We start from the raw sequence: 72089 nt of genomic DNA, 5'->3' as shown, positions 1-72089 counted from the left end.
TTAGTGATATCCTTTTTTGAAATAAAATTTTGTTAAAACATCTTCTTCGACATTTCTTCCTTGAAAATTTAAGTGCCATTTTTGTAAGGAATATTATTGACTTCACATCTGGATGTATACACCCTTAGACAATTTTACAAATTTTTGTCTAGTCTATTTCTTACCTTTGACTTTAGGAACCCCAAAGTAGTGAAAAATATCTCACCCTCCACAGACCACAGTATCATTGTCAAAAATAGTTCAACAATCTTGAAAAATTCTTATATTGAATCCTATGACTGAGAAGGGAAACAATTTCTTTTAGGCTTACTTATCAGAATGACTAAATTTCAATATTTCGATCTAAAAATCAATTTCGTTCAAACACAAGATATTAATAAATTTTTTCAGCTAACTTATAAATGTTCTCACACTTTTTCAATTGGAAATCTCTGTTAAATGCATGTTTTATACTAGTTAGTATCCAATTACTAAAGAAATGAAATTATTTCATAAAACTGACATTTCAATAACTCTTACTAATTTTAATTTTATTTTGTTAATAACATATAAACACAATTTTATAGAGCTCAAAGACATGAATATTCTTGTGTAGATTTCATAGTGTTTTAATTAGATATAGTATATTGTAATTAAAAAGTTCTACTAGTATGTATTTTAATAGTCAAGAAGATGTCCATTTTGAGAAAGAAAAAAAATTAGATCATATCAAAAAAATTTAAAAATTATATGATGTTCTAGAGGAGAGAGTCCTCTTCTACAATCTATAATTTTTATTTTGGTTGGAATACATTTATTTTGAAAAATGTGGTAGGAGTTGAAAACTATTGATTTGAATAAGTTGGAATTTGAATCGTTATAAAAAAGAAAATATAAGTCTAAAGCCAATTATTTTTTACTATTCTAGCTACATATGTTATATATAACATAATCTAAGATCAAAGGGAAATAACTTTATTTTCGTGTCATTTTGTAGTGGGAACTAGACCCCTAATTTCTAGCATTTTTTAGCAACCAAAAATTTATCTTTGAAAATAGAAAAATATATCATTTCTCATTCCAAATAATTATTAAAAATTATAATCCTAAACTTCATCTCTGTGTAAACATTTCATTAGTTTACTTGATTTTCAAATTCTAAGTAATAATACTAGTTTTATGTCATTGAAGGCGAACAATTATACTTTTGTTAGCCTTTTCCTTTGTAAAAGGATGACAGAGGTTTGTGCTTTTACCCATTACCGATCTTTCTTCTCTAGTGTTTCGCATAAGATCATATTGTTCCTTCATTGTAACAGAAAAATGACAAGACTTCTCTCTTAATTGAGATTCATCTAAAACTCCATTTATAGTTACCCCATTGATTTTTGTTTTTTTTTGCAAAATTGATCTATCGAAACCAATAACTTATCTCTAAAATCTTTGGGACTTCTTAAACTCCAATAATGTGGAAACATAATACACATTGATTTAAGTAATTTATGTTGAGACAATGTTTCTCTAGTTTCTACGAAAATATTATGAGAAATATCCTTTAGAAAATCAATAACAAACTCAACAATTTGTTTAAGCACTTCCTTTGCAACTATTAACTTTGGTTGTGTGGGTTTCCTTCATTTTCTTGTGGACATAGGCCTTCCATACTAGTGAATTGGTATCTTAACACCCCATATATTGGCACATAACCCCCCCTTTGCATTAATCTTTAAAAAAATTATCAAGATTATCAAAAATTGTGAACCTCATCCATCCTAAAAAAATTTCATCAACATAAAATGAATTTAAATTTTTATAGAGATTATCGACAGTTGCACATGTCATTTTATGCAGCATATTATATTCTGCAATATACATAAATATTTTTTGGATCTTCTTCATTATATTTCTCATTTTCTCTAGCATGGGTAGAATGGCTACTAACATTAAGAGTGTCTCTCCATTACTTAGCCTTTTGAGTAGCTCACCATACTTATGTTGACCACCTTGATCATCATGAGTTGACTCCATTATACCAAGAAATGATAGATATTAAGATAAAATTCAATGAGTTGGTCCATCCAAAGAGATCCATCTAGTATCATTATCCTTAAGAAACTTTCTCCCACTAGTTTGTCGCTTGGCAAATTGTTGAAATTTCTTGAATCATTTAGGACTTTGACAAAAGTTCCTCTAGATCTCTTTTATTAAATCTTCAACTCTATACATTTTTAGAGAGTTGCTAATAATTCTAAAAGCTAGATTCATTCTGCAAGCCATGAAGTGAATGCAAACAATGTAAGATTCAAGAAATTTTTAAAACTTTTTGACAAGACAATTCTTGTGGCCTTGCATTACTTAAGCTCCATCTGTTTCGACACACACCAAATTTTTGGAAATCGTCATTTCATCTATACCTCCATATTCAATTAGATAACTCTTTACCAATTTAAATATGTATTTTGTTGTTGAATTATCCTTCATTTTAACAATAATTAGTAGATTGGGTTAGTGAACAAAATTGTGTATAATATAGACATGCAAGCATACCTAGGAAGTATTGTCTATTACTATCACCTCATCTAACTTAGATAATGCAATGAAATTTGACTCTTTCACTTTTTCTTTGATATTTTCCTTTTCAACCTCAGCAAGACAACTTTCCCATACCCTTCCATCATTTACTAACTAGTAACTCCTTAGATAATAATGAACTTTTACAAAGTATAATAAACCACTTAGTGATGGGTAGTCTATCATGATACTTCCTTTTCTTAAAATATAGAAGACAACACTTAACTGAAAAAATTTACTCATTTCTTCAACTTCCATTACTTTTCCAAAAAGAGATCAATTTTCTTTAAAATTCTCCCCTAGCGCTCGGGTTTAATGCATCCAACGAATGCCATGGTACGTTCTTCATATTTGTGATATAGAGCTATTGTGATCTCCGTGAGAAAATGATAGAAACAAACAGAGAAGGCCTAGGCTAAGTTTGCATAGATTGAAGGAAAGGAACTAGAGTCTACCAAATAAAGCCAATAGAAGCTTCCAAAAAGTTTAAGAGAGATATGAAACTATCACAGACCATGTTAAGTTATGGTTAAACTAAATAACTACATTATTTTTAATATTTTATTAAAAGATTAAATATTTGTCATATTTGATAAGTATTTAATTAAATAAATACAAATATTTAAATTAAATTGAAAAATTAATATAATTTTTTTTTTTTTTTTAAAGTTGTCCATAGGTAGTATTTGTTTTTGTGGAAGTGTAAAATGAAAAGCATTATAATGATCAAACTAACATTAGAAATTGATATGAGAAGAGGTGCTCTCTCGACCGAAGTCCCTATCTATGGTGCAACATATATGCACCACTCTTAAAGGCAAATATAAAATACTTTTGCTATTTAACATTGACTACTATGAATGCATATAAGTTAGCCAGTTCAATTAACCCGTGGCTATACAGCCACGAAAATGCACTTCCTTATGAAGAAGAAGACTTAGAATTTTTTCTAACTTTTCAAAAAAAATTCTAAGTCCTCTCCTTCGTAAGGAAGTGCATTTTCGTAGCTGTATAGAGGTTGCCGTTGAGTTACCCCCATCCGCTGGCCTCCACATTGCCTCCGATTATGTGGAGATTCATTCATTTACTCCAAGTAATCAATAATCAAATCAATCGTTTCTACTGTCTAATTAAACAGAGTAATAATAGCCCGAGGGAATGCTGACTGGCCGCAATTACCAAGAGACATGGCGGCCATTAAGGGAATTTTAATTTTATGGTACACTGACTGCGACATCAATTGTTTATGTAATGGAAACCTTAGATTCATTCCGAGATGTTTGAGGGCTCTCTGGGGAGTTCAAATCTCCGTACAACACTTCCAAAAGTCATTTTGAGATCCGGATTTATATTTTTGCATTCTACCCTCCGAAAGAGATAAAAACATACCTAAAACAGCATCATATCTTCTATATCAATATCTTGAAATATCCCTAAAAATTATATGATACTAAACTATGTTTTGTATTTTCCACTTACTACGTGATTTATCATTTTCACACGTATTATCAATGATCTAGCACTGGAATAATTTTTAAATTTTAATCATATTTTTTTGAAAATTGAAAACTCCACACCAATTATGCACCTGTACCAAAATTAAGTCGTTACGCTATACAAATTTTGAAGACCTTGTGCTTTGGATCTCCTTTGAAATTGAAGCACCTAATTACTATTATTTTGTCTAATAGAGAAAATAAAATAAAATTGAATTTAAATTAAAATAGAATTCTTAATATTTTTATATAGTTTTCCTAAAACAATTAGTTAGATTCCTACCATTGAGGAGAGGGGGACTAGTAGTCATTAAGGTTGATTTAGTTAATATGTAAAATTGAATGTAATATCTTGAGACTTTTTAAGAATAATTACTTTCAACTAAAGTTGGAAGGTGTTATTCATTGTGCAATTTGTTTAAATAACACCCTTGATGAAATATGTCCAATTTTTTTTGACATGTCTAAAACATGTCTAATTTTTTTTGACATTTTAAAGATGTGCTTAATCTAATATCAAACTTAAGTAACTTTTGATTATTTTAATGAATAAAAACCAATCTAAAATTTGGATGCTTTGAAATAATTGAACTTTTAGTGGAAATATTGAGAATACACATAAATCTAGCCCTAAACATACATGATCTTTAGTATTTATCTAAAGCATTTGTATTATAAAAATTAAAGAAGTTAAGAAATATTAGTTATATAATAAATGGTAGAGGAAATATTATCTATACTTGTAAGATTTTGTTGAAATTATTAGTCCCTGCCTTGCATAAGGTAGGGTACTAATGTTTTTAGTAGTGGCAACAATTAATTAATTTGCATGAGAAACAACTTATGAAATTCAAAGGTTTTGGTAGCAATATTTTTTAAATCAATTTCTCAGATATAATTTCTTATTTTTCATTAGTGGAGAGCAATTTTCCAAGGGGTTATTTTTATTTTTAATAAAAAAAAAGGAAAAAAGTACAATGCAATTATTAGACTCAAGTTGATGATTCCAAACTATTCATTAATTTTTAATAACATCAACAGTTCGAGAGTGTTCCAAAGCCAGGAAGTTGAGTTACTATCCGGTCACATGCCCTATGCGGATGAAAATGGTCCATTGCCAAATCCAGTCATGACTAAACCACATGCTTCTCACAACCTTCCATTGCCTCTTTTCCTTTGTATAAGGTTTTTATACTCAACACATCAAACACACCTACCATACCCGTGTAGCATTGAATTTTAGATTATTACTTTTTAAATTATTATTATTATTATTTATACATTGTGTAAATTGAATATTTTTTGTTGTAATGTAATTAATATGAATCTATTAATTATGTTATCATTTTATAATTATATAAATTAATTTAAATTATTAAAATGTATATTAAAAATAAAACTATAAATGTAATAGTATTTTCTATACTATATATATATATATATATATTTCAATAGTGTAATTTGAATAGTTTGAATAAAAAAATTAAAAAGTAATAATAAAACAAAATAAAATTGTTTTAATTTGAACATTATACACATTTCATTATATTAATAATAGTAAATACTTATAAATACTATAAATTAAACATATTGTCATAAAATATGAAATATATTTGAATTTACATAATAATCATTTTTAAAAATTCAAACTATATTTCTAAAAGATATGATCCACTACACTAATTCACTTTAATTTGAAGATAAATTATAGTCTTCATATATCAAAAATATTTGTAGACAATTTTTGTTGAAGAAATTTGATCAATAAGTACTTTTATCATTTTTTTAAGTTGTTAAAATTTTTAAATCTAAAATTTTCAACAATTAGAGGTTTAGAAGTTTTTAACAATGTCAACAAATCAAATTGTAAAAAATATTTGCAACAATAAGAATATTTTATTGGATAATTTGATACAAAATATAAATTTACTATTAAAATAATAGAAAGGTTCTTAGTCTGTAAATTAGATTCCCTAAAAAATGGCTAATATGGGTTAATTATCCCAAAATTTCTTAATTGATGAAGAATTAGCATTAAGAAAAACTCATAGCATTAGTATGAAGATATTGGACTACGATATTTTTATGGTTTTGTCATGTTTCTAGGAGTTTGTACTATCCGTGAACTTTTTAAATGTCTAATTCAACTAGCTCTCAACATTTAAAGCACATCTTCTTTGTTTCAATATTCCCAACTATTTTTTATATTACCTTCTAACCCTTGCATAAGGTAGGGACTCAAGCTCTCTAAGAGCTCTTGTTTGTGTATAAGAAGAATATGATGAGAAAAATCACAATACAAACAAATTTCTTGTAGTGGGTAGTATACAGCTTGAGATAAAAATGTGTTTATACATAGAATTTGCATGGCATGACATGATTAAGTTATTTTTAGTTCTATAATGAAAGTTAGGTAAATACAACTGAATTTTATTTATTTTTCATAGTAAAAGTTTTTAATTAAGTAAAATAGGTTTTATAGAGATCCTGAAACCTGAAAGTATTACAACATATAAAAAATAGAAGTATTCAGTAGAGTCTAGCATAAACAAAGCAGCTTAACAATAGCCAACCATAAAACTGGCCCGCAGCTAGGAACTAAAAAAATGACAAAAACTAGATCAAAAGAGAACTGGCAACGCTAGGAAAGAACAACAACCTGACTATAAATTCTCTTTATCAAGAATCTGTAGGGATTTTGCAGCTTCAATGATCTTCCTGTTGTCCACGTCCTCTTGGTCCTCATTCTGAGCATCCACCTAGTCCTAGTTCTAAGCATCCAACTGGTCCTTGGTCTCTTTTAGGTAATCCTCAACCTACCCACTATCCAGGTTGACCTTCTCCAGAATTTCCCTACCAAAACCTGCACTAATCAGTGATTCACCTAGGCTATTGATATTTTCATTTAGGGTATTCAAGGTGGCGATCACCTGATTCTTCAAATTGTGGTGGAAGAACTCCATCCTTTTGACTCTTTTTTAACCTTTGTGATTTTGTCCTCCTAGTTGGCCCTGTGATCCTGAACGTAGATATGTGGTTGGCTTCCATCTTGGCTTCTATCCTCTTTAGTGCTCCCCTAGTTGCTGCCTCTATTTTCGTCACCTTCCTGGCTTTTTCTCCTCTTGAGTTTTTCAATTTTATGAAAAAACCACTTGATAGACCAAAAATTGTCTATCATGTTGTTCCTAGCGTTGTTCAAAAGATTAAGCCTAGTTTCCCTAGTGTTATCTAAAATCACAACCAGATCAGGATCAATGAGATCCTCATAATGGGTTTTTCCATCAATATCCCCATCACTGGAATATTTAGAGGCTCCCTAACGATCCCCAATTTGGCTTTATTCGAATTAAAATTTCTCCAAGACCTCCTATTTTTCATTATCACCTCCCCACTCTCTTTTCCCAAAATGTCTATAGTCAGGGAAGAAGTGGGACCAGGGCCAAGAATCTCAGGAATCTAGTCTTTAGTGTCAAAGGCCTCTTCAGCTTTCCTTTTCTTAGGATTCCCCGACACATCAACAGAATCCTCCTCCTCCTTTTCACTATCCCTCCCCTTCTCCTCCTTCTCATGACCCTCTTCCTTCTAATCTTCCTCCGAATCAGTGTCCTCTTCATCCTCACTATTCTCCTCCACCTCTTGAGGCTCAAGCTTAGGGGGAATGAGGGGTAAACCTCTTGGGCTCTTTCTACAGGGGATGCGGGCAGAGGGTTTCCTTTCTTCTTTTGATTTGGACTCCTCTTCCTCCGATTTTATGTTCTACACTTCCTCGGAGTCCAAGCTCCTAGTTTCCTTAGAAGCACACCTAGCATCACCAAGGGATTTTTCCTTGGTTTGAGCCTTCAAATACTCATAAACTAGGAGGAGTAATCCCTCATGAAGGGCTAGATTAGCGGTTGGTTTTCTCTTGAAACCCTCGATACCCTTGCTCATGGAGGTGAAAAGGTAGAAAGGGAAAGAAATTTTGATTTTATGCCCAAAGTGATTAAGCAAGAAAAAATGATGTGTTTTTATCCTGTCAAATCTAGGGTCTAGGGAAATATACTCAATGATGATCTTGAGAACATACCTCCATAGATTTTTGATTGACTCCATCTTGTAGTATGTCTCCACCTTGACAAGCTTATTCAGCTCATTTTCATCCTTTGCAAAAACTTTAACGAAATTTGTCAACATTTTCTTATCTCTAAAAAAATTGGTCCCTTTTTGGGGAATTTCGAGAATCTGGGCTATTAATTCCTCATTGACTTGGTGGGAGACCCCATCAATTTTGACTCTCACATTTTTCTAGGAATCCACCATAACCATGGTTATCCCTACATCAAAATCATGGATCTTCTCCAAGAATCAAGAAATCCTGCCCTTTTCTAGTTTATGCCAAACCTTCGATTTCTCATTCTAATTCGCTGCCTCTCCCAATGGCTCCCTCTTGTTTCTCTCTCCACCATGGTTTCGTCTGATACTGAAATCCCCACCCACATATAGATTGGGAAGCTCTAAAATGTTTTTGAAAATACCAGTATTAATGGTAGTATTCAAAATACACTATTATAATAAAAGAGTTTCACATGATTTTTAATAACTCCCCCTCCTAAATGCAATCTTGCAAATCTTTCCATCATTTATTTTGGATATTTTTGGTACTTCCCTGAATGCAATCTTGCAATCGGAAATTATTTATTGCCGCCAAAAAGATGTCACCGATGTGCCATGTCCTCTCTGCATTATTGGTGACTGCATCATTGGCAAACTAGTTAGCAGGTAAATTAGCCTTCCTATACATGTGACTAATATAGGTCTTGTTGAACTTGCATAGGTGAGACTTTAATTCCTCTATTATATTCGCAATGGTCCACGAGGGCTTAGCATGACCATTGAGACAATTGGTGATGTTTAATAATTTCCCCTCTAGCCATATGTTCTCAATCCTAGAAACTAGGGCCAGCTTGACAATGTGACTAACAACACTGGCTTTAGAAAAATGATTCATTTGACATCCAAGTGGGTAGGAAAAGGCCGCAACTCCTCCCAATGGCTATTCATGATGATTCCCCCATTGTGGAAGGGACTAGGAGCCAATTAAATGAGATACTAAGCCATTATGTGAGATCCTCCATTGGTTGAATAAATCTTGAATGGTGGCTGGAGGACACCAACTGATCCCAAAGTTTCTGGTAAGGAGGTTCCAAAGATTAGAGGAATAGGGACAATGGATAAATAAATGATTGATAGTTTCTAAAGCCTGCTTGCATAAACTGCATTTGTTGGGGATAATCTGACCATGCTTAGCAAGATTGTCTAGAGTAAGGATCTTGTCTTGGAGCAGAAGCCAGAAAAATATATTTATTTTAGGGGTAAGACCAGGGATCCATGCTTTTGCCCATATGGGTTTCTCCATTCTATCCCACAAAGAAAAGTATCTTGAGGCAACAGAGTAATGGCCATTTGAGTTACCTCCCCAAATGACTTCATCCTCATTATTTATTGGAATAGCATTTAGAGTAATCATCAAGGGATTAAGACCTAGGGATATCAAAGACAAGTTCGACCATCCATTACCTGTTCTGTAATCATTGACTTTAAAACCATATCTTCTTATGCATTTCTCTGCACATCTACCTTAATTAGGGTGGTCAATGAGAGGTCCTTGGCTAGTCTATTCATCTTGCCAAAACAAGATTTTCTCGTATTTGCCAACTTTCAATTTCCCCTTGGACTTAGCCAATGTCATAGCCTTTAGGATCCCTTTCCATATGTAAGATCCTTGAGGGATATCAGCCTTATGAAGCAAAAGGCTTAGCAACTTCCTTCTTAGATACTTTTTAGTCATGATTTCTTTCCATTCTCCCGTACTCTGAAATATTCGCCAGATTTGTTTGGCTAGAAGGGCATTGTTGAGATGTCTGATTTTTCTAATACCAATGCCACCATAACATTTGGCAAGGAAAACATGGTCCTAGGAAACTAAATGATATCTTTTATGCTCTTCAACCCCTGTCCAGAGAAAATCCCTCTGAATCTTCTCCATTCTATCAGCTTGCTTTGCCGAGATCCCAAAGAGACTTAAGGCATAAGTGGGGAGGTTTTGGAAAATAGATTTCACCAAAGTGCATTTGCATGCCTAGCTGAGAGATGCACCTTTCCAGCCTGCAAGTTTCTTGTTGAATCTATGTATGATGCTATTCCAAAAAGATTTTGGGGTTTGGAACCTAGAGGCATGCCAAGATAACTTGTAGGAAGAGTGCCAATACCACTTCCTAATATACAAGCAATTTTCCTCTGTATCTCCAATAGAGTGTTGATGAAGTAAATAAAAATCTTGTTCTAATTGATAGCCTAGCCAAATCCCCTAGTATAAGTATTGAGTAAGCCCTTGAATGCTCTGGCCTCTTGAATGATGGCCTTGCCCCTAGAATAGTATCATCCACAAATTGTTGGTGGGTGAAAGAAATATGACTAGATGAAGACTTGAGACCATGCAAGCTTTGGTCTTGTCTTTTTCTTAAAATAAGTTTTCTGAGATAGTCAGCCAAAATGATGAAGAGAACAGGGGATAGGAGATCTCCCTAGCTCAACCCTCTTGAAAGGAAAAAGAAATTTGAAGGGGAGCCATTAATTAGAATAGATAAGGAAGGGGAAGAAATGAGCTGAGAGATGAGTTTACAAACCTAGGAGTCAAAACCAAAAGCCTGGAGGACCGCCAACAAGAAATTCCAATCCACCCTATCATAAGCTTTGGACATATAAGGCTTGAGTAGGAAACCTTCCGTCTTCCTAGCTTCAAGAGAGTGAATCACCTTGTGCACTGTGATAATAGAATCTAAAATCTATCTCCTTGGAACAAAGCTCGTTTACTGAGGGGAGATAATCAGGTGAAGAACTCTGAGAAACCTCATAGTTAGAACCTTGAAAATCATTTTGTAGAAGGAGTTACAAAGGCTGATGGGCCTAAAATTGTCCATCAAATCTGCCCTTGGGGATTTTTGAATGAGGACTAGAAAAGTAGCATTGAGTTCTTTTAGAAGATTTCTGGACCCGAAAAATTCTTGCACAACCTTCACAATGTCCCCTTTGACCACTTCCTAGTAGACTTGGAAGAAAAAAGTTGGGAAACCATTCGAGCTAAGGGCCTTATCACTTGGAAGAGAAGTGATAGCTTGAAAAATTTCCTCTGGGTTAGGAATAGCTTTTAGCATAGAGTTAAGGTGGGTTTGCATAATAGTAGGAATGGCAGACAAAATATCCTCCTAATTGGGCCTCGAGAGAGTGCGATCCTTAGAGAGGAGAGTAGAGAAAAATTGCATAGCTTCATTTGCTATCTCATTTTCCTTTGATAACAAAGCCTACCCTTTCCTGATACTAGAAATCCTATTAACAAACCTATGTTTTAAGGTGGTTAAATGGAAAAACCTAGCGTTTCAATCTCCTTCTTTAATACAACCACCTTCTCCTCCTTCTCATTGCCCTCTTCCTTCTCCTCTTCCTTCAAATCAGTGTCCTCTTCATCCTCACTATTCTTCTCCACCTCTTGAGGCTTAGGCTTAGGGGGAATGAGGGGTAAACCTTTTGGGATCTTTCTTTAGGAGATGTGGGTAGAGGGTTTCCTTTCTTCTTTAGATTTGGACTCCTCTTCCTCCAATTTTATGCTCTACACTTCCTTAGAGTCCGAGCTCCCAGTTTCCTCAGAAGCACACCCAATATCACCAAGGGATTTTCCCCTAGTTTGATCCTTCAGATACTCATAAATTAGGATGACTAATCCCTAATGAAGGGCTGGATTAGTGGTGGGTTTTCTCTTGAAACCCTTGATACCCTTCAACTCATGTTTTTGTTGAAAGAAATCTTGCCTACCACTTCTTTTCTCATTTTGGTTTCTTGAATTAGTAAAAAGTTAGGTCTTTGGCCTTTGATCATGTTCCTAACTAACTCCTATTTGTGAGCCCCATTTAGGCCCCTTATATTCCAAGAGATGATCTTCATTTCTTACTAGAGTATTCCTTGCTGGTTCTCTAGCTCCCATATTCTAAGTTCCTTCTGGCCTCTTCCTGCAGTAACTGATTCAATTTTCTTCTTCTTGGAGATTTGATTGAACTCCCAACATTGGCCTTAATTCTACTTCTAGTTGTCACTGGTGATAGAGGATGATGTTCATAATTTTTCTTCTTTTTCGTAACCAAACTCTAGTCATTGTTATTATCTTGAGAAGAGCTGTCAATCCACTCTTCCCATTGGGATATCTTCTCTAGGGAAGAGTTATTTATAAACTCTATGATCTTAGTTCCCAGGTCTTTGGATACAACCCTATTCATTAAAGTCCCAGTACTTCCCACCTAATCAGTCCCTTTACTGACAGCTTCCTTTAGGGGATATGGGTTAGAGGTCCTTGAATTGCCCATCTGGGGGATCTCCTTCCTTCTAGCAATCTACTCTATCTTAGGTCTCACATTATCTTCTACCATAGCTATGGTAACAACAATTGGGTTGCCCTTCAAAGGCTCATTAGGAGCATTACCATGGAGACTAACCTAAGAATTCTAAGACAAGGTGGGAAGGGTAGTTACTACTCTTATCACCTTGGGCTCTATCCTATCTAGCTAAGTTATTCTTAGCCTCCTTGCCATTGTGGTTCTCAGGCTTCTTAGCAGATTTGCATCTCTAGATCAGTTTCTTCCTTCCCTTAATAGAGGTTCCTTTGGAGTTATGCTTTGTTTTGACCAAGTTAGCAAGATCTTGACTTTTCTGACTGTTATGCTTCACAACCTTTGGGTACTAGTTAGCTTTATGGCAAACCTTCAAACAAAGGAAGCAAGCAAAAGGTACAGTTTCATAGATCAATTTTTTAGGATGCACCCTAAGTTTTGAGTGGAAAGACACAATTTCTAGCATGTTTGTTCCATCTCTAACCCCTATGAAAATGCATGCATAGTTGAGGCATCATTTGGAGGTAGTGATAGGATCAATGGATAGAAGTTATCCAAAAGACTTTGCTAGCCCCATAAACACATCTTCATTCTAGTATTCTAAAGGAAATTTAGACAATCTAAGCCAAATAGGGGCTTGAACAAAAAAAGAGTCATTCACATTCAGCTTGGAAGACCACTTCTAGAGGACCAAAGTGGAGTGACCAATAGCAATTGACCTTCATTGAGAATGGAAGAAAGATCTTCCATGTAGGTGAACTCAAAAGGAAAAAATCCCTTGGCCATGGCCATGACTGAAACCTGACCTTTAAGAGCCCATTTCTTCTTAATAAAATTCCTCACAACATCAATATTCAGCCTAGGCCCCAAAAATTTTCCAATCAAGGTAGAAGCCATGGATCAAATGCTATGATCCATGATTTCGTCTGAGATGACAATGGCACAAGAACCTTTCTCCAACCCTAGAGGAATCTTAACAAGAAGGAAAGAAGACTTACCTTGTAATGCCCAACCAAGGGACCCAAAAAAATTAACCTAAATTCTTACTAAGTTTTCCAAACAAATTTTTTTTTTTTAAAAACATGAAAGATAAACCATTCACAACTTATACATAGTAACAGAAGCATTAGCATCAATTTAAGTAAACATAACATACATAACAAGTTACATTCTTTAAGGATCTCTTAATGTTGAATCACATCTAATGTAACTAATAATGATACCATCTAGTACTACATCCACATAAAATAATAACACAAAGTTTAATGTACTTAAATTACATTTTTGATTGCTCAATCATCCACTGTACATGACACAAGGTATGAAAGGCTTGAAAGAATAAACATCCATGTAAATAAAGTACATCATTATCCAATATTAATCCATGATGCAATTAAAGTAAATGTAATCCCATGACATACATGATGCATCATCATAGAAGATATAAACATCCATCATAAAAGATATCCATATATCACAAACATAACTAACTAAGTGCACGGTTCCTTCCAACCATAAATAGCATCATTAGACCGTCGTGGATCCTACACATCCCTCCGTGCATAACATTTCAAATCACCAAAGAGATCATCGGTATTAACATAGTAGGAATGTCACACCTATACATACTACATCATATCCAAAAAGTAATCTAACATGCAAATACAAGCATAAGATAACACCATCTAACATATGCTAATCATCAATGTGAGGATACATTTCCACCATCATAATCCATAAAGATAGAAGCCAACAAATAATGCATCAGCCATGGTGTCTCAGACGGATCTCAAATGATAAGAGTGGAAAAACACTACCACCCGACCACGTGGAACCTAAATGGTCCACTCCCACTGTGCTGAGGAGATAATCTCAAGTCCCAAACAGGCTATCAAAATCACTTAGCATAATACTCTCTAAGTCTAGGAATCCTAAAAGTATACTAACTCAAAGGTTCCAACAAAAAATCGACATCTAATCCTAGAGGCACAACAATAAGTACACCACTAGAGGTACATAAAATCTATAGAGGAGACTCAAGCTACATACTAGGGAGTGTCATCACATGGCTACTTGAGTTACCCTAAACTGGTCTCTCATTAGACCCCGGACCCTCAAGCGTTCAGTTATCCTAGACTGGTTACTCTGAACCTTGGACCCTCAACATGGCACATGTGGAAACCAAGAAGCCCTCTCAAGAAGACAAGGCACTCATCTCATTCCCATCCTTAGTCTATACAAGCACTCAAGGCATGGGTGGATCAAATATCTCTAACTTATTTTTTTAGTGTGTTTCCCCCCATAAATTTTAATTACTAGATTATCACTTATTACATAACTTGCATTAGGTTACCCTGGTACTAACCACTTTGGGCCCCAGAACCTTAAACAATCCACTCCCACAGTCATGTACCTAGACAACCTCTCCTAAGCACATAAATCCATAGTTGTATCCCATACCACAACACTCATAAAGATCAAACTCAGTTCTTTAACAGGCAACCTGATAATAAGATGGTACTCCCATCTAAGAACACATAAAAGCTCCACAAAATAAACTTCATAAATATAATCTCCAACATGAATCACGATATCCATTGGTTCTTAACAAGCAACCAAAAGGTATCTTAAAGTAATACTGATCGAAGACTCCAAAATGGTTGAGTCAAACATGTCACAACATGACATCATAAATCGACATTTCAGTCCCATCATGGTGACTAGAAAGTAATCCAAGGATAACTGATTGTTGACTCAAAAATGGTTAAGTCAAGTGTCACAGATACACATAACTCAGCTTCACTCAAGAAGATTGAGGAGCAATAACAATCAGTAAATACAAACATCTCATAGAGCATTTTATCACATAACCATGGTTGGGTTTAGAAAGATTGAGACCAAATAAGATCAACATGCCATCACATCTCATAAACCCCTGAGCCTCTAGTACCAACCTAAGACTGGTCAACACTAGTCAACCCAAAAACCCAAAACAAGAAGCATAGAGAATACACAATGCAAACACATGTTTTGGTTTTGCTATAATACCTAGTTGAATTAAGTGTAGAGCTTCAATTTTTTGGTTGCAAGTATACTTCAAGTGTATAGGGTTAATCATTTGACTTACAAGTCAACCTGCTTGTTCCCTCGATAACATTATCCTTCCATTATTTAAAATAATATTCTAAGAATAGCTTAAGGATAAATATTTTCCCATTAAAATAATCTTCTTTGACCCTTAATTAAATTATTTGCTTCATTTTTCTAAGTCAATGTTACTAATTGAATAACTTTTTCTTAATGATACTTCAACTTTCAGCATAATCAAAGGATCGTTATTCGTTAAACTATAAGAAAGCTAGTTATCAATCTTTGATTAAGAAGATTATAACTTTATTAAAATGATCAATTAACATAGGTACACAATCCATGACTTTTAACATTCTAAATATTACTAACATTTTGGTCTCTCAAATCAATTGTTATAATAATTAAGTCATCATTAATAGCCATTAAAATATCTAAAGTCATTATTCAAGTCATTAGAATAAGATTTATCAACTTCAATGTAGATACTTAACAACTGCACTAAAAGAATCGATATTAACATATCAATTAGAACTTTATTATATAACTTAATTATTAGTTAAACTTAATTAACTCTAATTAATTAATTTAATTAATAATTACATATCCATCTCAACTAGCCATAATTTGTAAGTTAAATGCCAACCATAATCCAATTCTCAAATATTCATAGTTCAATAATAACATGTTATATTGAAAATCTTATTAATAAATCTATATTGACCACATTTGTCATTGTTTCAGAGAATACTAACATTCCTTAACAAATCCGTATTGTCGTTAATCATTTCTATTAAGACTCTATCGCACAACTTAATTATTAATATCATAGTTATAATAACAACTCGATGAATATCAGTTGATTAAAAATCAACTATACTCCAAATCTATTATTGTTTAAATTAATAATTTAATAATAAATTGTTAATAATAATAACCAATTCTCCATTATTTTACTAAAATCAATGAAAATTCTCTAAATTCAAATTCTCCAAAAATAATTAGGGAATAAGTATCCATCTAACATTTAAATCATTAAAATAATGCTCTAGAATTTCAACAAATACATATCAACTCTATTAAATCAATTTTACATTAATCTCAACACTTGAATTAAAAAACTTTCTCATTGATTAATTAAATCATATTATTTAAGTTGATTAACATAATTTCACAATCCATGACCCCTAATCATTTAAATATTACCTAATTAAATATTATTAAAGTTTAAATCATTATAATAATTATTTATAATAAATTAAATCTTCAACTACTATAATATCTAAATTTATTTATCACCATCTCTTATAAATATTTAATATATATTAAATAGTATTTAACATATATTAAATAGTACATAATATAAAATCAACACTAAATGATACACAAACTAAATTGCATACAATTTAAACTTTATTAAAATAGTTTTCATTACAAAAAAAAGGACAAGCGATTAAAATCGATGTAGCTCATATCTATATACATAGCTGCCAGCTTAACAAGCTGTGCGGCCCTACAATGAATCTCATCGTCGTATGCAATACAGGCGTGCCACTGCCACCGAGAATAATGAGGTGGGTGGGGTGCGGTGGGTAATAACCCCGCCCACTCCAAAGTATATGTTAATCAACTTTTGTTTATTTTTAATAAACATTTTCAAAAATGTTTTACCAGATGCGTATTAATATATTTTGCTTTAAATGATTTTCACTGTCACATATTTTAAAAGTAGCATTTTTAAATAAACATAAATACATACATACATACATACATATATATATATATATATATATATATATATATGTATATATATATATATATATATATGTATATATGTATATATGTATATATATATATGTATATGTATATATATGTATATGTATATGTATATATATGTATATATATATGTATGTATATATATATATATGTATATATATATATTTATGTATATATATATCTATATATATACATATATATACATATATATATATATATGTATATATATGTATATATATAGATATATATATACATAAATATATATATATACATATATATATATATACATACATATATATATACATATATATACATATACATATACATATATATACATATACATATCTATATATATACATATATAGATATATATATGTATATATATACATATATAGATATATATATGTATATATATAGATATGTATATATATATGTATGTATATATATGTATATATATCTATGTATATATACATATAGATATACATATGTACATGTACATATACATATGTATATCTATATGTATATATACATATACATATACACATATATACATATGTATATACATATATATATACATATACATATATCTATATGTATATGTACATATACATATACATATATGTACATGTACATATACATATATGTATATGTATATATGTATGTATGTATATATATATATATATATATATATATATATATATATATATATATACACACATACAAGCATTACAACATTTTTATATATATGTATATATAAATATATGTATGTATGCAGATTTAATATATTAAAAAGAGAATATATATATATATTTTAAACAAAAAGGGCTTTTTAATTTCTCAAAATTAAGAATTTTTCCTTTAAAATCATTGTTCTCATTAATTCCATCTAATAGGTTTAACTACAAATTTAGAAATCCTTTTAAAAGTCTATTTCTCAAGTCGATTCTAATTCGAACCCAAACCCAATTTAGATCTAATTCTTTCTCATTTGGAACTAGGGTTTTCTATTGTTTTCTTCCCAATCATATATATCTAGATTCTAATTTTAAATTGCAGATTTAGTCACAGAGAATATTTAGACGCATATAACAGTCACGAAGAAGACAGGAAGAGAAAGAGTGCAAATAGAATATGCGAAAATCACGAGTGCACCTGGACACTGATGCTAATTTGTCATGTCTCAGAAGTCCATAGAAGAATCCCTTCCTTCTCCAACATTTGCAATTCCTCCAAGATCCAAGCCAACCGAAATTCCCACGTGACTAGAAGCATAGGAGCATGTAGAAACATATGAGCATGTAGAAGCATATGAGCTTCTCAAATGCATGTAAGCTTTGAAGCTTGTTTAAACACACTAGGAGAGCCTCTATTTAAAGGCCTCTAAGATGCATCTAGAATGTGTCTAGAAAGAACTAGAAGATAAGCATGAAAACTAAGCATGAGTCTTCTCCAACCTTCTAGATGAGTCATAAGGTTGTAGACACCATGTGCTCAAATAATATGATGACTCCTAAGTATAGACAACTTGTGCATACTTAGAGTGCAAACTCCTATGTTGTCTACATGACAACTCCCGAGAATTTGCAAACTCCTATGTGAGCAAATTTTAAAATAATGCACCTTAATTAATATAATATTTACTTTACTCTTTTATTTTTATTTTTTTAAATCTCATGCACTAACTTGAATAACTCCACTTATTTATATTTTATGACATGCACACATCATGCATTTTAGAATCTTTAATAATTTTAATATATTTTCCACTTTTTTAATTTTATTTTTTGAAACTTAATTTCTAAAATATTTATTAATTTAAATAAATATTATCACATTCCAACTTTAAAATTATAACTTTTATCTTCAAATTTAATTATTTTATTTAATTAATTTCTCAATTAATTAAATAAAATAAATATTAAAATATCATATTAATTTTCTATTAAATTAAACCATTAATTAAATCTTTTAATTAGGCTTAATTAATAGAAAATACACCAAAGAATCATAAAGTAAAATACAAAAAGCCATCATAGCCAAAATACATACAAAATCAAACCAAGGGTTAATATCACAAATTACGTCATCCAATCTATTCAGAGGGTACTCAACTCAGATACTTGTCCTAATTTTCAATTAGGACAAATGGCTTAAAGAGTTGGGATTTGGACTTGAGAATTCATCTCCCCTCTCTTACCATTGAGATAATGTGATAGCGTACGCTCATCCTGGCAAATTTAGGGAAGTCGATACCCGGTACCTGCAATCTTCATAAAAAACATGCATGTACAAGCACAATATATACTAAACTAAACAGGCAATGGCAAGAAGTGGTGCATCGTGTAGATCCGGACTAGCAGGTGACTACGACTCCCTTCCTTAACCACATCCGAAATGCCATACAGAAAGAAAACAAACATGCACTCCATATACATGCAAGTATGGGGTAAGTATCCATAAGAAAACACATGTGATAATAAATTATTTAACTAATGATCATCAATACCTGGAAAAAATATAATAATCACCATGCATACAGGAAATATAAAGTACCAAGTAATCTCATCATATATCAACTGAATCTGAAATAATATCTGATAATCTCATAACAATGTTACTAATAATCATCAACATAAAACTAGCCTTAAAAGAGTTTGACAATGATAATCAAAATGTGACCTAGGGGTAGGTACTACATACCTGAGGGCTTGATTCCCAAAAGGGAAGACCATTTAGCTGGCAGACCACCTTTGGGACCCAAAGGAATCTTGTCCACTTCCTTGGGGGGAGCATCTGGGTCCCCATCAACAGTTTTTGATGGATCCCCTATACACAAATCCTAAATGTCCTCCTTCTACGACTCATGCTCCAGTGCATTGATCTGATCCCAACAATCTAGAGGTATTCTGCCCTTTTAAAAAATAAAATTTTGAAAGCCTCCCCGACCATCGCTCGTGTTGGCCATCCACCCTTATATCCTCCCTATTCAAAACCTCATAGTTGTGACCATTTATATTTACTATTAATAGATATTTGATCATTTGTATTTCATATTAATTATCAATAAATGAAGTCAATTTAATAATCAATAATGTAACAATATATCTCTATAATAAATAATTTTTTTTATTAACATATAATAAATTATTAATCAAAATAATAATAAGAAAATAATTAGTATAAAATTTAATATAACAACAATAGATGCATAAATAGAAATGGAAATAAAGTATGGATGGAGATATTAAGTGTTTAAAAGGGGCATGAATATATGCAATAGGTAAATGTATATTAGAAGGGCCTAATTAAGGCTAGATGAAATAATCATATTTATAGAGATGGTGAGATATAATGACAGTGAGAGTTGGAGAGAATTAGAATAATGATTCAAATCATAAATTTGATAAAATGATAACATTTTTAGCATGTTATGTTATGTTATATTATTATTTTTGAAAATAGAAGTTGGCATGTAGTATAATCAAGCACACTAAAAGCATTTTATGTTATTGTTACCATAGATGTTATGTAGGTATTTATAACACATCACTAGTACATGAATGCCTTTATATTTTTATAATTATTTTTTTTGAAAATTTTATATAATAATTTCATTTTACATACAAGATAATGATTTTAATCTTTACAAAAGTTCTTTTTATTAAAATTCAAAATACCTTTGAGACATGAAAAATGAAATACATAGAAATAAAGTAGTATAATTTTGAATTGAAACATGAAAATGATATATATGATGATAAATCACATCTTCTAATAAATCTTTAAATTTATCATTAAAAATTATAGTTTATTAGTCAATGGTTAGAAGAACAAAATAGGCACAACATCTTGTCATTTCGATAGCCTAGTACAAACAACATTCATAACAATATTGTCACAATCTATATTGATAACAATATCAAGAAAGTGTTATACTATATATTAATCCACAAAATTAAAAATTGTACTTCAAATACAATATTATTAAAAATAAATTCTATTAAAATAAATGGTGAATTTTGTATTAAAACCAGTGCCACATAGTGGTGTGTACTTGCCATATAGCTAATTATATTTGTATAGATTATATAGAATATAAATTATTTCTAAAAAAGTATTTTTAATAAATTTCATTTAATATAATTAAAATATTTTCTTACTAAATAATTATATTATTTCTAGCATTACACCAAAATAATATTGTCAAAAGTGAACATGAATTTATGATTAATAGATTCTCAAATATAATTATAAATAAATAGAATAGAATTAAAAAGTCAACATTGACTATATAGTTAAATAATTAATGTGAAAAGTGAAAATGAATTTATAATTAAAAAAATTTCAAGTATAATTATAAATAAATAGAATAGTTTAAAAAATCAATATAATTTCATTATCACATTGCTAGTTGTAAATATATTTTACTTTGCTAATGTTAAATATATTTATCTAGATGGAAATAATCTTTACAAGTAGACTGTGCTATCACATTTATTAACATTTAAAAAATTACATTAATATTTGATTTTTAGAAAAAGACAATTTCACAATTTACATTAATACTATTTGTTCTATATTTTAAACTAAAACTTATGCAACTATTAAACAATTAACACATAACTCTTTTTTTACCATTAATCTAGGCCAGAATATTATGGAGAACCTCTGCTCCTATAACAAAAAACCAATTCAACCAATTAAACTTTAGAAATTATTTAATTGTTCAATTAATTCATAAATTGTACATAGTGAATGCAATAGTACTAGCCTACAAAAAGTAAAATAACATTACCTTAAATATAAAATATTGTTGAAATCATTTTGAAATATTGATTGAAAATTTCTAAAAATAAATTCCAATAAAAATATATTAATAATAGTAACTTTTATATTATAAAATTTTTTAAACTTCTAATTATTTAAAGAAAAATTAATAAATATAAAATTTTAAAATTAATGGTAAATCAAATTTATAATTTTTCCTTTTAAATATTAGAATGTAGTAAAATTCGTTAAAAAAATAAGAAATGAAATATAGATATAAATGATATTTAAAGATTGAGTAACACTATAAACATGTTTATATTGTTTAATTGTTTGATAGGCTATTATAGTATTAAAATGCTCAATTTTCTAAAGCTCAACACAAAGTTTTTGCTAATAATTGTAATGGCGATGAGCTTTGCTAGGGTTTATATGGTTTGCACCTGAGCCTTTTTTATATTATTGTCTATCATTTCACATTTCATGTGGGAATTTATTTTAGAATATAATGGCCTCGACCCTCTCCAGCCTAGCAGTTACTGCTGGTTCTAGAGTTGTTGTTGCTTGCAAAAATGGCCCCACTGAGCAAATGCTTGCTCAAATTTGTGCCCAAGGTATTTCACAAGGTAATTCCTCTCTCGACTTGGTTCTGAATATTTCTAATTTTGAATTTTCTTGCCAATGGCTAGAAACACAAACCCTTATTGGGTATTTTGTGAGTCGCACTCCATCTGAAAGCACACTGCATGAATGGCTATCTAAGGCTTGGTCCCCCTAAGGGATTCACCTTGAAGGGATTCAAAACCTCACCAAGGGCTTTTTCTTGTTTCGTTTTGGTAACCCCTCCTAGGTTGAGACTATTTTCAGCCAAGGGTCATGGGCAGTTTTATCATCTCTACTTGTGTAATGCCCCGCCAAGGGATCCAAAGAATTAACCTAGAATTTCACTAAGTTTAGTAGCATTTTTTTTTTTTTATGCAAGTAAACACCACATATAACTTATGCACAATAACGGAAGCAATAGAAATGTCCATCTGAAATTAAACAGATTACATTTTTTTAAGATCCCTTAACGTTGAATTACATACATGAATCCATCTAGTACAACATCCACATGAAATAATAATGATAAGTCCAATGTTTATATATTACATTTCAAATACTTAATCATGCACTGTACATGTCATAGGGTATGACAAGCTCAAAATAATATACATACATAGAATAAGGTACATCATCCTATTCTAATCCATGATACATCAAAGTAGAGATAATCACATGATACAACATCATAGAAAACATATACATCCATCATAAAGATCAAACATAATAAACTAAGTGCACGGTTCCTCCCAACCGTCAATAGCATCATTAGACCATCGTGGATCCTAGCCATCCCTCCATGCGTAAAATTCCAAATCACTTAAGAGATCATCGGTATTACATAGTAGGAATGTCACTCCTAATAAATACATCATCTATAGAAGTAATCTAACATGCAAATAAAAGCATAAGATAACATCATCTAACATATGCCAATCATCAATGAAAAAGGATACATATCCACCATCATGAAGGACACATCAGCCACGATGTCTCAATGAATCTCAAAATGATAAGAGTGGAAAATACACTACCACCCGACCGCATGGTACCTAAGTGGTCCACTCCCACCGTGCTAAGGAGATAATCTCAAGTCCCAAACAAGCTATCAAAATCACATAGCACATATCTCTATAAGTCCAGGAATCCTAAAGTATACTAACTCAAAGGTTCCAAACACAAAATCTGACATCTAATCCCAGAGGCACACAATGACATGTAGGAACCTACTATGCAAGCGAGAAAGAGTCATCGCAATTATCACGTACAAGTTACCCTGGAAGTTAGCTAAACTCCACGGGTCCATACTGATTTCATGCGGCCACTAGTATCCTCTCTTACTGACGAGGCATACTACGTAATGCAAGGTTGCAACCATGCATCTCACTACTCCCATCCTAGTTTGTACAAGCACTCAAGGCATGGGCGAGAATAAAACACTTATCTTTTTAGGTTCATTCAGTTAGTATTAGGTGTGAATGTTATCACTTATTAATCCAACTTACAATGAATTACCCTGGCTGCCTCTTAGGGCCCCGGCCCCCATTGCAAGCCACTTCCCATCACTACATGCAGATATCCTACCCTAATGCAGAGTCACCTTATGAAAATAAACCTTCAATATGAATCATTTATCAAATAAGAATAACATAAATTTATAAATAACATATTTACATATTACATACATACATACATACATACATACATACATACATACATACATACATACATACATACATACATACATACATACATACATATATATATATATATATATATACATATGTAAATATATTAATACGTTTACATAAAATCAATTTAACAATTTCGATTGACTTCATATTATATAGCGATGAGAAATCATTTGTTTATAAACGTTTTAACATAAACATTTTTTTTCCTTGCGTCACATTAACATTAATAACCCCCAAAACACTTGCTGTGGTATGCAGTACCTGCGGTCGAAGGCACTGCGCCGACAGCGGGTACGTAGTACCCCTGTCGCCACAGACCTGCAATGGTAGGTCTCTGCCTTCCACCGGTGCGGGGTACTAATCGTGCCCATGGCATATAATATATATACTTGTTTCATGCAATATGAATTGCGATGCGATTTACTAAATTTTCCACTGCGATTTTATCAATCACTCAATTCGGTGCATTATATACATAGGTGTATATATATATATATATATATATATATGTATGTATGTATGTATGTATGTATGTATGTATGTATGTATGTATGTATGTATATAAATTTGAATTTTATAATTGATTCATAATAAATGTATACATATGCATATATATAAATATATATATGTATATGTATGCAGATCTGAACATATAACCATGTATGTCTCTCTTTTTTTTTTTTCCACAAAGATTATATCTACAATTAAGAATAAAATATTTTCATTGTAGAATGCATATAAGATTATCCAATAAAATTAATCTAACCACATTGAGAATGCATATAAATATGAAACTTCTCATAAGACATATGGAAGACACGAAGAAGACAGGGAATGCATGATGTGAAAATAGCATAAATAAAATCACAAGAATCTACCCGGATTCTGATGCTAAATCGCTCTTCTTCAAAAAATCCACAGAGCAAGCTCCTCCCTTCTCCAGAATTCTCGAGTCCTCCAATGCTCCAATTGCTCTCCCAACGCTTTGTCTAAGTTTCTATGAATGCATGAATATAAAGAGCTTTCGGGAAACATCTAGAATGTTTTTAGAAACAGCTGGAAGGTGTCACCAACTAAGCATGGGTCTTTTCCAACCTTCAAGATAAGCCATAGGGTTGTAGACACCATGTGCTTAATTGATGCACTAACCTCCGTGTTGTTGACACTTGAGAAATAGAGAAGTGCGCTAACTCCCATGCAAGCTTATAACTCCAATTCACTTTTTATATAATTTCTATTTAAATATTTATAACTTTCATTTTAACTTTTATAACTTTTATTATTATTATTTATTTATTACTTTATTATTATTTTATTATTATTATTAATTTTAATTTCTAATTTTCTTTTATTTAATTCATTTTTCCTCAATAATTCACATTTAATTAATTACAATCAAAATATCAAATAACATAATATTTTATATTAATTTTCTCAAATAATTAATTAATTAATTAAATATATTTATTAAGACTTAATTAATAGAAAATTCACCATAGACTTCCAAGATAAAATATGAAAACCCATCATAGAGAAAATCACTCAAAAGCAGTCTAAAGGGTTAAAAATCATGAATTATGTCATTCAACACATTCGGCGGGTGAAATATCCAGATACATGTCCTACCTCACTAGGATAATTGGCTTAAAGGTTTGGGATTTGGACTTGAGAATTTATCTCCCTTCTCTTATCATTGAGATAGTATAATAGGGTACGCTCATCCTGGCAATTCAGGGAAGTCGATACCCGGTACTTGCAACTTGCAGAAAAACCATGCATGTACATACAATATATATATATATATATATAATGCTAAGCTAAATAGACAATGGCAGGAAGTGGTGCATCGTGTAGATCTCGACTAAGCAGGTGACTACGACTCCCTTCCTTAACCACATCAGAAATGCCATACAATAAGAAAACACGCACACCATACACATGCAAGTATGGGGTAAGTATCCATAATAAAACACATAAGATAATAAACCATCCATCTAATCATCAATAATAACTGAAAACAGTATAATGATCATCATGTATGCATGAAATGTAAAATCTAAATGATCTCATCATATAACCACTGAATCCATAACATAATGTCTGATAGTGTCAAAACAATACCACTAATCCATCAACATAAGACTAGTCTATCATAGTCTAATAATAATAACAATGTCCAGAAAAGATGTGGACGAAGGTAGGTACTACAACTTGTTTTCCAGAGATGGTCTTGAGGCTTTTGCATCTCAGATGACCACAAACTTAGGGTACTAGTTTGGGTAGAGTTCCCTAGGTTTCCCATCCCTTGCTAGTCTTTTCTCATTAAAATTGCCCATACTGTAGGCAAAGTCATTTGCGTGGAATTGAACAAATTTTTTAATACCCATCCTTAGCAAATGGTCTGTGTTGAGGTCGACCTTTCTAGAGACCTTAAAGATACCGTGGAAAATTAGATTGGTGCTACCACCTTTTCTCAAAAAGTTCTTTACTTGAATCTCCCAAATACTTGTTTTTGTTGTCAATTTGCTAGTCACAAGATCAAGGATTGTCCTCTTCTTGAGCACAATCACTCTTCAGTGCAAGAACCCAAGTCAGTTCTAGCTATTAAAAAAGATGAGTGGACAATGGTTGTCAAAAAAGACAAAGTTGCTACTAAGCCAAACCCTGTTTCTTAAGAACCTACCTGTCCCAACTCTAGTGCGGCTCCTCTTGTGCCCTCGACACTAGAGGCTCTTATGGTCATGTCGCCACCTATTTCAAACCCTACATCAGAGGGGAAAGCTAAGTCAGACGTATGAGCTACCTGGGTTTGGGTGCCTCAAGTAGCTTTTATGATTTCTTCTCTATCTCTCTGTCACTCTCACAACCTTGAAGGCCAAAATGTAGTTGCTATTACTAGGGATAAGCAAAGAGCGATCAGTTTGGGTGACTCTTCATTTGAATCCTTCGCTTTCTTGCATAACATTTTTTCCTCACTTGAGGGCGAGGAGAATATGCAAGCTATTTTATGATGAATTTTCTTTCATGGAATGTGTAGGGGCTAGCAGAGCTCCCTAGAAAGTATTTTGTTCATGATACCAAGTGTAGGCTTGGCAATATAGATGTTCTATTTTTTAAATAAGTCAAAGTCTCTAGGTTCCTTCTCAACTAAGCTTGCCATGTGATATGGTTAGATGCTATTAGTTTTTCTTCTCAACATGTTAAAGCTAGTTGAGGTGGTGTAGTTACTCTCCTCTCCCAGGGTTTACTTTTCCCTTTTTTTATTTCCCATGGTTCTGACCCCATGTAGAGAGTAGTTTAGATTTTTGTTGTCTTTTCAAAATCATTCTTTTGGCATTGTCAATATCTATGCCAATAATGATGCGATTGAGTGCTCACTTTTGTGAAGGTGGCTAGCCAATTCTTTTCCACCTACCACCTAGTTATTTTGTATGGATTTTAATATGGTCAAGCTAGCTATTGATAAAGTGGGCCTTCTACCTTTCTGATGGTTAGTTTGTGTGCGAGAGGCTTGGTTCTACATGCAGAAAAAGTCGGGTCTTTTTGATCCCAATGTTCATTGCCACTAGACTCATGGTATCTAGTAAAATTGGTCTAACTTTCGAGAGGGAGTTGATAGGTAAAAGGTTGGACCATGCTATGATTTTTGCTTAGTCCTTTTTTTCCTTTTCTCACATGAGTCTACTACCTGTCACTTTTCTCCCTAACATGATTCTTTTAGATCATTTTCACATCCACTCCTCCATTACCTAGCATTCTTCCCCTCCTTGTAATTGTAAAACTCAATGTTACCTTAATACTTCCATGCTATCCCATCCACCCACCACTACTCATATTTTACAAATTTAGAACCTTGAACCTAGGCCCCACTCATCCTCTGGGTGGATTCAATGGTGGAATGACACCATCACCTGTACTATGAGGTTTCTTTGCATTTATGGGAGGCAATTGGCCACATATCACAAGAGATCTTATGAGGCCACTATTAAAGATCTCCATATGGCCATTGAAGCTCTTGCCATGAATCTATTTGATATAGATCTCTAGGTTCAACTTGCCAACCATTGCCATCAAAAACAAGTTGCAGATAATTATACTGCCTGGGGAGCTCTACTCAAAGCCTACCTTCACTGGCTAGAGGTTGGTGATCAAGCTTCCAAAGAATCCTTTAATGTGTTGATGGCACACCACTCTATGGTGGGGATCAAATGCATTCAAGAGGCTCAACATACCCTTTGTGAGCTTCCTGATATTCTTCAAGCTTGAAAAAGTTTTCATAGCATAGGGTCCCTTAATGGCCAAGGACCAAGCCTTGTAGGCTTGTTTGGCTATCACACCTAAAAGACTTGAGAATAATATGCATTATAAGAGCAGAAGCTCACTCTAGAGGACCTCAAGGAAGCTATATTCTCCATGGCGGATGATAAGGCCCTTGGTTGTGATGGCTTCTCTTGTGAATTTTACAAGGCATTTTGGGATGAGATTGGTCCAGACTTGCATAGGGTTTATATTGAAGTATACAATTCCCATTCTCTAGAAAATCTTATTAACAAAGGTAATATTAAGTTCATACCTCAGGTGGGTGACCCTAAAGACATCAGTAATTAGAGGCCTATCATGTTGCTAAACATCTCCTATAAGATCATTTCCAAGGCTCTCTCGCTTAAAATATGTCATCTTCTTCCTCAGATCATTCACCCTAAACAAATGGATTTTATCAAGTCTCATTATATCTTGGGCAATATAATTGCTCTATGGGAAGGGATGGAATGGGCTCATCATTCCAAGCAACCAGTCATCTTTCTCAAAATTTATTTTTCTAAAGCTTATGATAGGATTGAGTGGCCTTTCATTCTAGCCATGTTTCAAGCTCTTAGGTTTGGCCCTACCTTTTTGTAATCAGTCAAAATTCTCTTTGGAGATGCCTTTTCTTGCATCTCCATTAATGGTCATCACTCTCAAGAATTTGGGTTTTATCAATCAATTTGCCAAGGATGCCTACTAGCGCCCTCTCTATATGTATTGGTAGTAGAAGGTTTTGGCTATTTTCTTGCAAATGTCATCTCCCAAAGAAGGGTTTGAGGTATTTCCCTCCCAGATTCCCCTAATCAGCTTGTGAATGGTCATTTTGCAAATGACTCTTTCCTCACTCTCATTGAGGATGAAGAGAATATTACCTCTGCTTTGCAATGTCTTGACACATTCTATCTTGCTTTAGGGTCTGCCATTCAATGGTACAAAACCCTTTGTTATAGGTAGTATTACCTTCCTCATCCTATTTGACTTGAGAAATATCAAAGGAAATGGGTGCAACATGGGAATTTTTTTTATTTTTTGGGTATCCCCTTTTCCTTTAAAGCCTTAGCTATTGAGCTCTAGAATGTGGTTCCTACCAGAGTAGAGAAGCTAGAGTATTGGATCACCAAACCTCTTTCCCTAGCAAAAAAATTCCAAATATTCTCCAAAGTGTTGGCCACCACCCATGTTTATTATTCTTCCTATTGGGCTCCTTCAAAGGCCTCATACCTCAAACTTGAGCACCTTTTACCTGACTTCCTTTGGGCATCAGGTGCTTCTCACCAAGGCTTTCATAGAGTTGCCTAGGATTTTTGCTATCTTCCTAAGGAGTCTAGTGGCCTAGACTTGCTATCCACCTAGAAGCAAGGTACTACTTTATGTTTCAAATGGGTGATTCAAGCTCTTTTCAAAAAATGAAGCCTGGAAGATTTTGTTAAGACATTGCATTTCCTTAGGCTTTTTGATTCACAGGTCAGCCTAGAAGGGGATTGGGTTTCATACCCTTCTAGTTACCCTTGAACCTATCCAAATTCAAGGTACATTTGTTGCCAAGAGTATTTGGAAAGCCTAGGAAGGAGTTAAGCCCTGGCTTCACTGGGTTGGCAATGGATTAAGAGATGGGCTCTCCTTGAACTAGCATAATCTCTAGTGGTCACCTTTATTTTCTATCTAAGGCATTCCCCTGGATAAGGTACATGGGGCTAGTGCTCTGCATTTTTTAAAACATGGAATAATTACCCCTAAAGATCTTTTCTCTAGAGTTACTATGAGCTTGCGGTCATGGGAAGATATGTGAGTGCAATTCTGAGTCACTCATCTAGATCGACAAACTTTTTATCTTCTAGTTTTTGCAGTGCCTTCCAATTTTTTACATAAAGTGGGCATTCAATCTTTTCGCCCTTGGTGGAAAGATTGGAAGTCGTATCCAAACACTCTAGTAACTAGCTATAAGCCTAGTCTAGGTTATCGATGGTTGGTTCCTCACCTGGCCATGGTTGATGTACTCAACCAATGTTGGCATTTATAATCCTTGCATCACACTTGGAGTTATAGGTTCTCCACTGTGTGGCATACGATTACTGAACCCAAAATTACTCATTTTTCCTTAAGTATTCTTTTCCAAGGCTTGCCTTTGGTCTCCACGCTATGGCACCTAGGAGTTCCTGACCATGTTGCCTTTTCTATGGTCAACTAGAGTCCTTTTTGCAATTTTTTTGGTTCTATAGACAAGCTCAGTGCTATTGGTGATGGATCAATGATCTCTTTCACCCCTTCTACCCAAAACCTTTTTCTTGGCATATGGTTCTTCTGGGTGATAATACTTTGATATGCTTCAAATACACTCAAATATGGCATGCTTTCATATTGGAGATCTTATTTACCATTTGGAAAGATCACAAAGAAGCCATTTATGCTCATAACACACTTGATATTAATGTATCTATGTATGCTAAATCATGTATTTATAACATTGTCATGTTGTAGATTCAAGTACAGATGAAAAAAGTGGCCTTGGAGGTGGCTCACTTATAGGAGCTTTTGGCTCATTGAGGAAATTCCCCTTGTAAGGTTGCTCGTGTTCCATTAGATTTTTCCTCCGGTGACCATACCCCTCATCATGGTTGCCATCAAGGATGTAGCAGTTTCGTTTGCCACTCAAACACACCTCGCTCTTAGCAGCACCACTCTCCTAGTGGTGATGCTTTTGGTCGGTGCCTCTATTCTAGAGGTTCTGGTGGTTGGCACCACTCTACCTCACCTCCTCATAGGTCTGGTTTGGGGTGGTCCCCAATGAATCCTCCTACTGCTCCTTCTACCAGTTGGGCCTCTGCTCACTTAGACCCCAAGTGGGTGTTTCCCAGCTAGATTTAGCCATTTCTCCTTCCAGACCTTAGGGAGAGAAAGATGAAGATAATACTGTTGCTACTGATGATAGATGGGCTCCCCTTGAGCCATCTCCTCAACCCACTCTTGGGAGGGGCTCTGATGATAAGGATGCTCCTTCCTCAGTTGGTGCTACACTGGCAGCATGAGGATTTCTTTGTTTTTTGCTATTTTCTAATTTTTTTTTTATGAAGAGCTGATTTTCAGCCTGTGGCCATATGAACTCACAAGGTGATCCTATTTCACCTAGCCCTTTTTTTGTGAATATGTAACTTTATTGTTTCTCTTTAATATAAGGAAAGGACTATCAAAAAATATTAAAATACTTTATTATCAATACATACTTAAAATTATTATAATAATAAAAGTCACACAAATTATGATGTAATAATTTAGGAAAAATAAAAAAAGAAGGGGAGATGTAGCTAATAGAAGTACAAAAAAAATTAGTTGACACAGTTAAAGTGACAGTGAAATGCACCACACCATCTATGGTTTCTATATAGGATAAAACCAATAATTAATATAATGGTCTAAATAAAAAGATTATACATTTACTTTTAATGAAAAATATTTTTCTCCTTGTTATTTTTCTTCTCCACATAAATTGATAAACTTTAGATTGACATACATGTGGAAAAAATTATTGAATTCTATTGGTTGAATAAATACATGATTTCAATAAAAAAAAATATAATAGTCACCTGTTGCACAAGAACTAATAATATTATCACATGTAATTGTATGATATTAATAAATAAATAATATCACATTATGGATGAGAATATCTTAGTTTTACATTAAATAAGTGTATAAACCAATCTAAATTAGAATGTGCGTCTAATACCTAAATAAAATAATTCAACAAATCTATATGAGTGAGTTGTTTGGAAGGAGAGATGGGTGGAAGAATATAAGTAGCTGGTGTAAGGGGTAGGGTTATGGGGAGTGACTATTATGGAGGTAGAGAAGAATTCAAATTTGAATATAGATGGTGAAGAGGTTGTTGGGAGTGTAGAGAGAGGTGGGGTTCTCTTTCTCTCTATTTGTGTACCTCCATTTGTTTGGGTGACTACGGTTTCTTTAGATCTTATTTGTGTCATGGACCAAAGAAGGAACATCTTGTGGTTGTGCATGGAGGAGGTGTACATTTTTCTTCTACAATCCTTTGAAAGGATAATAACATATGTTCTTTGCATGTTACAGATGTTGAGGCTTATATATTGGTATCAATATTTGGGTATTACCCTTCTAACCACTTTGCAATTTGGTTGTTTGGTAGCAAAAACACTAGCAACATTTTCTTCTTGGTCTATGACTCCTTAAATAGAATTCTTAGAGTTCTTTTCCCACTTGATTCCTCCTTCCTTTTGATTTCAATTCGTATGGATTAGGTAGGATTCATTGTATTTAACCCATATTTTGTTTCCTCTAGAAACTTATTGAATAATCCTTTTAAATCCACCCAAAAATGGTTTACATAGAATTCTATGCCACCAACTCATCATCCTTATCCTCCAACTAGCTCACAAAATTCATGGTAACCACTTTGTTGGCTTAGATTTGGTCAATCTTTGTCATTTAAAATAATGTAGCAGCTTGACACTATTGAAATCTTGATGCTTGGCACATACTATGTTTTTAGTGATCTTTTCAATCAAATTTCCAACAATCTCCCTCTTTGGCATTGATGGCAAACCAAACTGATCAACCATTAGACTAAACTATTTAACCATAAGCTAACTAGGTTAGAACTGTAAGTCAAATGCCAAAAAGTAATCGTATTACCATCAATTTTCACATCTCCTTCTACTATCTTGAGTGTTTCATTTTTACTTCTCCCTCTTAGCTACTGCATCCTTGTTCTTTGTTTTTTTCATTTTTTTGTATTGCTCATCTTCTGCTCTTCTGATCAACTTTTGATTATTTCTATCAACTTCTCCCTCTATCTTTAGATTCTATATTTACTTGTCATTTCTCCCTCATACTTTTGATCACTAGATCATCAACATTTGATTAGTTTCTCACAATTTCCTCTGTCTTCATTCTTTATCTTGTCAATAGTTGTTGATCATTTTTTGCTATTTCTCCCTCTTTGAAAACAATGCCAAAGACATATTCGCATCTTACCATGCAAGTGTAGCATTAGCAGATTCATTTAATTTCTTCCTTTGTCATCTTGCTTGTGACTGATTTGTAACTTCAACACTTCTACTACTTTAGGCATGAATCCTAAAGTAAACATCCTTTGCATCAATGTGTAAAATCTTTAACAATCAACTCATTTGATGCAGGGCATTCTTGCTTTTGCTTCAAGTAGCCTTGGCTAGGGTTATTACCCTTAACTTGCTTCTAAGATACTCAAAAAAATCTTAAGGTAGTTCTTTTGTGAAGATGTTGCTAGCAATATGTTCCTTTGAGCTAACATATTCCATCTTCACTTGTTTTGCTTTCGCCAACTCTCTTACATAATGATACTTGATTGCAATGTGCTTGGTTTTAGCATGCATTACAGAATTCTTTGATATGTTAATAGCACTTGTATTATCAAAATAAAGTATCATAGGCTCATTTATTCCTTCCTTCATACCTTGTAGAAAATGTTTGATCTATACAATATTGGTGCAATTTATAGCAGCTGCAACATATTCAGCTTTAGCAGTGGATTGTGAGGTACAACTTTGCTTTTTTCTAGTCCATGTAATCAACCTTTTTCCTAAGAAAAGTGCTCCTCCACTAGTTCTTTTTCAGTCATCAATGTTACCTCTCCAATCTACATCACTGTAGGCTTTTAGTTCAATTTTTCACTCCTCTTGTACAAACCAAAGTCATCAATTCCTTTTAAGTACCTCAGTATTCTCTTTGCTATCATAAAGTGATTTTCTCTTGGATTTGTAAATAATCTTGCCACTATTCCAATATCTAATGCAATGTCTGGTCTACTATGTACAACATATTGTAGCTTTCCTATCATTGATCTATACAATGTCTAATTTACTTCAGTAGACTCATCATTCTTGGATAGCTTATGTCCTATTGCCATTGGTGTGCTAACTAGCTTTGACTCTTCTAATAAAAATGTTTTGAGTATCTCCATAATGTATTTGGATTGGGTCACAAATATTCCATGCTTTAATTGATGTACTTGTAAACCAACAAAGAATTTGATTTCTCCGAACATTGACATCTCAAATTCATGCTTCATTTGATCAGAAAAATCTTTGCATATAACATCTTTTCCTCCAAATATTATATCATCAACAAAGATTTCTAATATCAAAATGTCTTTACCTTTTTCATCTTTGATGTACAAGTTGTTGTTGTCATCTATTCTCTCAAATCCTATCTTCACAAGATATTTGTGCAATCTCTCATACCATGACTCTAGGTGCTTGCTTCAATCCATAAAGTGCATTGTGTAGTTTGCAGACCATATTCTTGTTCTTATCATCAACAAATCCCTCTGGTTGTTTTATGTAGACTTCCTCTTCTAGTATACCATTTAGAAAAGAAGACTTAACATCCATTTGGTACACTTTGAAACCTTTGTAAGCAACATATGCAAGTAATATTCTTACTCCTTCCATTCTTGCAATAGGGTCAAATGTTACCCCATAATCTAGTTCTTCTTCTTGTGCATAGCCTTTGAAAACTAGTTTAGCTTTTTTTCTTGTTATCTCACCATTCTCATCATGTTTGTTTCTAAAAACTCATTTGGTACCAATCACATTCTTATCAACTAGTCTAGGAACTAGGGTCAATCTTTTGTTCTTCTAAATCCGATCTATCTCCTCTTCTATGCCTTTATACCAGTCATCATCTTGTAGTGCATCTTTCACTATTTTGGGTTCAACCTTGCTCAGTAGACATGATTCATTCCTCAATATATTCCTCGTCATTTTTCTAGCATCCTTGTCACCAATGATTTGATCTGTAGGGTGATGTCTTCTCACATACTTGGCTAATCTTGGTTTTTTCCTTCTTTCCATGTTTGATTCTTTAGCTTTAGAGTCATTTTGTTCTCCTTCATCTTGTATTTGATCATTTCTTTCATGTACACTATTTTCAGAACCATAACGTGCATTTTCTACATTCTATAGCTCAGCTTCTAAATGCAACTCGACATTCACTAGTTGTGACTTGGCTAATACTAAAATTTGTTATTGATTCTCAACTTGATTTGCATCATTGTCTTCAATAGTCATTCCTTCATAGAAGTATACAAAAGATCTATAATCCTCTGATTTCTTGGACTCATCAACTTGAACTTATGCATGCTCATCAAAATTTATATTTGCACTCTCCATAATCTTGTGATTATTAGTATTCAAAAACTTATATGCCTTACTTCTAGTGGAGTAGCAAGGGAATATGCCTTCATCACTCTTTGCATCAAACTTGTCATTTCTAGTATCTTTAAGAATATAGCATTTACAACAAAATACTTTGAAATGTTTAACGTTAGGTGAGTGATCATACTACAATTCAAATGGTGTTGCATTTGTACCTTTCTTGACTTGGACTCTATTTAGGGTGTAAATAGTAGTGCTTATAGCTTCTCTCCAGTACTTTAGAGAAATATTTTTCTCCATCATCAAGGTTCTAGAATAGTCAATCACTGACCTATTCCTTCTTTCATCAATACCATTTTTTGGTGGAGTCCTTGGTTCTAATGTTTTCCTTTTGATACCTTTGTCATTGTAAAACATTTCAAACTCCTTTGATGTAAACTCACCTCCTCTGTCTGACCTTAGGCATTTTAGGTTCTTTCCTATTTCCTTCTCAACTCTAGCCAAATACTACTTAAACATTTGAAATGCAATAGATTTTTGCTTCAAGAACATAGCAGTCATCATTCTGGAATAGTCATCTACAAATAGAATCATGTATTCATCCCCTAGGTAGTTTTGTACTTCTATTAGACCACATAAGTATGTATGGACTAACTCTAGCATTTCTTTGGAAGTGTATATTTTTCTTTTGAAGCTAGACTTAGTCATCTTCCCTAGTTGAAATTTTTTGCACATTATGTTTTCAAGTTTCTTTAATTCGGGCAACCCTCTGACCTTCTTCCTCTTGATGATGCTAATTAGATTATCAAATTTAACATGACATAGCCTTTTACGCCACAACCACACATCATCAAGTCTAACAAAAAGACATGTTGCATCTTCCATATCTAGGTAAAATAGATTACTCCTAGTTTGTTCACCTTTTCCTATCAAATTTCCATCATTGTCATAGATCTTGGTAGTTTTGTTTCCAAACTCTACTTTGCAACCTACATTACCTAACTATGACACACTCAAGAAGTTGTAGTTCAATCCTTCAACATAGTATGCATTATCACTTGAAATTTTCTCTATGAGTTTAATAGAGCCTTTTCTTTTGATTTGACATGGAGCATCATTACCAAATCTAACACTATTTCCATCATATTGAGTAAAGGTAATGAACTTACTTTTATCTCTTGTCATGTGATCTGAGCATCCACTGTCTATGATCCACTTGTCATTCTTGTTCACACAGGTAACCAATGTTTTTGCTTCATCTTCATCTTTATCTAATTCATTCTTCATGGCCACATAGACTACTTCATCATCATTCTCATTAGAATCTTCTTCAATAATGTAGCATCTCTTACCTTTTTCCTTGTAGTCTTTGCTATCATCTTCTCTCTTCTTCCTATACTTGTTTCCTTCATTTTAGTTCTTCTTCTATGTACATCTTGCAACAATATGACCTACTTCATTTAAATTAAAGCATATGATAGTGACCTTACCCTTAAATTTACCTTTATCTTTATGAAATCTACTAGCCAATAATGCTTCTATCTGTTCCACATCTTCCTTATCTGCACTACTATCAGTGGATACATGTTTTCCTTTTCTTCTCTTCTTGCTTGATGTCTTCTCCTCAATGTATTTTATTGTCATCTTGGCCTTGAAAATAGATTCAAGGTTCTTAGGTCTGTAGTTATCAAAATTGGACAATTCAAATGTAGTAAGTCTTCCCACTATTCCTTCAAAGGTTAGTGTGTTTCCTTGTACACACCTTAGCTCTTGAATGGCTCAAAATCTAATAGCATAGATAGAGAGCAGATTTCTTAAGTATTTTTTGATGATAGTTTCTTCTTCCAATTCACCACCTAGACTTCTTATTGCACTTACCACTTCTTTCATTCTAGCAGCATATTGAACATCATTTTCTCCTTCCTCCATTTTCACATCATCAAACTTTCCTCTGACGCTTTCTCTCTTTTCTCTTTGTAAATTCTAATCTCCTCCATAGATGTCTATCAAGGCTTTCCATATCTTGAATACAGTGTCACAATCTTTGATGTCATTTTATTCTTCATAGTGGACTATAGAGACAATCTCTAGCATTGCTTGATTGTGCTCCTTTCTTTTGCTTAAATCATCTATATCAAGAGGTCCTACTAGATTTACATGTTATGTTCCAATTGAGGTTTTTGCATAATCACCTATTGATCGAAGGTGCAATTTCATCAGACTCTACCATGCAACAAAGTTTTCTTTGTTGAGATTGGGAACTTCTCTTTTGGACATCTTGATCTTTTTGCTTCTAGTACCTTGTTAGAAATGCTTTAGAATAACTGAGAGGGGGGATGAATTAGTTATTCAAGGTCCAAATGTCCTATTCAAACTTTTAACTAAATATAGTGAACCCATTCAACCATTCATTCATCCAAGCTTTAACTTTTCTAACCAACAAGCCACTATAAATCAACATGCAAGCATAACACATAAGAAATCAACACACAACACAGTGATTTATGTGGAAACCCAATTTAGAAAAAAACCACCAGTAACATGCTACTCAATTCTTACTCTTTTGAAGTGATGCCTTTTAAAAGGCCTACCTTGTTAAAGGCTTACAACACACTATTAAATGTGACCTTCTTAGAGGATTTATCATCCTGTTAGAAGTGGGCCTAGTTAGAGGACTTTAGAACATTAACTTGGAATGCCACCCTGTTAAAGGATTTACAAATGGCTATTAAACCAACCTAAGTCCATAGGATTTTCATATCTAAGACAATTTCTAGAGAGTATTAGAAAATATTTGACCTGACTACAACATACAACTTAACTTGCAGATCTCAGATCACTTCTCAACTCATACCATTGCCTAGCCTTCAATCTTTGCAACTCTGACAGCTTGGCCTCCTTTCAAGATTAGTCTCTTTGAGTCTCCATGCTAAATGTACCAATGCAATCATCTCTTCTTGACCACTTGTAGAAGCAGAGCCTCTGTGCTCTTCCTTCTCCTAGATGTCTTCTCCTTGACACCCTTCTAACCACTTCACAATTTGGCTCTTTAGCAGCAACATCATCAACAACATTTTCTTCTTGGTGTATGACTCCTTAAATAGAAGTCTTGGAGCTCTTTTCTCACTTGATTCTTCCTTCCTTTTGATTTCAATTCGTATGGATTAGGTAGGATTCATTGTATTTAACCCATATTTTGTTTCCTCTAGAAATTTCTTGAATAATCCTTTTGAATTCACCCAAAAGTAGTTTACATAGAATTCTATGCCACCAGCTCATCATCTTTACCCTCCAACTAGTTTACAAAATTCAAGGTAACCACTTTGTCAGCTTAAATTTTGCAAATCTTTGTCATTTAAAATAATGCAGCAGCTCGACACTTTTGAAATCCTAATGCTCAACACATGCTGTATTACTCGGCATCAATTGTGTTTTTACTGATCCTCGGCACCTGAAGTTCACTCAGCACCAACTAAGATTTTCTGATGCTTAGCACCTGAACTTCACTTGGCACCTGAAGATCACTTAGCACACACTAGAATTTCTTATTTCTTGGCTCCAACTAAGAATTAACTCGGCTTCAACTAGCTTGCTCAACACCCACTAAATGAACTTAGTTTAAGCTTTGCAGTCAACCTTGTTACAACTTATTCCTCCAATGTTTCTAAGGTTGACCAACCTCCGTATCTTTGAGTATGTTATCAATACATTAGTTAACCATTTTCTTAACTATTCCTTGCACTTCATTACAATATCATAACTCAACCTTTCTCTTAGGTAGTCTTGTTACATCTTATTGATCAAAATCCTCTTCATCAATCAACTAAGTGATAGTGCTTGGACCTTATAAGAAAATGTCATTCCTACAAGTAGCAAGTTTGACATCAAAGACAAAACAATGATTGAAAAAATTCTTTTAACAACAATATCCCTCTTTGATCTTCAATCCTCTTCTCACAATGATCTTTTCAATCATATTTCCAACATCCTTTTGCCTTGTCTTGCCTCTCTAGAGCTAGAATTTGTTGGAGGTCCTTACATGAAAGAAGAGTGTAGAGTTATTTTTGTTGTTGGATTCGTTAAATGAGGGAATCTTTTATTTAGTTATCTTGTTCTTACCTACAATTTTTATAGGGATGGTTGTGGTCAATCTTTCTGGAAGGAATCTCTTAGATGCTCTCATCCCCTTTTACTTTGTGTGTGTGTGTTAGGATTCTACTATCCTCATCCTGACTCAGTTTAGAATTTTGGAGTAGGTTTAGCTTATGTTCTGAATGCATGTACCTTGTTTGGGAGTTCTTTGGTGACCCATAGGGTCTATGGAATTTATTATTCTTCTGGGTTATTTTTATGTTAGTTTCTAGATAGAAGGATTTTTAGTTCTCTTTTCAATGAGTTATTGGTGGCTTTCATGTCTATTGAGACAATTTTTTTAGTTCTATTTCTAGTTAAGGGTTTTTTCTTCATGTTTGGGGTACATTTCTTCATTGTTCTAATTTTGAGTAGGCAATTTCCTTCTACTATTTGATATCCATCATGATTCTCCTATCAAGGTGGATTAGCCTCCTATATATAGAGTTGATGTTTTGTCAAGAGGATGTGGTTGAGAGTGTCCTTATGTTCTAATTATTTCCCTCTCTTATTTTTCCTATTGAAATGATATCATATTCTTTTGAGGTTTTTAATAGGGCCTAGTTCTCTAACAAGGCCTCAAGACAATATATGTATTTCATAGACTCCTAGTAGGGTCAATATCCTTAACAAGATTCTTTTGTTTAGTGGATCATCTTGTGGGTATAATCCCCATTGGGGTTTTCCCTTGGCAAGGGTTTCTCTAGTTAACAAATAATAGTTTTATGATTTATCTTTGTATATGGTTATATTTGTTGTTTAAAATTTTTGGTTTACTTTCATATGCAAGTTATAAAGTAATTAACAATATTCATTTGTGGGAAGAAGTTTGTAGAATACTAATCCACCTCCCATCTCTCAATATTATCTATTTCTAAAAATTGGTATCAGAATATAGTTATTTAGAAGAGGCTTAACAACTTGAGTAACATCCCTATAGATATGAAAATATTGAGGAGAAACCTTGAAGAAGCTCTTGAGAAAATTGATCTTCTTATTGAAGGAAGAGATAACCTAAAAGATAGGTATGAGGATGCAAAAGTTTACATTGGAAAACTAAAAGACGATTGATTATTAGAAATTGGAAAAGGAATAAAATGAGAAGATTAGTGAAAATGATGAAGTAGGGATTCTCAAGAAAGAAAATGAAATCTTGAAGCATGAGTTGAAAATTTTTGAATTTAAGTTAAGTCTTAAGAAAGATTATAGAAAAATTGAAACTAAATTTAAAAGCTAAGAATGTAGACCTTAGATCACAGTTAAGTCAAGTAACATATGAATTGTAATCTATTAAGATAGAATATGTTGAGTTAGAAAGGTACAACACTATTATGAAAGGAGAACTTACACAAGCTAAACAATAGTTAGAGAAGTTTTCTTCCAGTCGTGAGAAAATTGATGAGTAGATATTTTACCAGAGACCCTCTTATGATAAGATGGGCTTTGGATATTTTTTTGGAAAGAAATCAACCAAGAAAGATGAAATTAGAAAGGAAACAGATCAAGTTGTTGAGTCCCCTAAAGAATTTGATCTAAGAAAGATTGAATCAAGTATAACTACAAAATTATCTAAAGAAATTAAACTAGTTGATTTGTCTACAAAAAATTTTGAACTAAAGTAAGAAAAGAAAGTTGATCAACCTAAGAAAGCTAAATCATCTAAGGAAGTTAGACATGAATTTAGAGGTAGATTTCTCATATGCAATGAAGTTGGTCATATGAAGAGAGATTGTACATGTAAGTCTTTTAAACCTATTACTAATTTCTACTGTTATTATTGTCATGGTGATAGATATAAAGTAGTAGATTGTAAGAAACCTAAGTTTGATTGTAATAACGGGAATAGTAGAATGTTTAGGAATACTAACCTTGTAGGTGATGAGAGAAGAGGATCACAAAGAAGATCCAATAAATGAGAGAAATCTAATGGTGAAAGGAAACAATTTGTATGTTACTAATGTAACAATGCTGGACATATTGCAAGGAATTGCAGAGCTCCTAAGACTCATAATGGAACCAATCAGAGAAGGAATGCACTTGTATGCCAGTTATATAATAATTTTGGACACCCAACAAGATTTTGCAGAATGGACAAAAAGAGCTTCAATAGGAATCCTAATTACATAAGGAACAATAATAGAAATGAGAGAAGAAATGATAATGGCATCAACAAAAGTTAGAAGGAAGCAATTAGAGAAAATGTTGATGAATTCAAGGAACCATTTGTGAAAGAAAAAAATCTAGAAAGTTATCATACAGTTTTGGAAGAATAGTATTTTGATGCACCTAATGGGAAATTGAAGTCAAAAGATATTTGTGACTCATCCTATTTGAACTAAGCATTTCTAGAAGAGGTAGAGCATCATCTAATCAAAACTGATTATAGAATACAAATTAGAAGTTGTATCATTAGTAGAAGGTAGACAACATGGAGAGGAAGCTTATGGTTGAGTGCACAAGAGTTTTGATGATCACAGTAAGTTGTATCAAAGAAAATAAGTTCATTGGTAATTAGTGATAACTTTCAAAGAAGCAGATGCACATTTAATGTAGAGTTAAATTTGAAATGATTTTAGAATTGTGAGTAAGACACTCAATACCATTTGATCATGTGAAGAGATTAGAGCAATTAGTGATCGATTTCACAACAAATTCAAGTGTGAAGTGAAGTGTTCAAGTGCGAACTTGCAGAAGCCCTAATATGTGATATTAAAGGTCTTTTATGAATCTTTAAGTTAGAATTTTCAATATCAATAGTTAGCAGTATGGAAAGCTAATCAACTTGTGATATAAGCGAGAGACCTAGGTACAAATTCAAGAAGCACTTGTTTGTTTCTCTTATTGATGATCCATTAGGAGTGTTTTCTCAAATCCTGCCAAATGTACTTCATGTAGAAGATATTAGAAGCTAAATTTGTTATAAATTTGAGAGCATTGGAGATGAAGATATTCACAAGGACTTAGGAGTTATATGTAATGGAGACCTAACCCTAAAATTTGAGTATGCATATCTAAATGAACAAAACTTGATTAAGTATATGTTTTACACAAAATTTGATAATCATGAGTAGAGCAAGATTATCCTACATCAAGTTCATGAAGAAATGTTTTGTGTAGATGATTTGCCTATCATAATTAAAAATGACCTAATCCATAAGGTCATAGATTTAGAATGAAGGATGTAATCTAGTAAATGCCAAGAATGTGAGAAAGACATTTGAGACAAAATTGATGACTAAGTTTGATGGTAGGAATATGAGAGTTGATTTGATCTAGTATAATGGAGTTAGAATATTGAGAAAGATTCTAGCACATAAACTGAATCACAATTCTACAGTGAACGTCATGCCAAAATGATTTTTGCGTGCAGCTTAAATGTAATGTCAATTGTGAAGAAGAAAGTAAATATGTGTGAGATTGTTTGAGTATAGTTGTTGGGAAACATTGTGAAGCTAAAGAAGGATAAGAATGTAGTGCTTAGATTTGAATATCTACTGATACACTTATCTTTCTATGCAACCAAGCATTTTCCTATTATGAAAAGTTGGGATAGTAATGAGTGTTTGATGAAGCTAGTTAGACAGTGTTACAGGGCCAAACTAGAGAATGTCAGAGACAAAGACATTAATAGAATGATAAAAATCTTCCAATCAGAGATGAAAAAAAGATTTAGAATTCCTCCCTCTATGGTGGAGAAGTATAAAGATGAGATATGTTTCATGGTAGAGACTGACACTACTTTTATGGAAGCAATAGAACCCACTACTTGTATGGAAGCAATAGAACCTAGCGAAGTCTATTGAGCCCATGGGATATGAAATGAGTGAAGAACTCATTGAAGGATACACACAAATTATTCTTTTGTCAGAAAGGGACAATGAATGTCCAAGATGGGGTACTTGTGAAGAGAAGATAAGGGAAGTTCATTCTGAACTTCACAGTAAAGAGATCAAGAAGAATGTGGAAAAGAAGATTGAATCCATTCTTAAGGAGTCGGGAATGACAAGAGAATAATTAAATGAAAGGAAATGTATAACAATGGAGATGAAAGCTAGTGGGAAATTTGAGGTGTTGGTAGCCACATCTATTGCCATTTTCGCACCATCTATGGATGTAACAGTAGCAGGGTCTACTTTACAAGTACCTACTACACCTTATGCAACAATTGCATAGGTACAACCAATCAGAGTACAATCTGGTCAAACTAAGAGGAAATCTAAAGATGAGGTATCTATTACACAAAGGAAATAAGAGAGACTGGTGAAGGTTAAGAAAGAACCAACACCATCTCCAAGGAAGAGGGTCAAGCAAACCACTAGTGGACCCACAAAGAGGAGATATATATTGCAAATTAGTGAGTCTAAGGAGTTAGGGGAAGGGAATAAAGAGAAGCCAATTGAAAATATAGTTGGAGACAGAAGAACACCAACCATTAAGAAAGTCCAGAAACCTAAAGTTGAGAATCTAAAAATGCAGATTATAAATAATGAGAGTTTTCTTAAATTGAATATGTATTATAGTTTTTACAATAACATGGATAGGATAAAATTAGAGGATTCCATTGTAAGGAATATGATTTTAAGAAATAAGAGATTTTATAGCATCCAAAACAAGATTCTGGAAGTTTTGTACAATAGATTGCTAAACAAGAAGAGAAGAGTAGTAGAAGAAGATACTAAATGAAGAGAGAATATTATTACTAATTTGTGTGAAGTAAGCACAAAGAAAGACATAGAAAAGATCTTGAAAGGTATTGAACCTTTTTTGAGGAACAAGAGAAGAGAAATTCTTCTTATGGGAGGCAACTATGAAGCTCGGTTAAGAAGGACACTAAAGAAGCCATAGTGAAATTTATGACTTCCATGCCTAAGGTCACCAAGGAAAGTGCATAGCCAAAAATAAAAAGTCCATTTTATGTGGAGACCAGTACTCCTACTAATGGTGAAGAAGAATTTGAAGAGGCACAACAAACTTATTCACCTCCTCATATAATTATTGGTACTAAATCCATGCAAGTGGATAGTATGCGCATAACTATAGATGCTAAGGAGAATCCTTTTACAAGATATGGGTCCAATATTGTTGGCAATATTACTACTTAGTCTAACTCAGATGATGAAGATGAAAACAAAAATGCAAAAACGAATAAGGACAAAGAAGAAGAGAGAAAGAAAGAAATAGAGAAAGAGAAATCAAGAATAGAAGGAGAAAGAAATAAAGTAGAAGAAACTTCTAAATTGCAGAAGAAATAAAAGATTGTGATACAAGAGTCAAAATTCTTGCCTGATCTGAAACATGTGGAAATAGAATCTAGGAAGGTAGAGTTTCAGCCTAAAGATGAGATACTTTATGTTGCACCAACAGTTATACCTATTGCAACATCAACAGCCACCCCAACATCAATAGTTAAAATATTTCCAATAGTATCTAATGATGATGATAAAAAAGGATTAATGAGCTCTTTGAGAAAATTTCTTGAGAAGAACAATTCTATAAAGACTTTGGAAAGAACATTGGCAGAAGTTCTAGATGGATTGCAAAAGATAGTACAGTCAACTATCAAAAATCTAGACTTAAAGGTTAAGGCAAAAGAATTGGTGAAATATTCTGATGAAGAATTCACAACTTTGTCTAACATTTCTTCGGTTCAAGCATAGACAAAGCATGATGCATCACTATTTGACATAGTATGTAGCAATGTTAGGAATGACTTGCAGGCATTGAATGTGTGCATTAAAGAGCTAAGGAAAAGTATAGATTAAAGAGAGAAGTTTTATTAACAATGTTCAATGTCATACAATTATCTATCAAATTTTTGATAATTAGATTAAAGGCCAAATGAGTGAGCTTCAAATATTCACTATTAGATTATAGCAACCAGAGGCAAACATTGAAGACTTTGGAATAGAGATGGAGAAAACTCACAATTTTATCAGAGGCATTGAATCTAACAAGGAGAAAGTAATAAAGAGATTCTTTGTCTTTAGAGAATATTTATCTCTTAAAATTGTTATTTTGTAGAGGCAATTGGAGGAAAGTCTTGCAACAAAGTCATCATATGATAAATTTTCCTACACTGACCTAAGTGTATTAGAAGTGGCATCATATAAATTTCAAAAGCATATATATATGGAAGAAAATAAAGAAGAAGACGATCTAGCTAATATGAGAGAAAACGGTGAAAAATTCTTATCAGAGAAATTAATATGTAAAAGTTAGGTTTCTTACTCTAATATATATCTTAATTAATCTAATTTCTTAGTAATTTCTTTACATATGAATACTATCTAAACAATTTTTACAATTTAATAACTTTCTAATAAATAATTTAAGATATATTTTGCATGAAAGGTACTTTAATTATATCATTATACATAATAAAGAAATTATAATAGGAAAATCAATCTAACTTAAAATATATTAGATATAGTCATATTCTTTCAATATAAGAAACTAAGATTATATATAAGAAGATAAATAGACTTTATAGTTTTTTAAATACCTTTGACTAATTAGGTCAAATCAAAGACAATATTTCATTTTTCCTATAATCATCTAGATCTCTATTATTTCCTCTAAAGCCTACATCTAACTTGATTTCGGACATCTAATGTCTCCTCTATACTAAAAATGAACCAGAGAGATTAAAAATTTAACCAACATAATACATCAACGCTTTATCTACCTTTTAAGATATTTGAAATCTTAGATGCTTCCTCCCCATTCTAGAGAGATTGAAAATTAATTAAGATAATCAGAAATGGGTAGGGAGATAATCATAAATGGGTAGGGTCTCATTAATATCAAGAAGAGCTTGCTTACATATCAAGGTTGGGAAACATTATACTTTATGGTAGAATTCATCCTCTTTTCATTATAAACATTTTAAAACTTATTTGTAGTTTTTCATTATACAATGTATCCCTCTTTATGTGTAATTAAGTACACATGTCTACATCAAATGTTTTCCATTTAATCATGCTTAATTATATGTGATCTTTTAGGATAATGAAATTTTAATATTTATTAGTTAACATTTTAGTCTTTCAAAATTGTCCCCTTTTAGTGTCATGCTTTAATAATTCCTTGGATTTTTGCTTTTAATTGTTCATTGTTGTTTGGTTATGTCAATGTGAGCCATGGATACTATTTTAGTTCTCTTCCATCAACATGCAAACATAACTATGGCCTTTCTAGGTTTGGTAAAAGCTGAAAGATGGGGTAGGATTCTCCAAGTCTGAGATGATATGGTATGATTTCCGATAGGTAGAGCTTTAGGGGAAAAACACTTCAACTATAGTAATTCATAGAGGATGAACAATGAAATTATTTGGTGCTTTATATCAATTTCTCTAAGAGCTCAAGTTACTCAATAAGATACGATGAAGCTCTATGAGTCCATTTCGATCAACCATGGATGAAATAATTATACCAAGTTGTCTTTAACATCAATCACAAGATAGAAATTCCATATCCTTATATATATATATATATATATATATATATATATATATGTAAGACTTATGAACTATTGAGCAAGTAGAGTGGTAAAGAAGCAGAGTAATTTACTTGTACGTGTAAGTGATCTTAAGGGTTATTATTGAGAACTGAGTTCTAGATCTAATTGTATGGTCTGAAGGAGAAGAAGTATGACATACTGGATAGAGCAAGAAGTAGAAGCTTGTTTCACATCTATTATTTAGAAAGCAATAATATTGAGGTCAATTGGATAGTGGGTTCATTAATCTAATCTTGAAGCTATTTGAACAGTGAATTTAGTTGTCTTCAAAGTCTCCTAATAGGGCCATTCTCTAACAAGGAATATTTATATTAGTACATCATCTTGTGGGCATCATTTCCACCAGGGTTTTCCCTCTGATCAAGGGTTTCCCTAGTCAACATATCTAGTGTAATTATTTATGTGCATCTTTGTATGGTTGTTTACTTTGGTTGAATCGGTAAGTTTCTTTAAAGAGGATAAATGTTTTTAACTATTGGATAACTGATTCACCCTCCTCCCTCTCAGTTATCTTGGTGGACTATTCTTTCTAATGGTATGTATATATTTGGACCTATAATCTTGCCCAATTTGTTAATATCAAGTACAAAGCATGCATAAAGATATTATAAGATCTTAGGAGATTAGTTGCAGAAAAAGAATTTGTGTCTAGGTGTTATTTAGTGTTTTCCTTTTTTCAAACCAACATAAGGAAAGTTTAATATTGTTTTGATAGATCTTTAATATGTAAAAATCAGTTTGAATGCTTTGTATAAATTTTAGATAAATAAAAAATACATTTGTAATATAAGTTTGAATTTAGTCTTTACATTTCCTCTTCTAGTAGCTTCTATTTATCATAGACTATGTTTTTAAATTTTTTGAAAAAAAAAATCTAGAATGAATGGATAAAAAAGCAAGTTATTTTTGATAGATTCAAATTAATAATTATAGAAGCAATTTATTTCAATCAATAAGATTTGGTTTGTTAGAAACTCGACTGAATTTTATTTTGAATTTGATTTCAATAACGAATTAGGTTAAGATTTTTTTTTTAAATTTGTAAATAACATATGTGATAGTCAATTCCTTATTTAAAAATCAAGGAAATGGTGGTTTTAAGTATTGTATCAGAAGATTTAAAGTAATAAATTAAATATACGAATAATTTTGATTATAGTTGTTTTCATAAAAAAAAATTGTAAATAAGGCTTTTTCATTTCACAATTTCATAGTATTGATTTAAATCTACTTCAGAACATTTAAGTGTAAGTAGTAGAATGTTCAATTATTTAAACTTGAAAAATTTACAGAGTAGCTTATTTGTTGTTAAATTGATTTGGAAATGATACTAATTTAGTAGTGTATTAAAGGGATAAACTAAGTATCCCAGTAATAATTTTCCTTTCATTATTTTAATTGCTAGAAATTGCAGGCTAATAAATCCTGAGGCTGATAAATCTTGTTTGTTTAAATTTCTATTAATCATAATTTGTCTCATCATTGAAATCAGACTATTTTTAGGCTTTTCTGTAACTTTCTTAAAAATCTATATGATAATTTAGACTCAGAATCCTCTTCTTCAATTTTTTTATTTACTTCTTATCTTATCATTGTCTTCTGTGTTTTCTTCCATCACGGTTACTTGTAGCTTATTTTCTAGTTTTTGTAAGTTTTCTACCAATATTACTCTCTTATCTTCGGTTTTCAGAGGGCATGATTTTCTAAGTTTAGGCTTAACCTCTCTTTCCTCTTGGATTTAGGATCTTACATTGCATGTTTTAACATTACATTCCCATCATCTCTATATTCTTAGTTAACATATTCTCTAGTTCTTTTCCATCTTTGCTCTCTTGGCTAGCAATCTAGTTTTTGATGGCCTTGTTAGTCCCTACCACCCATAGGTGGGGACTAATGTTTCCACAATACTATTCCAATTAACACATATCTTGAGAGTCAGGAAAACTGAAAAACAGTCCCATAAAATTCTGTCCTGCTCTTTCATTTCTATTTACTATTGTTTTCCCTCTGAATTTTCATGAATTTCTATTGGTTAGGTCCATTTCTCCGGTAGTCTTTTCTTTTTTGTTTGCATAAAATTCTACTTAAAAAAGGTTGGTATCCCACCTATTCTATACACAATGTACATTATGTGCTTCTTGCATGCTTCGAACGTGGCTAGTGATGGCAGCTGAATGATGCATTTCAGCCAAGTTCCCTTTTTAAGAATTTAAATGTGGCCTGTGCTTGTAATATACCTCAAACATCAACTTCTTTTTGCTGAATACTGTAACCAGATATGGATTTGCAAAGTCTTAGCTGGTGGTTTCCCATGAATGATAAAGGCATTCAAATTTTGTACAGACACCCATCCTCACTGCTATGGACCTCATGAGTTGATTTCGCTAGCATTCAATTCAAGGCATTACGTTGACATAACCAAGTCTGAAATCTTCCTGCACAATTTGTATATGTCCATTGTCAATCTTTTTCTTTCAAAAAAGGGTGGGCTCTCTTTCTGCCAGCTAAAAAGGGTCTAAATTTATTGGACTTTGTGAGCTTTTTTGTAACATACTTCCATTTCTGTAGAAACAGATTCACGTTTATTAGGCATGTTTTGTTATGTATTTAGAAAAATGTTTTTACGGTCAGATTATAGAAAATCACCATTTTTGATGATTTCATTTATATTTTATTCGATTGTTGCTTGCATTTGTCCAGAATTTCTTTCTATTCTTTTGAAATGCCAAACTTTCATTTCAGTTTGGTGGAGTATCTATGGAAATGCACATGGTCTAAATTGAAATTTTTTATTGACATGGACACCAAGTCTATGAGGCTATATTTAATTATTTCTCTTTCAAATCTTGTCTAGCCCAAAAATTTGTGGACATAAATGAATTTCTTTGTATGTTAAAAATCATGATTTAAAAATTAAATAGATTCATAAATTTCAAGATATTTTGTTTTTCATTATCAAATAAACAAGATAGGTGTTGTAAAATATGATCCAAGTAAGTGTTAAAGAATATTCATGATGGTTAAATTGTCCATATCTTCTACAACAAGGTAAGATGAATTTTTGTGTTGCGGACATCTGAGAAATCTTACCAGACAACTAAGAAGTTTACAAGTTTTGGCAGACATGAAAAAGAAATATGAAGATGCATATGGCTAATTTAACATGAACTCATAAATACGTGTCTGATAATGGACTTGGCTGCTATGTTTTTATGACAGGATGTAAAGTGGCCTACTAATTGTTCACTTTTTAAATTTGTGCTTGTTTAATACATCCTCCAACTTTGGGATGAAGTGAAACCTTCTGGAGTTCCAGAATTTTTGGTAAGTACCATATTTGATATCTAGAATAGTGTAGGCAGACTGTATTACATTTTCTTTCCTAATTAAGTTTCTACAAATTTTAACTGAGTTTTTTTTTACATGTTCATAACAGCTTGTGTCTTCACTGCTAGATAGAAACATGAAGCCAAATCTTAGATTTTATTTTTCTAGGTTAACAATTTTGTTAGAAATCGCAAAGCTACATATTGAAATTTCTGTAACACTGAGAAAGACGCAATTGCAAATTTAAGCTTGAGGAGATTTCAAGTGATTGACACTGCAAAGGAAAAGCATGAAAAGTAGTGTCCCAGAGTGGTGTCTTGTGCTGATATTATAGCACTTACTTTCACCTTTGTCTCTTCAAAACTGCAACCGTTCTCCTACAAGGTCAAATTACCAAAGCTTGCCTACTATTTGATAGATTGAAAAAACATCTAAACGTATGATATGATATGATGTTTGCATGTATATATAGACTGGAGGGCCAGTGTGGAAGGATTCCATAGGAAGAAGGGATGGCATCACATTTCTGAAGAGTCACATCAAACTTGTTGCCTCCTTTCGCAAGCTTCGAGCATCTAAAGTCTTCTTTCACTGAAAAGGGGTCAACTGTGAAAGACCTAGTTGTGCTCTTCGGGGCTCATGCCATCAGCACCTCCCACTCCCACTGCGGACACTTTGCGAGTATAATCTCTAGATCAAGAGACTCTTCTTTATCTGAATTGTACGCCGAGAAATTGAGAATAAAATGTAGGAGCTTAGTAGAGATGGATCCTAGAAACCTCAAACCCTACGAGGATGTTATTCTTCCATCTTATTTTAGTTTGAAGTTTTCTTCTAATTTCCCCATCTGTATTATTTGGTAGTATGAAATATTTCTATTTGATTGGCAGTTCCATGCCCTTATTATGGGTGCTCAATTGTTATTGATTTGATGATGTTTTCAGAGACACTTCTCTCAAATGTTGGGGCTTTGGTGCAAATAGTTACTCATAATAATGAAAACCAGCCTGCATGCTCTCCTTCATCACTTCCTTCACCACTTCCTCTTGCCAATCCTATAACAAGCAAGGACTAGTGTTACATGCAGCTCTTGTTTCTTAGACTATTGGTCTGGGACAAACACTCCAAGTCACATTGTATGTTTAGGAATAGTCTTCCCGAACATAGCGATGTCTTCTAATACGTTTTCTCTGTATTTTTTTCTCTCTTGTTCCTTTCTTTTCCTATTAAGTTGAAGGTAGTGATTATATTTTAATGCTTTTAGTTTTTTTATTTATCTATTTATTGAAGATTCTCTCTTAGAATAGTCTAGTCCTGGGTTTCTCAAATGGATATTCTTTATTTCCTCCCAATGTTATGGAAGGCTGATTCATTCAAGAAATATCTGGTTCGTAATATCTTTTATCTTGAGATATATTGATTGTAATATCTTTTATCTTTAGATATATTGATTGTTTGTAATAGGGAAGCATAAAGAATATTTATTTTTTTCTCTTTCGAAAATAAAAATCATTCCTAGTAAATGAAGTATCATTTGATTTTATTATCTTTATCATTTTAATATTTTTTGGCTCTTGATATTTTGTATTTGTAATCTATATGGATTTTTCAATTTTTGACCTTTCACATTCTATCGATGTATAGGCTCGCTGTATAGTAGGATTAATTATGGAAACCATAATCAAACTCAGAATGCCGCCAATTCAAACAACCTTTGATGGTCCTGTAATAGGTGAAACAATCAAAAATACGCTATTACCAACCCACTTTCTTATTAGAAGGGTACTATATCAAATAATCAGAAAATAATTCATCTTTAACTTAGATACATACAAAGTTCCTACTAATATCACTTCAATTTTTGTAGCTATGGTCCATACAGTAGAATAAAAAATGTTTTGTTTAAAATTTTTATGCAAAAGAATTTTCAAGAATATGTTTTTAGGGTATTATTCAATATAAATAAAAATCACATGATACCTAGGCTATGCAAATATGATATTAATATGATGGGAAGGAATAATGTTCCTATATTGCATTTACTAAGGAGATTCAATAAATGGAAAGATGTTGTTAGTAGAAACATGGACTCTCTAATGTACTTTATTCACATTAGATATCATCTTACACATTACTGGATAGATAAGTTTCATTAGATATCATCCTACACATTACTAGATAGATAAGTTTATGAAGCAAGACCAAGTTGGCTTGTAGGAAGATATTGAAAATATCAATTTCAAAATTATTAAGCTAAATCATCCTTTTGATGAAATTTTAATCCAAAGGCCCATTCTTAAGAACATGTTTATATTTTATCTTTGTCAAATGTAAAAGCATATTAATCATTTTCATGTATCTTTGTCCGATATAAAATTAAAATAATTTTAGATCTTATTTAAATTGGGTAATTTTCATGAAAATAAATGAACTTAAAAATTTACCTTTTGTTCAATTTGTATATAATAAAATCAAAAACTTATTTTTGTATATTTCAAATCTAGATTTATTTTCTCCAACAATTTGATCTTAGTGGAGTTTAGATAGTAGGATTTCAAAAAGGAAAAAAAATTTAAATATGGAAATAAAAAAGGGAGACAAAAATTAAAGTATCAATAAGACTATTGTAAGGAGTATCCACTTGTGATCCTTGAAATCAAATAAGATGGATTTCTAATATACTTTGAACTCTAGGTCTTAAGAAATTTTACCTTTTAAAAAAATATAAACTAAAAAAATTAAATATGTACATGATATAATATATTTATTTTTATTTATTTATTTATTTTGGCAATAGGCTGATGTTGAGAATAATATGGGGCTTCAAAACATTCAAACTCAATACCTCCTAAATTAGAGAGTCACTACTTCTTAATATAGCATTGCACTCAACCCAACAATATAATAAATGTTATATTAATAAATAATAATGTTAAACTAAAGAGGGTCTTATATATTCATATTTATAAACTATGTAGCATGTACCCATTTAAATATTTAAGATGTGAATGTTATAATTTAAAGGATAATGTTAATTACTCTTCTTTGTCAAATATATTTTATTTTTTAAATAAATACATTTTTACTATGTTTACTACTTGTTTCTTGTATGCTATTTTTTTTAATAAAGTATGTACAACAATAGATTTCACTTTTAAATTTTCTTTTAAAAACTAAAATTGAAAAATATTTTAGAGGAGCTAGTATATGTTCTTATATTTTATTACTTGTCGATGGGCTAAAAATATTGACTAAAAATGAATGGATTTAATAAGTCCACTATAAATAAACATTTTTTTAGAGAATGTTTTGATAAATCTAAATTTTGATGACAAGTGGGAGATAATTATTATGTCATTTATTTTTATTTCTTTGATCTTACATCTTATTCAATCTAAAATACTCTTCAAGTTTGGAAATACTGAAAATGGTATGACTGCATCTGACCTCATGATTATGACTACCCCCAAGAATTTAATGTTTACTAAAACAATACGATAGGAGTATTTTCACCCCAACATTAAGAAATAAGGAAGTGGCATTTTACTACTAGAGTCTTTGAGAAGGAAATTTAATCAACTAATCAATATTGCCTTCACTACATTTTAGCACTATCATTGTATCATGTATCATGTAAAAAATTGATATCAATTAGTTTATCAACATCAAGAAAGGTAATACCTCTTACCATTAAAGGGAGATTATTATCATCTCACAACAAATAAAATAAAGAATATTCAACAATTATAAGAAGAGAAGGGGCTTCGGGGAATCCTTTCCTTATAGATTTTGATAGGATAATACCCTCTTATTTACAACCATTCGTCTCTACCCTAGCATTAGAAACTCCAATGCAAATCTTGATCATTATTTGGATTTGAATAAGGAAGACTAGACATTCCATCATTAGCTATATAAAACTCCATGCTATTGTATCATAATCCATCTCATAATCAATCACGAGAACACTTACAACTTGACCAAATTCTATAGCCCAATTCAATGATTCCCAAGAGATGAGAAAGTTCTCAAGGACATATCTTCTCTAGAAAAGACTAGTTTGGGGAGGAGTGATGATCTTAGGAAGTAAATATTTGAGTCATTTTGTAAGAAACTTTTCCAAATGGTTCTTCATAAGGATTATTCCTCCATCTTTGGGGACAAGTTTAACAATGCCAATATTATAAAACTTCCTCACACATCTAACTAATGTTTCTCTTATAAGAATCAATGAGATGTCTATCAGGTCTCATACATTGCCCTTACTAAGGGACCTAATGGAATAATTAATTCCATAAATTGTGATATATTTGGATAAAATATAAACATTCCCCTTATTGACTTTCTTAGGAATGATTTGCATAATTTCCTCTATTACACTATCTATGCCCAATTACCTCTCCTCCAAAGAAAATGGGTGACTATAGTATTAAATGAAATCTTGTAAATCTCCTTTCATCATATTATATCACAATTGAAAACTATTTTCAAATTATAATAGTAATTATTTATTAATATTAAGTATTTATAATGAATAGATTCATTTGCATATTTAGTTTTTAATATTTAATTTAAATTTATTTATTTATATTTGAAATAATATATTTGTTATATGTTATTATATTTATTCTATATTTACATTTAATATTTATCATTTCAACACATTATTGAATATTAAACAAGCTAATAATTAATTGAGTGTATTTTTGATAATTATTACATTTTTATTTGAATACAATCATGTTTCCCCAAAATCCTATCCACTCACCCACTTGCACAACCACATGCACATGCATCTATACCCACATATAGAGAGACAGATGCACATTCATACCGACACCCACATATGCTTCATTTCCTAGGGATAATATTTTACAAATTGTTGAAAAGATTTTTTCATAGCCTCCTTGGCTAATTTATGTTTGCATTTGTATAGGTTGGGTTTCTATGGCTGAAGCCCCCTAATTCATTATTGAAGTTAATGCTTAAAGCTCCTCATACAACTACTCCACTTATTCGAGTACTAATTTGTGGTGATGAAAATCTTTTGCTTGCAAATAAAAAGAGTAATAAAAGAGGTAAAGATATCTATCATTTTTTAATAAAAAGTAGTGATTTATTAAATTCTAAAATGAACTAGACTATGAATGACTCAAAGCTTGTATTCACTGATAAAATTACAATAATAAGTAGAAGTTTATCAAATAGTCAATGGGATGGAATTTGTTGTTAGGAAAGCTATAAATATTACTTTTGTAAAGTATGTAACATTTGTTTCACTTTTCCTCTAAGGTAAAATTGGGGGTTTCATAATACAAGTACAATTTATGTTTGAGGACCTAATGTGAACTAATAGAAGCACATGAGAAAGTTTACAAGGGTGTGCGATAACTTGAATCAACACAAGGGAATAAAAATATAATGGAGATCACAATAAGGAAAACATCTGAGCACTGGCAACCTTCAACCCCACTCAAAGCTCCACAACCCATTCTATGAAAAATATCCAAATAGAAGAGGGAGTCGAGCTAGTCGGCAATGTTGGGTGCCAAGTTGCTTGGTCAACAAAGTGAGGTAACTCAGCAAGGTAAGGTTGAGTTACTCATTCATCAAAGAAAGAAAAAAAAACTCAATAGAGATAAAGGTTGAGACACTCAGTAGTATAATGGTTGAGTTGCTTAGTCAATATGGACCGAGTCACTTGGTCAAAATCACTTGGCAGTGGAGACTCAGCAAAAACTACCAACAGTCAGAAATGGAATGTTTTAACTTGCATGAGAAGTAAGAACTACATTTTAAAGAATGGACAAACAAATACAGATTGGAATAGATAAATGGAGACCAGATAAGAAACACAATATACTTGAGATTGGAAAGTCTACATGCTTTCTTGCTTTCTATTAACTGAGTCAAACTATTATAGATCTAGAGAATGAAATAAAAACCCTAAAGAGCAAAAATATCTAAATACTAAATAAACTTACAACAATGTATGGATGCATACAATAAGCCTGGAGCAATCATTGCTCATATAGGACAAAAACACTCAGAAACTCAATCACGCATACTATTGCACTTTGATAAAACATTCCCTCCTTTTGTCTCTTATTGTCCACACAAAAAATTCCCTCTCATTTTTGATTTCAAACTTACCTACTACATTCAATGTCTATGATGGAGATGCAATGTCAAAGGAGACTTAGGTAACTCAACTTCTGATAGGTAAGTGATTCAAAGGCTCCAAAAAAAAATGAGTACATCATATTTCCAACACTCCCTCTTTGTCTTGAGTCAAAAATACAAGGATCACCTCTGATCCAAATCAATTGTGCCTAAATGTCTTCTTACATGCACAAAACTTGTTGTGCATAATGGCTTAGTGAATATGTCCACTAGTTGTTGCTTGGACTTACAATAGTCCATCTTAATTACACCATTTTCAACCTACTCTCTAATAAAATGATACCCTATCTCAATGTGCTTGTTTCTTCCATGAAAGAATATATTCTTTGACAAAGCTATTGAGGAAATATTGTCACAATAGATTGTGGTTTCATCCTCTTGTTTTTTCTTCAAATCTGCTAAGATTCTTCTCAACCAAATAGCTTGACATGCTACTCCATTTTCTACTATGTATTCAACCTCTATTATAGATTAAGAAACAATTGGTTTCTTCTTGGATGGCCATGAGATTGCACCCAAATCCATATGAAATACATAACCAGAAGTGTTGTTCCTATCATCCATACTTCCAACCCAATCACTATCTATACAACCAACTAGCCCAAACTTATTTTCTCCAATATACAAAATACAAAATTCTTTGGTGCCATTCACATACCTTCGGATACTCTTTCCTGCTTGCCAATGGGAATCCTTTGGAGTTTCCATAAATATTAAAATTAGAATTATTGCATGCATCATATCAAGCTAAGTCGTTAAATACATTAAGCTTCCAACCATTCTTTTATACAATGTTGGTTTCACATTGCTACTACAATCTTCCTTTCTCAACTTTAGACCTTTGGCTATTGGTGTTTGGGTTGCCTTACTATTTTGCATTGTAAATCTCTTCAAAATATAATCTACATAATTTTCTTAAGAGATAAAGATGCCATCATGCATTTGTTTTACTTCTATTCCTAGAAAGTACTACAAGAGATCCAAATTTGTCATCTAAAACTCACTCTTCATGGCCTCTTTGAAATTAGCAATGAGGAAATTATTATTTCTATTAAAAAATAAATCATCTACATAAAAGACAACAATCAAAACTTTTATATTAGATGTCTTGATGTAGAGAGTGGGCTCACCATCACTTTTGTTAAAGCCATTGCTCATCAAATATGAGTCAATCCTACTACACCATGGTCATGGAGCTTTCTTCAGCTCATAAAGAGCTCTTTTCAGCATATACACCTTATGTTCTTCACCAGAAACTTCATAACCAAGTAGCTACTATAAATACACATCTTCTTTCAATACTCCATTCAAGAAGGCAGACTTCACATCCATTTGAAACACCTTCCATTTGTGCTTGGCTACAATTGCAATGACAACACACATAGTTTCCATTCTTGCAACTAGGGCATATGTCTCATCATAATCTCTACCATACTACTATTTGTACCCCTTGACCACCAATTGTGCCTTATGCCTATCTATTTTTCCTTCAACATTGCACTTAGTCTTATAGACCCACTTAACTCAAATTACTTGTTTCTTGGGAGGCAAGGCAGTTAGCTCCCCTATCTCATTTCTCTCTACTCAATCTATTTTTTCATCCAAGGTCTTATACCATTTCTTTTCTTTCACAACTTCCTCAAAATATGTTGGATCACTATAGGAAAATAATGCAAAGTTAACACTCTCCTCAAACTCTTCATCATACCTTTCATCTTGGTATATCTCCCTTAGACTCTTAGTCTTATTTGGTAATAGGGTGGCGAGAGTGGGGTCTAAAATTTTACTACTGCTACTACTACTATATAGTACCTTTTGTACACCAATTTGGAACTATCTAAAGCTACTTAGAGCTGAATCTCTGGCTACTTTTCTTTTTGCATGTTTCTATCAAGAGCATTCAAGAATTTTTCAGAGGTGTCTTTTTTTCTACTAATTCATCATGTAGATTACCAACTTCAATTTCTTCATCACTTATTTGCACTTTACTTGAAGTGCTTACTGATTTATTCACTGAGCCATCTCATGACTTATTTTCAATAAACTCTACATCTCTTGAGATGATGATCTTCCTTGGTGACAGGGTCATACAATCTACATGCTTTTGATTTTGAATTATAACTAGTGAAGATGCACTTCACACCCTTGTCATCCAACTTTTTTCTTTTGTCCTTTGGAACATGTGCATATGCTACACACCCGAACACCCTTAAGTGCTCTATGGTCCATCTATGTCTTCCCTATGTCTCAAGAGGAATGTTGTCACATACTACCTTTTTTGGACACCTATTTATCAAATATAGTGTTGTTTCTATAGCCTCTCCCCAATATTCTGTTGGGAGCTATTTTTCTTTCATCATGCTCCTTGCCATCTCAACAATGGTTATGTTCTTCCTCTTAGCCACTCCATTTTGCTGTGGAGTATAGTTAGTTGTAAGCTCCTTCTTGATTCCATTTTGTTACAAAAATTTATAAAAGAGTTGGAGGTGCACTCCCCCCCCCCCCCCCTCTGTCCAATCTTATAAATTTTACATAATGTCCACATTCTTGTTTAGACTAGGCTTTAAACTCTACAAACTTATCAAATGCATCAGATTTGTGTTTCAAAAGGTACACCCATATCCTATAGCTAAAATCATCTATGAATGTCATAAAATATGTACTCCCCCCAATAGAAGTGGTTTTCATAGGACCAACTAAATCATAATGCACCAACTCTAATGGTTCCCTTACCCTTCTAGAGTTACTAGAATTAAAGGGAAACCTATGTTACTTACCCAAAATATAAGCCTCACACTTGTCACATGACCCTACAATATTTGATAAACCATCTACCATTCTTTTCTTTGATAGTAAACTTAAACCAAAAAAACCAACATGTCCATACTTGATATGCCAAAGCTTGGAGGGCTCTTTAGTCATGCCCTTTTGAGCTAATTATTGATGTAGTGTTGTACATGCATAGTTGGGAGGTGCAGCAACAACTTGAAAAGAAAAATATGTCTCTATCCTCAAGGAGACCATCTAGTTCCTTATTATTTGAACTTCTACAAGAAAATTCTTACTCCCATCTTTCTTATGAATGACACTCTTGTCATTTTCCATCAGCTCCTTGTAACCATTTTGAATGAGTTTTCCAACACTAATCTAATTGTGCTTCATACCCAGGGAAATAAATACATTTTGAATCTCTATCTCTTCTCACCTTTTTTGGTGCGAACCATAGTAGATCATTTGCCCATAATGGGAATGGTTCTATTATTTCCTATTTTGATTTCATATTTGAAATTCTTGTCAATAAATGAAAATAAATTTTCATTACCACTCATGTGGTTGCTACAACCACTCTCTAGATACCATACCTCATGGTTACCTTCTTCACAAATGTCGCACATGATGAAGGTTGTGGGATTGTTTGCTTCACCCACATTCACATCAACCACATATGCACTCTTCCTTGACTAGTCACCTTGCTTTTTCTAGCATTCACTTGCATAATGCCCAAATTTGTGGTAGTAATAACACTTCACATTGCACTTATTAGAGTTGTTGATCTTCTTACCTCTGCTAGATATATTCTGAAAGCTACTTGTTCCCTCTTTGCTACTTTCTTTCCCTAACCTTTCTCCTCCAAAATTTCTTTGTCTAAAGTTTCCATGACCTCTACCTCTTGAGCCTCTACTAGAGCCATTTTTTCCTCTCCCCCTATCTCTTGTATTGGATTGAGCTTTAAAATCTTGTTCTTGGGAAGATGATATTGATATATTAATCTAGTGCTCATGAGTTTGGAGAGTACCCATCAACTCATCCATTGCCAAAGTAGTGAGCTCCTTTGCCTCTTCAATGTTCATTACAAGATTATCATACTTTGAAGGTAGACTTCTCAATATCTTTTCCACTATTCTCTACTCCTCATAATCTTTTCCCTTTGATTTCAACTTGTTTAGCAAACCAAAGATCCTTAAGCTAAACTCTTCAATAGACTCATTTTCCTTCATTTGAAGGTTCTTAAATTCCTTTCGAGTCATCTGTAGCTTCACTACTCAGACTTTATTCCTTTGAATAACTAGCTACTACTATCATTGAAAAAATTAGGTGGACCTCTATCATGGCTACCTCAATCAAGCTTAAAGATCTTGCATCATTTCTTTATGACTCCTTCGGCTAAGTCTTCTGATTGTTGGTAAGGGCAACATATTGTGTTGAGTCAGTTGCATCATTGAACCTATTAACCACAAACTCCAATAAGTCATTTGCTACCATAATGGTTCTCATTTTATTTTCCCAATTGCCGTAATTGTTTCCATTAAAGGATTGTGGCTACTATGAAGTCTTCCCTACATCTCTAGCCATGTCTCCTACACAAAAAACTTTAACACACAAAATAAAATAAAAATGCTCAGTTTCACAAGGATGTGGGGCCAAATAGCTTTGATACCATGTGGAAAATCTCCAAATGGTAGAGGGAGCTAGGTTCATTGGCAATACTCAATGCCAAGTTGCTAAGTTGGCAAAGGGTGCTAACTCAGCAAGGTAAATCTGAGTTACTCAATCATCAAAGAAAGAAAGAAAAATACATGGTAGAGGTAAAGTTCAAGACACTTAGTAGTATAATGGTCAAGTTTCACATTCAAATATGGGCTAAGTTGCTTAGTCAAAATCACTTGGGAGTGGAGATGGAGCCAAAATAATCAACACTTGGTAATGGAGTGTTTTAACTTGCGTGCAAAGCAAGAACTACATTCCAACAGAAAAATACACAAAAGAATAGACAAATGGAGACAAGATTAGAAACACAACATACTGGAGATTGGCAAGTCTACTTGCTTGCTTTCTTTCTATTAACTAAATCAAACTATTATAGATCTAGAGAATGAACTACAAACCCTAAAGAGTAAAAATATCTAAATACTAAATAAACTTATAGCAATGTATGACTACATACAATAAGCCTAGAGAAATCACTTCTCATACAAGACAAACTATCACATACTACAAAGCTCAGAAACTCAATCACTTGTGCTCCTTCACTTTGATAAAACCTTCTATTTTTTCTGTTCTGCTTAAAAGAACTTTTGAGTCACTCAAAATATTAGCTCTCTAGAATGAAAAAAAAAAAATCTCTTCTTTTGTCTCTTTCTGTCCACACAAAAACTTCCCTCTCATTTTTCAATTCAAACTTACCTACTACATTTAATGTTTTTGATAGAATTGCAGTGTTAGAGGAGACTTGGGGAACTCAACTTCTCACAAGTAGGTGATCGTTAGGCTCTAGTGACAAATCAAGTACATCATATTTCCAACACATTTGAGCAAGAGAGCTTCAAGTGGACAAATACCACAATGACAACATTACCTTCAAAATGTTGTGTTCTGATGCAAATGGTGTGATGAAGATACAAAATGAAAATTTTGGTTTGTGGGATTTTCCATCATTCATCATGCATTCATGTTATCCCAATACCAACTGCATTATTGTGGGAAAAGCCATGGTTATTATAGCTTGAAGAAAAATTGGAGTTGGAGAAGAAATAGCAGTCCCCTACATTAACTATCTTGTGCTATTGTTCAAATGAGAATGGGCATTCATGGGATATAATTGTGGTTGCAAGCAGTATACATTAGAAAAATCTCTAATATTGGCTGATTAATAACCATAGTAGTAGGAAATCTGTGAACTAGTTGATTCCATCGATGTTAACACACTCTTAGATCTTTAGTCATGGGCTAATACTGTGTGAGTGGAGAACATCATTGATTTTTTGAAAATTGAAGAAATGCATATGATAAGAACATCATTTTTCCAACTCAATCCCAATATTTTGGGGTTAGGGTACATATTTCCATATGCCAGGACAACATTACCTTGATATGTTTGCAAGGCTTCTTGTTGATGTCAATAGTGAAGATGAAATAGATGAATTTATTTTTTAGAAGGCATTGGAAGTATGCAGAGGATATATGGGAAACCACAATGACAGGAATCCAAAAGATGTGTTGAAATCCATTGAAACAACTGTCTTTAAACTAGGATTCACTCATTTGAATTCAGGGAGACTAACAATAGTGTTGGTGAGTATAGGGAGATGCACTTCTCCCTCAGAAATTGGGTAGAGCCTTTTTATTTTTATTTTTCATTAATATATTAGACTTTTAATCAGCATTATAGAATATGAACTTGTGCTACATAACACTAGTATATGATAGTGTAATCGAAACTTTGCATCAGGCCCATTAAGTTTATTATATCCAACATGGTATTATAGCCAATATTTCCTAAGTATGTAGTGGTATTTTTATTATCTATAAAAGTACTTTTTATATGACAAATGCTTGAAACACATTACAAAAGCTCCCTACCACATCCCAACAATCCAAACAAGGAAAGCACATGTTTTATTTAAAGTTCATGAAGGAAACTAAGATATAAAATAATACACTACTAAGTCACAGAGCTAAATAGGAAGGAGAATAGAATAGAGAAAATAGAATTAATTTTATTGATAAATATATGTGACTACAATATGTCACAAGTTGTGATTATGCCTCTATTTATAGAGGACTTTCATGAGTCATATGCTGAGGAGGTTTCCAAAATTCAAATTAAATCCCATTAATAACTCTAACTACCTTCCACGTGGTAAGGGCAAGTTGTAAGTGGAAGGATTCCATTGTACCATTTTGATATCACTAAAATTATCCTTAACCATTGGCTAGAAATAGGAAATGTGAGTAGTAGATTTACTTAGTCAGCAATAAACACTTTATGGAACAACAATTTAGTTGCAATTGATGTAGAGGGATAGATAGAGGTTATTCCAATACCCTCCCAATTTCTACCACTAGAGACTGTATATGTGGGAGAAAATAGAGAAGAAATTCAAATTGAATGGGTCTCGGCATTGAGCCTTGTTAGGTACCCATTTTACAACAAAAAAAAATTGGTTCACTATCAGTTTGCTCCTTCTATCATTATAATGTGAGTTTTTGACCAGTTGACCCATAACCATTTTGGATAACCCCAAGTAATAAAATTGTGTGTGCATTATGTTTTTCACAAACCCTTCAAAACTTTTAGGTTTTTCACCTAAACAAATGGTTTTAGATTACCACAAACCTTTGAAGGACTTAGCAAAAAATATCATTTCAATGATGAAAAAAATCCTTTAAGCTTTTCTCTTTTATGAAGTCTCACTTTTCATGGATGTCTTGGTATAGGATAATTCTGATTTGCACGAACCATTTGCAATTCTTCTTGAGAGTTCACACCTTGATAGGTTTTGATTATTCCTCACACTCGAACATTTGTATCTAAACAAACCTTTAATTATACCTATGATATTTTTCCAACTTGATCCATAACTCCATCCAACATCCATTTTGAAGCATTACTCCATAGAATTCTTTGTGCACTCTTTCTCCCAACATGTCTTTTCACAATGACTCTTTAATCCACAAATATTACATGGATGTAGATCCAAACACTTTTCTTTCATGTGACCTTTCATGTTACAATTTGAACATTGCATATATTGTTTACATTGAACAAATTTTATTGAATCCATATAATCATTTCTTTCTTCTATCATATATCCTGGTCCTCCATACTTTGCCCTCATTATTGGCTCAATAGGCTCAATAATTCCTTGTTCATGTTTTCCCAATCCTTTACCTTTGTAACCCATTTTCTTCATTATATTCCATCCAACATTCTTATTATCACAACTAATAGTATTTGATGCCATATTTTCATATTCTTTATCACAAACAACCTCAACAGAGTCATGCTTTTCTAGTGGTGAATCCAAATCATCTGTACTACAAGAAACAAAACATTTGTACTACATGAAACATCACATACTAATTTTGTTTTCACACATGCATTTCTTTCAATGATAGATTGATTTAGTTCATCCTTTAACAAGTCATTTTCTTCTTTTACTTTCTTCATTTTCTCCTCTAATTCATCCTTTAACAAGTAATTCTCTCTTTTTTTACTTTCTTCATTTTCTCCTCTAGTTCATCATTTCCTTTCTTAACATTATCCATAAACTTTAAATTTGTTTCTCTAGCTCTCCATTTTCTTCTATATAGTCATTAATTTGGTTTAAAAAGTTGCATCTTTCTATATTCATTTCATTTCTTAACTTGTCGGTTCTTCTTGCAAAAAATTCTTCTCACAAATTAAGTCTCCATTTTCTTTCTTCACATTTATTATTTTTTCTTTTAAAATGTCTATCTCAAAAATTGAATTTTATTTTCCTTTAACACTCTTTTACCTTTCTTCCCCATTGCAATTAATCCAAAAATAACACTTTCTTTGAATTAACCTAGTATTTTTATCACGCTTCACAATCACAATGATAATTTCACATTTCCTCATCTATTTCTTTAAACATTAAAATGTAAGATTATTGAACATGACCACCACTTCAACAACATCACACCAAACTCTATGACCTTTTCTCTACATTGATGAAATAGATAAATTTACCTCCAACAATCTCATTTTTCTCTTAATTAAAAATAGACAACATACCAAAAACCAATTTCCCTTCTCTTTAGTAATGTTTTACCAAGCACTTTTTATTCTTCTTTAGGCAGCAACTTTAAAAAACAAAATAATCTATTCCACTGCCCATCTTTACTTTCCAAACACCCAAAGGTTTCTTTGATGTTGCTCAATTAGATTATAACTTGCAGTAAAAGAAATTTCACACAAAAATTTTTTTGCCACAACCCAAGAGTCAATATTGCTCTGATACCATGAAGAAAACTGAAATATAAAATATGACACTATTGAGTCATAGAGCTGAATAGGAAGAAGAATAGAAGAGAGAAAATAGAACTAATATTATTGATAAATATATGTGACTACAATATCTCACAAGCTGTGATTATTCCTTTATTTATAGAGGACTTTCATGAGCCATATGCTTAGGAGGTTCCTAGAATTCAAATTAAATCCCATTAATAACTCTAACTACCTTCCACATGGCAAGGGTAGGCGTGAGTTGAAGGAGTCCACTATACCATTTTGAGATCACTGAAAGTATCCTTAACCTTTGGCTAGGAATAGGGAATGTGAGTAGTAGATTTAATTAGTCGGCCACAACCACTTTATGGAACAATAGTCTAGTTGCAACTAATGTGGAGGCATAGATAGAGGTTACTCCAATAGTTCACCATTTTTAACTACATCTTGGTTACTAAAGAAGAAAGATAGTTGCAGAGTAATAGCAACATGGCAACTTGTGAATGAAATCAAGGAAAAGATTGAAGATAAGGTTGTTGCATTTGACTTTAAACATTACATGGTCACCAAGGCCAGTGTTATCAATGAAGCCCTAGACATGTGTGTAACCCTTAGGTACCCTAAAAAATTACACAAAAAAATGAGGTACTTTCTCCTAGCTAGGGGGATGTAGCTAAGCTAGTTGCATGTGTAGTAGAGATTATTCATACCATGTTACCCATTCATGATGATTTACCCTGCATGAACAAGGATTATTTCAGAAGAGTAAAACCCACAAATCATAAGGTTTTTGGTTATTGTGTTGGCAAGGGATGCACTATTTCCATTTGCATTTGAGTCTATTGCCTCTACCATGAAAGGGGATGAGGCACAAAAGTTGTTGAGGGTCATCTCTGAGTAAGGCAAGGCAATTGGTTCAAAAGGGCTAGTAGCAAAGAAGGTTTTGGATATTAGCAATGGGGTTGTTTTTGATGTGGGTTTGGACCTACTTGAGTTCATTCATTTACATAAAACAATTTCTTTATTGGAGGTGTTTGTGGTGATTGGTGCATTTCTTTTGGGTGGATCCAAAGAACAGATTGAGAGACTAAGGACGTTTGTAAGGTGTATGGGTCTCTATCATTTCATAAAAAGGTTAAAGATGTTATAGCCATTGCCATTTCATAGGAGACAATTTTGATCAGATTAAAAAATAACAACTTTTTCTACTCTTTTGTTGGTAGACACTAGCACTTTCACCTTTACCAGGTGTAAGGGTTAAGCTGATAGTAATATATATCAAATTGTCATTTTATAGTATATGTATGAATCTATATCTCATGCTATTATCTCTCAAGAGCCTACTACACAACATAGTAATTAATCTTAACAATATGAAGAAATGAATAATCAATAATCTAGGCTTCCACAACATAGAACTTTCTAGCTTTTTTACTATTATAAAATTAGAAAATAAAATTTACATCAAACTGATCACTTTACACACAAGAGAAGATAACTATTGAAGTCACACATTCACCGCAATGCGAATTCAAGAATGATCATCTCCTTTATTAAAATTACAAATTATAATCAATCTCCATAAGAAATATCCAAAGATGAGTAGCTTGATAGTAATATGACAATGTATAGAGATTTCAAATTAAAACAATGTAGAAGAAAAAATCTAATAATTAAGCTCCACTTCTAGTAGTTGGCATTACTTAACATAATATGATGCCACACTTGCATGTGCCTTTAGCTACGTCCAAAATGACATAAGAAGGAAAAAAAAAACCCTAATAATTAAACCCCTCTAGTCCCTGGCAGTTGTTGGGATCTACATACCATAACATTATTTGATCCTTACTTGTGCATTCAACTCCACTCCAATCAAGGTTGTATATAGAGATTTGGCATTTGAAGTCTATCAGAAACCTAAAAACATTGCCCCAAACAAGTAAAATGCATGATTCTTCATAAATGGTGCAAATTGCATTTGTAAAATTTCTTTCCTTGAGAACCTTCAATCTATGAGAAAAAGTTTCACTAATTTAGCCCAACCCATCAAAAGTGTAGATTATAATTAATGACATGTTCCACAGTTGACATGATATGTTTACACTTACAAATGTGTACTTAATTAGAACACTTCTAAAATTTCTCATTAGACTATTGCTTACCATTTAGTACTTTCCAAACAATTACATAAATCAAATGGCTAACCCAAATTGAAGATCGTTGTCATACATAGTCTAAGACATTATTTTTAGACTTTTCTCATTTAAAATTATGTCCCACTGATTGCATGGATTCTTGTGGCTGTAAGGATTCATAACTTATATTATTTCCCATCTACCAACCAAATATGCAATTAAACTCAACTTTTTATAGGGTATTGGTTAGCTGAAGGTCTCTAAGTAGTGAATACCAAAAATTGAATAAATTTTCCATTACTTAATGAGATTGGGTAATTCAAAAGCCAAAAAAATTGAGGATTCACACCTAAATCAAATACAATATGTTATAGAACAAAATACTAAAAGATTTATTAGGAAAAAATATTTCAATTAGACTATTATTTTGAACAAATGAAAGAATTATGCAAAAAATCAAATCTGCAATCAAATTAGAGCTCATTATTTCAACTATCCTTTCATTTAGTGTCATTTACAAAATATTTAAGGATGTCTCTACCTATCAAAATGCAAATAACTCTGTAACCACCCATGTAGACTAATTTGGTCAAGCAATATGTCTCTAAATTTATTGTCAACTTGTCATGGAGACATATCTAAAATCCATCATAATCCTTGTGTTTTTTTCTAGATTTGATTCTATGTAGTATTTTCTTCCTTACCATATTCTCATAATGATGGTGAATCACTAAGTGTGATTCAAAATATTGATTAAAAAAAACCCCCAAATAATCAAATTAAAAAATAAACACTAACATGTTGTCAACATGGAAAATGTTATTCTTATTTCTAAATACTTATTATCATTCATATTACATAAATATGGTCCATTCATATATTATAAACAAAAAATACTAAATCAAACCCTTAACTTAACTACTAGGCCCATACATGGCTATTTGACAACATTTTCCCATCATGGCAACTTTTAATATTTTATTACAAATGATATTATATGAACAAATATGGCTTTAGAGACCTTTATTACATGATGAAATAGTTATATAGGCCTTATTATGTTTAATTCCTTCATTTTTCCTCTATTAGGCACTTATTGTGACATGTTTCTTATGTTCTCTTGCACCCAACATGGTGTCTTGTAATGTATTTTCATCAAAAGGTTAATTTCCTATATAGTATTATGAGGTTATGATAAAAAAATGAATGTGAAGGGGTTGATTTACATGCCAACATAACCATCAATAAGGTCACCATATTGTCATTGCTACTATCTACTAATTTTGTTCCAAATTTTGATGAATTTAAGAAAATTACATTTTTCTATGCGTTTCACATTTTCATTTGGTGGAGAAAAATGTGTTAAGTCATCGATTCAAGGGTTCCTCAATTCTAGGATGAGATGAAATGAAGAAGAATTCGAATTTTATTTTTTTGATGAATAGTCCCTTCCTTATATTAAAATACAATAAAGTTACATATTCACAAGAAAAGGGGCCAGGGGAAGCAAGATCACCCCATGAGTTGATATGATCACATGCTCGAAATCAACTATTCATAAAAAAAACTTATAGAAAACATAAAAGTCCTCATGATGTTAGTGCAATGCCAGCTGAGGGAGGAGGATCCTTATCATTAGAGCTCCACTCAAGGGTGGGCTGAGTAGATGGCTTAAGGTGAGCCCATCTATCATAAGCAACACTAGCATTATCTTCATATTTCCCTCCCTTAGGCTTGCAAGGTGAAATGGCTAAGTCCAACTAGGGAAACACCCACTTGGGGTCTAAGTGTGCAGAGGGCCAACTAGTAGCAAGATTAATAGGAGGAGCCATTGGGACCACCTCAAACTAGATGTTTGGGGAGGCGAGGCAGAGCAGTGCAGACCATCAAATCCTCTAGAAGAGCAGCATCGACCAAAAGCACCACCAGTTGGAGATCAGTGTGGTTGAGAGTAAGGCGTGTGCGAGTGGCGAGTAGAAATGCTACATTCTCAATAGCAATTGTGAGAAGGAGTATGGTCACTGGAGGCCAAATCTGGTAGAACACAAGCTACTATACAGGGGGCATTTCCCCAATAAGCCAAAAGCTCCTGTAATTGAGCCACCTCCAAAGCTACTTTATGTATTATCACTTGAATCTGCAACATGAAATTATTATAAATACATGCTTTAGTTTACATAGCCACATTAATATCAAGTGTGTTGTTAGCATAAATAACTACATTGTGATCTTTCCAAATGGTAAATAAGATCTCCAATCTAAAAGCATGCCATATCTAGGTGTACTTGAAGAGCATCTGAGTATTATCACTAAGAACAACCATATGCCAAGAAAAAGGTTCTGGATGGAAGGGGTGAAAGAGATCATGTATCCATCGCTAGTAACACTGAGTACATCTTCAAAACTAAAAAATGTGCAAAAATGTGTCTGGTTGACCATAGAAAGGGCAACGAAGGTCAGGAACTCCTAGGTGCCATAGCCAAGGGCCCAAAGGCAAGCCCTGGAAAAGAATACACCAAGTGAAATGCACAATTTTGGGTTCAGTAATGGCATGCCACATAGTAGAGAACCTATGCCTCCAAGTATGGTGAGAAGATTGCTCATGCCATTGTTGGTTGAGAACATCAACTATGGGCAGGTGAAAAACCAACCATTGGTAGTCTAGTCTAAGCTTATAGCTAGTTATTGGGGTGTTTGGATACTACTTCTAGTCTTTCCACCAAGGCCAAGAGGATTGAATGCTCACCTTATGTAACAAATGTGGAGTCACCCTAGAAACTAGAAGATCAAAAGTCTATCAATCTAGATGAGTGAGCCAGAATTTCACTTTCATGTCCTCCCACGATCGCAAGCACATAGTAGCTCTAAAGAAAAGATCTTTAGGGGTCCTTATGACATGTTAAAAAAGTGTAGAGCATTAGCCCCATGCACCTTAGCTAGGGTAACACCTTGGATAGCAAATAATAGTGACCACTAGAGATTGTGTTAGTTCATGGAGAGCCCATCTTTGAACCCATTTTCAACCCAACAAAGCCCGGGCTTAATTACTTCCCAAGCTTTCCAAATACTCTTGGCAACAAAAGTACCTTGAATCTAGATAGGTTTAGCAGTAATAAGAAGGGTCTAAAAACTTGTCCCCTTCCAAGCTGGTTGGCGAACTAGAAAACCTAAAGGAATGCAATATCTTACCAAAATCTTTTAGGCTTCATTGTTGGAAAGAGCTCAAATCACCCATTTGGCACATAAAGTAGTACCTTTCTTTTGGGTGGACAACAAGCCTAGGCCACTAGACTTTTTTGGAAGACAATAAAAATCCCAGGTGACTCTATGAAAGCCCTGGTGAGAAGCATTTGATGCCTAGAGGAAGTCACATAATAGGCACTCAAGTTTGAGGTAAGAGGCCTTTGATGGAGCCCAATAGGAATTATAGTATACATGGGTGGTAGCTAACACTTTGGAGCAAATCTAGAATTTTCCTGCAAGGGAGAGAGGTTTGGTGATCCAATACTCTAGTCTCTTCTCTATTCTGGCAAGAACTGCATTCCAGAGCTTGAAAACTAAGGCTTGGAAGTAAAAAGGGATGCCCAAAAAATGAAATACTTCCCCATGCTAAACCCATTTCCATTGATATTGCTCAAGCCAAGCAGGACTAAGAAGGGAAGACTGCCTGTAGCAAAGGGTTTTGTGCCACTGAATAGTAGACCCTGAAGCAAAACAAAATGTGTCAAGACATTGCAAGTGAAGGCAATATTTTCTTCATCCTCTATGAGAGCAAGGAAGGATTTGTCTACGAAATGACCATTCACAAGCTAATCAAGGAAATCTAGGAGGGAAATACCCTAGACCCTCCTTTGTGAGATGACATTTGCAAGAAAATATTGAAAACCTTCTACTACCAACACATATAAAGAGGGCACCAGTGGGCATCCTTGTCGAATTGAACGATAAAGCTCAAAAGCTTGAGACTAATGGCCATTAATGGAGATGTAAGTAGAGGCATCCTCAAAAAGCATTTGGACTAACTGTAAAAAAGTAGGTCCAAACCTAAGAGCCTGAAGCATTGCAAGGATGAAAGGCCACTCAATTCGGTCATAAGCTTTGGCAAAATCAATTTTGAGAAAGATGGTCAGTTTCTTGGAATGTCGAGTCCATTCCATCCCTTCCCACACAGTAAT

At 32.8% G+C, this 72089-nt stretch overlaps 1 pseudogene; it reads left to right on the top strand.

Moving 5' to 3' along the window:
* The first annotated feature begins 28803 nt into the window (after positions 1-28803).
* On the top strand, positions 28804-66929 carry LOC149569092 (geranylgeranyl pyrophosphate synthase 7, chloroplastic pseudogene; annotated as a pseudogene).
* The last annotated feature ends 5160 nt before the right edge of the window (positions 66930-72089 follow it).

This window comes from Cupressus sempervirens, chromosome 3 (assembly GCF_028749045.1).
Source record: "Cupressus sempervirens isolate cs-2001-9-10 chromosome 3, ASM2874904v1, whole genome shotgun sequence".
NCBI classification, from domain to species: Eukaryota; Viridiplantae; Streptophyta; class Pinopsida; order Cupressales; family Cupressaceae; genus Cupressus; species Cupressus sempervirens.
Note: the sequence above shows the minus strand (reverse complement) of the source record. Positions and strands in the feature narration are given on the sequence as shown.